Source organism: Cryptomeria japonica, chromosome 4 (assembly GCF_030272615.1).
Source record: "Cryptomeria japonica chromosome 4, Sugi_1.0, whole genome shotgun sequence".
Classification (NCBI taxonomy): Eukaryota; Viridiplantae; Streptophyta; class Pinopsida; order Cupressales; family Cupressaceae; genus Cryptomeria; species Cryptomeria japonica.
This window is the reverse complement of record NC_081408.1, coordinates 725,731,510-725,803,598: the sequence shown is the minus strand read 5'-3', so window position 1 is coordinate 725,803,598 and position 72,089 is coordinate 725,731,510. Positions and strand designations below refer to the sequence as shown.

At 34.5% G+C, this 72,089-nt stretch overlaps 2 protein-coding genes and 1 non-coding gene across 3 annotated transcripts; 1 reads left to right on the top strand and 2 right to left on the bottom strand.

The window, feature by feature from the left end:
• The first annotated feature begins 24,419 nt into the window (after nt 1-24,419).
• Nucleotides 24,420-26,900, top strand: LOC131027463 (uncharacterized). The gene is made up of 4 exons (XM_057957541.2): nt 24,420-25,089; nt 25,199-25,803; nt 26,324-26,401; nt 26,497-26,900. Exons 2-4 carry the CDS (start codon nt 25,204-25,206, stop codon nt 26,545-26,547), a joined length of 729 nt encoding a protein of 242 aa, XP_057813524.1. The 5' UTR covers nt 24,420-25,089; nt 25,199-25,203; the 3' UTR covers nt 26,548-26,900.
• A 13,525-nt stretch (nt 26,901-40,425) lies between these two features.
• Nucleotides 40,426-43,898, bottom strand: LOC131027464 (pentatricopeptide repeat-containing protein At1g09410, mitochondrial). Its single transcript, XM_057957542.2, has one exon. The coding sequence runs from the start codon at nt 43,557-43,559 to the stop codon at nt 41,232-41,234; it is 2,328 nt and encodes a 775-aa protein (XP_057813525.1). The 5' UTR covers nt 43,560-43,898; the 3' UTR covers nt 40,426-41,231.
• Nucleotides 43,880-43,952, bottom strand: TRNAR-ACG (transfer RNA arginine (anticodon ACG)). The gene has a single exon. It is a non-coding gene; the product is annotated as a tRNA-Arg (tRNA).
• Between the last annotated feature and the right edge of the window lie 28,137 nt (nt 43,953-72,089).

Sequence of the window (72,089 nt, the reverse complement as noted above, 5' to 3'; positions counted from 1 at the left end):
CTACAGGTGTGGCCTTGGGAGCACATCACAGTGTTTCAACCTATAGTTAATGTACAATTAGAGGCAAGGCTACCCTATGCATATAGATATTTAGGTGCAGTTGTTTAGAGACACATGAGTCACACCATATGTCGATGATACGAGATTGACACATTACAACACAATACTTGGAGACCATACAAAGATTTCCCCAGAGGATGACGATGCTCAACATCTTCCATATTGTAGATAAGAGAGATACTTTATTGGTCAAACAATGAGGTGTCAACAAATTATTGATATATAGTTGTCTAATCAATTCCTTAGATAGTTTGGTGATGTCCAAGGTGTTCCATAAGGTACAACCTATTTTGTGCATTCCACTAAAGAGGTTATAGATTGGGAGCCATGCATTAGCACATTGATTTCTTAAGCTAATTTTAATAGTCTTTGTTGAATTTGGTGGGCATAATAGTCGGTAGTGATTGATGCAGGTACTACACCACGATATGATATGTGGTGGGCTACTCAACGACTGACTCCCGTGACAAATTTGATGATGCCTATTATTGGTGGTATTGGTTGAAGTATGAGATAGGGCCAAGGTGGAGATGGGGGATGGAGTGGATGAGAAAGAGATAGGAGTAGAGGTAGAGGTTGAGAGATGGCGAGAAGGAGAGGTAGGAGAGGGAGACAAGATGGTGATGGAGGTGATGGAGGACACGATGTGGGAGGAGATGGTGGAGATAAGCAAGATGTCCTGGTGATTGGGCCACAACTAATTGTAGGTGGGGGGGAGGAGGGGATGGACGTAGATATTGAGAAGATTTGGGAGATAGAGGAGACCAAGGAGAGTAGTTCTTTAGATAATACATCTTCAAATTCGTGTATCTCTAATGATTTTAACTCTAGTGATGAGGGTGATGATGATGATTAAGATAAGGGCCATGATGTAGCTATGATCGATATACAGGTGGTCGATGTTGAGTTTTAGAATGTACAAGTGGGTGACAATGTCACTCAGATATTAGATCCACAAGCTATTAGGGCTCAGATTCATGCACTACGAGTTCAGATTGTAGAGTTGGATCTACAACTGGGTACAACAATGAGACACAGGGCTGAGGATAGGGCATCCTTTATGGAGAATCAGGTTGAGTAGAGATAGGAGCGAGATGCTCTTGTTGTTGAGAAAGATGTCGCTATTATGGAGAGAGACCGTCTATAGGTAGAGAGGGATGATGTTGTGACAAGGGCACAATAGGCCACCAATTCTTATCAACGATGCTTTGCAAGAGGTACCAATCTTGGTGCAAGGGTTATGGTTGATCGCCTATATGAGTTAGGTCTTGAGGTATCATATTATCACATGTTGTATGAGAGTGTGGTACTCACAAAGCAGATGACATCGAGTTATAAGGTTGTTTAATCATAGATTCAATCATAGATCCAAACACATTCTAGAGCTACAACTAGTAGTGGTGGTGTTATGGGACCATCACGTGGGCCACCACCATCACTGGACATCCTAGGGTAGGTACTTCAACTAGTGGATAGGCTAGGGCTCCAAATGCCAAGGACAAGGGGAGCACTAGTTGATCCTCATTATGATAGACACTTTTTAAAAAATTATTGAGCCTATGAGCCTTATTATTTTTCACATACATGATCACATTGTACTCTTACATTTGTTTTTCGAGCTATACATGATATGCAGTTTTGGCGGTGATGTTATATGATGTGCATGATGTTTCCTATTGTAATATGGTGAAAATTAGGGCTTCACCATTTGGGTTGATAAAGCCACTAATTTTATAGGGCTGCCATTACATTGAGGGAAGGGAATTAAACTTGATTGATTCAATCCTAAAAGGAACGAATTTAGATCGGGTTAATTTTTTCCTTGTTAGAGTTAAAATTGACTTGTAATTAGGGTTAACTTTCAATGCTAGATCTAGGAAGAACAATTATAAATTGATATTAAATAATAGTAATAGTATGTTCCAGATATCATGCAAAGTTGTAAACCTAGATTTGAGGATGGGAAATAGATCAAAACCTGTGACAAAAAATTCGAGCAGAATTGTCAAGATTGAGGGGAGCAAGTCACCCTGGTCCTCTAAATATCGAGGGTAGATAGACTAAATATTTTCCAAATCGGGATGATGCACATAATCCACTATCAAAAGGTCATAAAAAATTGTCAGGATCGAGGGGAGTCGGTCGTCTTGGTCCTCTACTTTTTGTGCCTTCAAAAACTGAGTTTGATTGTTGTTTACCACTCTGCTAGATTCCTTGATTGTAGCTTTTGAGACAATTCCTTGCACACAAATAGAAGGAAATGTGTTTGGTTGATGGGTGTTTGCCTTAGGTCAAATAGTGGCTTAGTGATTAACCTTGAATTGAATTGATAATTGAAATAGAATTGAACTAAAATAGAATGCTTTCCTTTTGAGGTAATAAATTACATTGGAACAAAGGTACAAGTGATTGGGTAGTTAAACACTAAATTCATTTGAGTACATCCTCCAATTAAAACCCCCAAGGAAATTGACTAGTTGAGACTTCCAACAAGAATCTAGTTAGAACTATCAAAAGGGCCATAGAGGATAATCAAATATCATGGCATACTAAATTGGAATCACTCTTATGGTCCGTTAGGATTACCCCTAAGAGGTCAACTAGAAACTCACCATACATGTTTATTTATGGTAAAAAGGCAAGGCTACCCATATCTATCTAACTTCCAACTCTTGGATTGGTTAATTAGCTAGAGATGATGGAAGAATATCCAATTTCAATCAAAATTACAAAGTCAATGGAGTTGGAGGAAATAAGAAACAAAGCAATGAAAATAATAGATATTCATCAAGCTCAACAAATTCCATTTGATAAGAAGGTAGTATCAAAAAATTTTAAGGAAGGAGACATTATACTCAAGTAGAATGAGCTCAAAAGTAGACTTAACAAGCATACTAAGTTTGATTCCATGTGGAGTGGGCCTTATATGATTGTTAACTAAAAACAACATAATGCCTTTCATTTTTCTAAACTAGATGGACATGAAGTTTCCTATCCTGATGTAATGTGGGTAAATGGGATCCACTAGTCTAATTATGCAAACAAGGAACCAAACTCATTTACCACATCAATACATTGTATAATAATAAATAGGCCCAACTTCAAACCTATTGGTGAGATCTAGGTGCTATGATTGATTATTATTTGTGTTCGATGATTGGATCTGGTAAGAGAATGCAATAACTAGAGCTAATGATACAAAAGTGAGAATAATCAAAATAAATAATAATCTACATAATAGATATACAAACTTTGAGCACATTTCTAGAAATGGGAATCAGAAAGGAACTCGTGTTTGCAATTTGAGCCTAAAAGTGTTGGACTATTTCAATAGGCATCATTGTCTTCAATGTGTCTAAGGCAGACATCAGAAGTAGGTTTGGGATCAAGATGTCGCTCTAAGTATCTCTCTGAATTTTCGTCAGAAAGGTGTCAAACATTGTAACACTACAACATTAAGGGTTTTTTTCTTATTTAAAATTTGATTCTTTTTGTCTTGGTCTATACTTTTTGAATCTATGTTCCTTCTCTGCTAAACTTGAAACCTACACATATAAGAGAGGAAAAATGATGCTGGGTTGATGGGGATTTGCCTCGATCAAACCCCAAGTTTAGAATTAATACTATAATAAAAATAGATAGAAAGGAAATCTCTGAAGTAAAATGTTGGATACATAATTGTAGCATTGTAAATTATAACCAGTCCAATTTACACCTCATGTTTGTGCTCCTACTTTAGCGTGTCCTATCTCTATCCCCCCTCTCTAGGTCTAATTTGACCCTATTCTCCAACTTTGATTTCACGAACAACATTTGGTGGGCCCCTTCTTGGAGGTCCCTCTCCTATTTCTCCTTGTATTAGTCATGTTTGTTGGAGGACTAGGGCACCCCAAAATGCACCTAGTCCCCCTAAAACAAGCCCCAAGTTGAAATGGGGTAGGCCCTTTATCTCCCTGATGACTTCTAGTCTTCATGGCTACACATGACCACTAAAGGTTGGCCTAATTGGTAATTTACCTAAGGAACCCTATATAAAGACATCCTATCAATTCTATTTAGATCTAAGACTCCATATGTATCATTTGTGAATCTATGAATCATTCATCATCAAGCATTTTCAAAGATTCAAGGCTACATATTCATCCTTCAAGCATTGTGGAGAAAAGTTACATCAATCTTCATGCAAGAATGTGTGTGTGGTTAGGGTTTTTCATGTTCACATGTTTTTCATGCCACTACAATCAACATTTGTGATTACATTCAAAGAGCATTTCATCATTATCAATAATTGTAGATATGAGGTATATTTCCTTAACCTTTATTTCAGTATTTGCATTATTTCATTCAAGGTTAATTCTTCAATCAAGGTTTGACTTATGAAAACCCCTATCCACGACATATTTCTCTCTCTTTTTTGTGTGTTGGAAATAGGTGCAGGAGTTGTATTCGAGAATTCTAGCAGAGTTGACAGTGATGAATAGGTTCATCTTTCAATGGAGGAAAATTTAAAGGACTAGGGTAGATCTGTGTTACCTAGTCTCGAAAAACCAGACTAAACTTCTGGGAACAGGTTCTGAATCTATTTTTTTCCCAAATCCAAGTTTGTGGATCCATGGGATATCTATAACATTCTGTATTCGTCAATTTACTTCAAATATCCCTCATCTTGTCCCAATTTCACAACTACATTCCAAATTCAACTAAGAAAGAGAATAATCATTCCCAACCAAGTGAATCCAATTAGAATCTCAGATTTTTCCCTATTTGGATTGAGGATAGATCTATTGGGTTCAATCCTCTTTCAATGTATTTGGTTAATTTGGATTATTAGTGGTTTCATCATTTTAATCGACCCTAATTCCAAACTACACCATTACAATAACACTATACCTCAAGCTCGATGTTGTTGATGACAATGCAATGCTCTTTAGATAGGACTCATAAGTGTTGATGCAATAACATGGTATGCCAAAGTATAAAAGACTCAATCATAAAAACACACTTGCATGAAGATTGTTGCAACTTGTTGCTCCACAATGCTTAGATTTTAAAAAAATTATCATAAGACTTGCTCTAGGAAATTATCTCAATAATGCTTAATGTTGTAGGATGCTTGGGTATGAAAGTGAATTAGGAATTATGCTCTTATATACTAGTTCTTAAGTTATTTCATAAGTTAGGCCGATCTCCAATGATCATATTAAAATATCAAGATAGGGAATCAACTAGCAGAAATCGGTACATCAACATCATCAAAATTGTGCCCAAACTGGGGGGACTATGGCACCTAGCACCCTAGTCCACCTAGAGAAAGGGGTGAAACAAAGGTATCACAAGTGTACACACACTCACAATAGAGACTTGGATCACCGTATCATCACATGACATCAATTTTGCAGTACAAGGCTTAGAAATATGCTTGGAAAAGAGATAGGAGGAGACACACCAAGGTTTGGGACCAAAAAGGAGTGTGAAATTGTAAGGGGTTATAATTTATGACACCACAACCGATTAATGGGATTCATCTATAACATTATTAGTGAGGTGTTAAGATGATTTTATACATATATTAGGTAGGTTTCAAGTTAAATAGATGATTTTACAAATTGTTTTAGTTTATCTTTTCCTACAAGTGTTGATGGACAAATATCTAGGTATTTTTTAGACTTTCTCTAGGTCTTAGTTGTTATTTTTCCTTTTTTTGTGCTAGTTTTTCAAGAGGTATTCACAATTGTTGTCATGTTGTGGGTTTTCTTTTCAATTTGTTTAAGGTATCTAATGATTCTCTACCTAATAGATAGTCTAAGGCCATGTTAGAATTAAGGTGCCATCTACATTTCAAATCTTATGACATGGTCCCAACATCCTTGGATAGTGTCCTAAGGCACTTATGGTGTATTGGAAAAATATTTTGTAATATTTATTATCACTATTGTTTGTAATACATTCAAAAGAGGTGATTGGTTCCCTAGCAATGATAAAGGTGGGTTGTGAACATAATTATTTAATATTATTTTATCCACATGTGGATGCTTAGAATGGGATAATTAATGACATAGGGATGTGGAAAACTGAGCAACCTTTGGGCTACTCTAAGTGTGTTCTTGGAAGAGGCAACACGTGTCTTTGGTATTCTATCATTTATTGCATTTAATGCAATGTTTATCTTCCATGTTTGGGCGCCCAAGTTTGAGGGAAAGTATTAGAGCCAAAATTGGTGTCCTTTCAAATTCGTGGAGGCAATCCAAGGGTTGAGGTCATTTAGAAGAGGAGTCTTATTTGAGCACCTTGTTTGGTGGTTTTCAAGCTCTTGTCATTCTATACAGATAACTCTTTGGATGTAGAAAGTATGTAGAACATTTATACATTTATTTACCATGTTGGAGGAAAAAATGAGAATGAAAGTGAATGTATTGAAATCACATTTTTTGATGATAATGCATACTTGACCTCTCTTCTTAGTTGAGTTCTACTCTACAATGGTTTCTCCATGTAAAACTTATGTTATGTGATGTTCTTATGTTGTTGATTTGTGCCTTTTTGCTACTATCTTATGGCGATGGTATTCATTATCTATTGTTTTTAATAGTTCACATAAGGTAGTGTTAATAACCATGATACAAAGGCTAATTTTTAGCATCATAAAGCAAAAGGATCTAGTTGTGGTGATTCCACATTAAGACAACTTAAACTTTTGATTTGCATATAGGTTTTATATTTTCATGTTGTAGTTGTCCAAGCCTTTTATCTCATCCTTTGATTGGTTTATTAGATAGATATTGAATTTCTCAATCTTTGGTATTAGAACTTGTACATTTCTCAACATTTGAAGGTTTAATTGGTTATGAGTATTCCTCTATTTTTTATTTCTTAGCCTAGCAAGTTTGTGGGAATCTTTTAGAAGAAATTAAAGGTTGTTGAAAGTTTATTGGGTTGCCATGAATTCTCCATGAGTTGACTTTAGTTTGTAGATTTGTGAGTTTGAAAACCATGTATATTGTCAATGTGATATATGTTGGGCATTGGAAGCTCATGAGTATGGATCTTCATGGAATTGGTTTTTTTCCTTTACCTCATGGTCACGTGTAGTGAGAAGGTGTCTGTGTTGGATGGGTACTTGTGACATCTTAGTTATATGGAGAAACATTGGCTATTTGGACTACAAATTGGAGTGATTATGTTGGGTTTGTGATTTTAGCCCACGGTTACATGAAAGCACTAGAAGATAATCCATTGACCTCTCTACGAGTTCTGGAGTTGATATACTTCATATGTTTTAAGCTCTTGGTCAACTTGATTTTCATGTTGGGTTGCAATTTTCTCTTGTTTTCAACTATTGGTTTGTAGATATGTGCTTATTCCATTACTTAGATGGTATATTTGATGTGAATGTCTAGATGTCTAAGTGGATTTAAGATTTATAGAGATGGTTTTGTATGTTTTACATATTAAAATAAATTTGTGGTGTGTATATATGTGATAAGATTGTATTCATGGTGTTTTGGATGAAGATAGTTATAGGTTTGCATGGGTTCTTAAAAGGTTCTTATTGATATGTGGTTACTCTTGTATGCTAGAAAGAGTGGAACCTGCAAGACAAAGGCAAACACATCAATCATACCAATGAAATATTATGTTAGATGATTCAAATGAGAAAAAACATATTAATCAACCAAAAACTCTAAAAGCATCTCATTGCTCTCTATCTCCAAGGATCCTTCAGATCAAGGTAGGTCTCAGCTTGGAAGAGCACTTGATCTCTAGGATGACTACCTAAAGAATGAGGGATATATGATCAAAGACCTAAATTCTATGCAACTAAGATATTTGTGAATGCTATTGATATTGAACTATGATATGGTGCAAAATAACAAGATTGGTGTGATATTAAGCTGGCATGAGAGTGATATGAAGATGATATGGAACTAGCATGGAAATGAAACTAACATGATATGTTAAACATGATAAAATCTATGCTATGATGCTATTAAAATGATCTGAATGCTTAAATAAGGCAATTGAGCTCCTTGATAACCTACACAAGAAAATCAACTATTGTTTATATGTAATAACTTGGTATATCTTTGCTATGAAGAAATGAGCTCTATTTATAGAAGAATTGGTGAAATGGATGGCCAAGATTGAATTGGCTTAAGAAGGGTCGAGATTGAAAGTTATCAATCCATGTGATATTTTCAACCCAATCCCATGTTGACAATTGTCATCATGAGATTGCTTGAGAGGAGAGGGAATAAGCATTAAATGCTTGAGAGGTTTTTATGGTTAATCCCATGTGGGTGAGATTATTAGGTAAAGTTATTATCCAAGGATGCAGAATATTATCCATTGTCTCAACTCTTGTGCAAAGTTGAAAGATGGTCAAAGGGACAAGCCATGATGGGTTGATGTGTTGAAGGGATGATGTCTTGTAAGAGCCTTAAAAGCACTTGAAGACTTTGGAGGTTTATCTTGCGTGAAGGGAGAAACCTTCAAGGCTTTTGTAATAGCCTTTAATGGTTTGGAAGACTTTGGAGTTTAATTTGTAAGAGCCTTACAAATTTGGAGAACTCAACTATTTAACTTGTTGAAAAGGATAAAGTCTTAAATGCATTTAGAAGACTTTCTTCCAAATTTGGAGAAGTGACTTCCCCAAATTTAGGGATGTGACATGATTAGAAGAATTAAGCTTATTGAGTGTGATTTGAGATGTTATAGAAGAATTCTTAGGAGGTTAATGGAAAATGTAGGAGAATGCAAGTGGGAGAAATAGGGATTTTAATTAAAATAAAAAGATTTATTTTAACTAAAAATGAATGCAGCTTGCATTTGTAGGAAAATTCAAGTTGGGGGGGGGGGGGGGGGGTATAAATAAATTTGATTTATTTATATGCAAGAAATGATTTTAATTAAATATAATTTAATTAAATGGTGGAGAGGGAATTTAATCAAACAAATAGAGTTTATTCAATTAATGGAAGAAAGGGGAATTAATCAAATATTGGATTTAATTAATGGTTAGATAGAAGAAAGGGATATTAATCAAACCTTAGTTTAATTAATAGGTGGATAAATGATAATCAAACAAATAAAATTCATTTAATTAAGTGTGTAGATTGAGGTGTCTACATTTTGCCCCTCTTTGAAGTGACATGTGACCACATGTTGATTCAAAGAAAAATCGCTCGATATGTCGCCAAAATTTTGGTTTTGATGCTATTGCCAAAATTTTTGATATGGTGCCCCAAATATGAATCTTGATACTGATATGACATCGATATGATAATGATGCCCCATCGGGAGATCATTTGTGCATTAAAGACATGAACAATATCTTGAAAGAAGAAGAATGTTATATGAAAGATATACGAGTGGATAGATTGTAGATTTACTGATTGATCAGATGAATTGGATTGATAAGATTGACTGGATTGATTGGATTGGGATCAAGTCTAGTTTCAGGAAGGACACATCTCGTATAAGATAAAGATGATCAAAATGTCTGGTTTCAAGAAAGATATATCCTATATAAGACGAAGATAAATGATCAAAATGTTTGGTTTCAGGAAAGATGCCTCATGTATAAGACATGATAGATGATAGCTAGATGAATGATGAAGATATTAAAGTGATTAATGATTCCATGATGAATTGATAGATATGCATGTGATGGATACAATGATGAATGCGACTAAATGCAATGATTAAATTATGTAACTAAATGCAATGATGAATGCAACTAAATGCAGTGATTAAATGATATGCAACTAAATGCAATTGTAGTCATCCCGTCAATCAAATTTGTTGTGCTCCTTTTATCATCACTGAGCCTTTAAAATGTTGAAAGTTGACACAAGCATCATGGTATAATTGAATCAAGATGACCTAAGTATAGCTTACATGGATTTTGATATTGCAAGATGACACAAGCCTCCAGGTATAATTGAACCAAGACAACCCGAGTGTTGCTTGCGTAAAACAAACAAGAGTTTAACCTTTTGTCCTATGCAAAGAAGAAATGTCCTTAGTGATATGTTACTTGATAACGTCTTAAGACAATTTTGCACAGTAATAAGGCTTTACTCACAAACAACAGATAAAGAAAATATCACACTCCTTCCTTGCTTCTCTAGTTTCAACACATCCTTGAGTCACTTAGGAGATACGATAATCAGAAATCAAAAACTACCATAGGTGATCATGCATGCTACCCTATGTGATTTGTCAGATAAAACATCTTGCAAATGTATCCTTGTTTAGTTTTTTTGTAGAAATTGGTTTGGATGTTGAGTTATTGTGTTGATGTCTACCATTTATGTTCATGATCTTTGTTTTCGTTCAGATGCCCATGTTTGCAGTTGTTTGCTTGTTTAAACCCACAAGGCGATATGCTCCCAACGAAGTCAAGATTTTTCCCCCAACTTTAGACACTACTTTCGATATGGATATGTACGTTGATCACCAATCCACGAGGAGATATGATGTAGATAACTGTTCAGATAATCAAGGATAATGACTATGCTAAGTGTGTCCAAGATTGTTGCGTTAAAAGGCTTTGCAATTTTGTGGATGATTTCCATTGGCTTATATCAGATGGATGCAAAAGATATGATACATGGACCAATAGATAGAAGAGCCGATATATCACAAATAGCGCCTGTTGCCGGATTTTCACTACTTGTTTTTATTACACTTTTTTATTCTTATGATATATATTTGTTTGATTTTTTGTTGTCATTTTTTTAAAAAAAAATTTAGAGAGAGATGAAGCATGTCCCACCATCAATTGATAAAGATGAGGCTAACTAGGACCAAATCCAATAGCCATATTGATCTATGTCATTGTTTTTTATTGTTCGATGATTGATAGGAATGCCTGGTTCAAAGAGCGAGTACCCTGTATAAGACCAATCTGTCTGGTTTCAAGCATACCTTGTATAAGACATGTTGATGTTGATAGATTTGATTGATTAACAAGACATGTGATCACTTTGATTGTAGACTTTGAGAGTTTTCCTGTTGTTGATATGATTTGATGGATGGTCCATGCTTTCATGCTTTGATTTTTTTTTTTCGAGTTTTTGGACATTTTTTTTATTTTTAGAGTTTTTCGGATTAGAAGCAAGATGTATTTGATTGCCCCAATGTCTAGTGAGGCAAAGAATAGATGAATGAATTGTTGAGTTGAAGATGGGTGGGTGAAAGATGGATGCATCTTATTATGGAACATGAAAGGACATGCCAAAAGCTTTTTGAAATCATGTTTTTGTCCTTAGTTTTGATCAAGATCAAGGATGGAAAAGGGGATATGGATGGAGATAGGATATGGATAGGAGAAACAATGTCATAGAGAATAATGGATTGTGGACACAATACATATATAAGATAAGGAATATGGACTAGAGGGTATGGATAAGGTGAAGCAAGATCATAGATAGCATTGGATGATGGAAGTGATGAATAGGTAGGATAGATGGTATGGATAAAGTGAAGTAGGATCATAGATAGTGTTGGATGATTGAAGCAATGAATAGGTAGGATATATGGTATGGATAAAGTGAAGCAAGATCATAGATAGTGATGAATTTAAATAGGGTAATGGATATTGGAGGAAGGATAATAGGAGATATGGTATGAAGAATAGAGTGGATGAAACTTTACCCCCAAGTATAGATGTCTCTATTTGCAAAAAGGGTAATATGTGAGATTGTCACAACATCTAGCGCAACCCGAATAAGTGTTTCTGAACTTTTCAAAGATAGAGACCCAACCCACACTTAGAACCTCCAGAAAAATCAACTAAACATATCTAGTGACTAGGAAGCAGAATCAAAAGGGAAGAAGAATCCCCAAACTAGATCAAGGTACGTAGTCTTTGATTACCCGTGTGTGTGCGAGCAGGTTCATTCTGGCTCATATGATCATTGTAATCTTTAGAAGCCAATGTGGCTAGCTACACGAGTTACCCTGACTTCAAAAGCATCCTGGATAGATATTACTCCATTGCCAACTACGCATCCATAACCCCGATGGAGTTATTTGCATGTTCCCATAGCCAAACCTTTTGATATTTCATTTCATTGCATTTTTCTCTCTCTCATGCTTTTACTCTTTTGATATTGCCTTTTTATCTTGTTATTTTTCTTGCATTGGCTTGTAAGTGACGAAACTTACATGGATTTGATAATTACAGTGGTGTTGAAGCAAGATTTTAGATTTTTCATTAGCCTCGTCTTCAACTAAGAGATCACAATGATTTAGAGAAATTGATTAAGTGTATGAGATATAGTAATCAAAAGATATCGGTACCAAGATATGATAAGTGGTTCTTTTCTGGATTGAGTATGCATCCCAACCAAAAGAAAATGTTAAAGAGAAACAACCTCAGATTCTGAAGTGTTTCATGAATAGATATCTAAGAAATGGACTGAGCATGAGATTCGAGAATGGGCGAGCATGTGACAAAATGACACCAATGCCTATTTCATAGATGGAGGATTTATGCAAAGGATTCAATGAAAGGGATGGAAGAGTGGAAAATAGGTGATGGATAATAGATAGGATATTTGAATATTTGTGCAAGGATAGATGGGAATGTCTTCAAGACGAGCATTGGTACACAACTTGAGAGGTGATGAAGTGATGGAGGAAAATTGAATTTTTGGGACATAAGGACCCAAAATGGACAAAGGAAATGATGGAAGAATAGGTTTGGAAAGTGGGAGATGTTTATATAGATGGTTGAAGGAAGCTTTTGGAACAAGAAGTCTAGATGCCAATTTTGATTGTTCTTTGGATTGTAATGCTTTTATGGGCATCCACATTGATTTTGAATTTTCTTCTTTCTTAAAGGGTTTTTGTAGCCTTTTGGATATTGCTTTTGCTTTTGGATCAAATTTTATTTGGTGTGACGTGCCTTTTAGATTGAACATGTTGATCTTTGGATGCATGTGGATATTTAGAGTTATGGATTTTATTCTTGACATCCGAATTTCTTCCAAAAGGAATGGGATTCATGAATCGGTAGGAATGATATGGAGGTATTTTGGATGGGTTGATGTAAGGTCCTAAGATGGATAGAAGGAAGGAAGGCTTTGACTTTGGAATGAAAGGACCTAAAATGGATTTGGAGGATGAATGAATACCTTGATCTTGACTTGGAATAGGATCATTTGTGCTTTTTTCTTGATTTTGAATTAGATCATTGGAGACAATGGAAGGGATATCGTGCTCTTGCTTAGGAGATGGATGTTGAATGGAACTTGGAAGGACACTTTGCTCTTGAGATGAAAGGGGATCATCGTGGATGAAATACCAAAAGCTTAGGAGATCATCATAAGATTCTTGACAGGTGGGTTCTTGATCGAAAATGGGATTAGATTGGAGAGTCGTGATATCTTGATCTTGATTTATGCTAGTACTCATTTCCTTTGACTAAGATTCCTATTTTCAAGTGACAAGGGATGATCATATGAGTGATCAAAGTTTCAGTTTGGATAGGTTGATTTGATAACAAATACTTTGTTTAATTGATCTAAGTTTACTAAGTCGAATAGGAGGTTCGATATTCCCCTATTTATATGACTAAGTACGTCAAATGATGTGATAAAGCTCCCCGATGAAGGATGATGTATCCTGACTTTGGGAACTAGATTGATTTGACTAACTTGGATACTTAGACTGAGTATTTGATGTTGATATTTGTTGAAATTGGTGTAACTTAGATCACTAGATGATATTCCTTTGATCTTGTTGGAAGAAACCTTGTTTGTGACAATTGAATCCCAAAGAAGGCCCAAAAGAGTATCCGAACCAATTTTTGGATCTCTGAAATTTGGTCTAGATTCTCTGTGACAATTGAATGTGCTAAAATATTTGTCATATGCACTAAAAGATTTTTCATATGCACTAAAAGATTTTTCAAATGCGCCACTCTACAAAAATTTTTGATTTTCCAAGTTTTTGCATGATTTCTAACTTTGTTTGATATTTTTGCAAGATATTTGTTTGATTTCTGACAAGAACACAACAAACACACATGAAAACAATAGTAGTTGTGGTCTTAATCTAACACGAAGTGTATGTTCTTTTGAGGATCTTTTCAAATCCCTAATGTTTTCACTAGTTTGGTACAAGAAAAACGCACCAAGAATACTCTTTATTCAAGGGTCATAAATAATATCATAGCCCACAACTTGATACTCCTTCAACTCAAACAACCCTGTCACACCCTGGGGTGTGCCCATTTTTTTTCCTTTTTCCATAAGTTGAACCAAAGAGGATTGCTCCTCAATTGGATCATTTTCTTGGGAGATGTACGGTGAGTGTCTTGGGGGTGGATTCTTCCCCACACTTGCACTATGATATTATGAAGCAGTCACCGGTTAGGAGGGACCTCAAAGAGATCAATCTAGACCATTCAACAAGAGTAAACACAACAGAAACACAAAGATATGATGGGGGCAATGCATAATAGATTGTATTATAACATGAAAATTGATTACAACCAACTGGTAACAACCAGGTTACAACAACCGATTCTGATTGATCTCTTTGAGGTCCCCACTAACTGGTGACTGCTTCATAATACAAATGTTTGGTTATTGACTCGACGAAGTTTTTAATTTTAAGGCTCTTTAGTAAAGGTTTTGTTCGATGCAACAAAAGATAAACTCCCTCAAGAGGCTTCCCAACCTTTAAAACAAAGGCTTTTCATATCTCAAGGATACTAGGGGAAGGTTATCAATGCACACTGTCGTTGGAGGGGATTTTCATCAACCTCCACATTTGATTATAGTGGGTTGGTGAACTTGGCTAAAAGTCATTCCCCACTTAGGTTGTTCCCCTCTCACCGACCTTATGGGCTTCTCGGGAGGGCAGGCCTGCTAAAGGTTGTATCCTACTTGCATGAATTGAAAGAAAACCTAAAATAGTGAGTTTGGCTTTTCGATCATCCAATTAAGGGGAGAGCATATACCTATCACTTTCGAGACAAAGCAATCGATGGTTCATTTTAATCTTTCATAGCAATTTTTATCTAACCTCTATTTAGAGATGTTGCTCCAATAAGCATGGTGTTCTTTTTAACCCACTAAGCAATTTATTTTGAAATTTGAAATAAACTTGGTCAACAAAAGCAAATCACATGCTTGAAGCAAATGTGGCTTGTTCTTTTTAACTTTCAAGATAAGATGTTGATTGTTGTTCTTTTTAAATCTTTGCAAGAATCAAAAAATTATTTGTTCCTTTTTAGAGCCCAAAAAGAAGTGTGATCATAATCTTGCAAAAAAGCAAAATGTGAGATTTGTTGTTCTTTTTATCCTTGCAAGAAAGAAATATTTGATTCTTTTTAAGCACCAACTGAGAATGAGGTCCCTTTTATTTGCACCAAATGAAAATGTAGTTCTTTTTACCTTTTGCAAAAAGAGAAAAATGAGTTCTTTTTACTAACTTAGAAAGAAAGTAAGAAAGAAAGAACTTATCTAATTCCTTTTGAACCTGCAAAACACTATTAGAACCTGCACAAAGCCAGTTAGCCAAAAATCCAGAATAGTGGTGGGCTTCACAAGCCTAATTTTCTAACTAGTTACACTTCTTTTTTTTTGGTCAATGTTTTGTATGCACTAAAATAGAGATTGTATGCGCTAGAAGAAGTGTTGTATGCGCTAAAAGAAGTGTCAGATGCACTAAAAAAGTGTCAAATGTGCTAAAAGAAGTGTCAGATGCGCTAGAAGAAGTGTTGAATACACTAGAAGAAGTGTTGTATGCTAGAAGAATGATTATAAGCACTAGAATAGAGACACTATGTGTTATAGAATGTCTCACATGCACCTTATGAATTTGTATATGTGCTAAAACAGAGGTTATATGCACCAAAAGATTGTTTGTATGCGTTGAAATAGGGGTATATGCGCCAAAAGACTGTTTTGGAATCTTGTGTGTGATCCTCTAGAAAAATTATTAAAAATTTGTGGGTTGTCCCACAGTGGGCACCAAAAATGTACGCTAGAAAGAGTGGAACCTGCAAGACAGAGGAAAATACATCAAGCATACTAATGAAACATTATGTTAGAGGATTCAAATGAGAAAAACATATTAATCAACCAAAAACTCTAAAAGCATCTCATTGTTCTCTATCTCCAAGGATCCTTCAAATCAAGGTGGCTCTCAGCTTGGAAGAGCACTTGATCTCTAGAATGACTACCTAAAGAACGAGGGATATATGATCAAATACCTAAATGCTATGCAACTAAGATCTTAGTGAATTCTATTGATATGGAACTCTGATATGGTGCAAAATAGCAAGATTAGTGTGATGTTAAGCTAGCATGACAGTGATATGGAGATGATATGGAACTATCATGTAAATGAAACTAACAAGATATGTTAAACATGATAAAATCTATGCTATGATGCTATTAAAATGATCTAAATGCTTAAAGAAGGCAATTGAGCTCCTTGATAACCTGTACAGGAAAATCAACTATAGCTTAGATCCAATAACTTGGTATATCTTTGATATGAAGAAATGAGCTCTATTTATAAAAGAATTGGTGAAATGGATGGCCAAGATTGAAAGTTATCAATCCATGTGAGATTTTCAACCCAATCCCATGTTGACAAGTGTCATCATGAGATTGCTTGAGTGGAGAGGGAATAAGCATTAAATGCTTGAGAAGTTTTTATGGTTAATCCCATGTGGGTGAGATTATTGGGTAAAGCTGTTATCCAAGGATGTAGGCTATTATCCATTGGTTCAACTCTTGTGCAGAGTTGAAAGATGGTCAAAGGGACCAGCCATGATGGGCTGATGTGTTGAAGGGATGATGTCTTGTAAGAGCCTTAAAAACTCTTTGAAGACTTTGGAGGTTTAGCTTGTGAGAAGGGAAAAACCTTCAAGGCTTTTGTAATAGCCTATAATGGTTTGGAATAATTTGGAGTTTAATTTGTAAGAGCCTTACAAATTTGGGGAACTCAACAAGTTAACTTGTTGAAAATGATAAAGTCTTAAAGGCATTTAGAAGACCTTTTTCCAAATTTGGAGAAGTGACTTCCCCAAATTTAGGGATGTGACATGATTAGAAGAATTAAGCTTATTAAGTGTGATTTGAGATGTTCTAGAAGAATGCTTAGGAGGTTAATGGAAAATGTAGGAGAATGCAAGTGGGAGAAATAGGGATTTTAATTAAAATAAAAATATTTATTTTAACTAAAAATGAATGCAACTTGCATTTGTAGGAAAATACAAGTGGGGAGGGGGGGGGGTTAAAAATAAATTTGATTTATTTATATGCAAGAAATGATTTTAATTAAATATAATTTAATTAAATGGTGGATGGTGGAGAGGGAATTTAATCAAATAAAAAGAATTTATTTAATTAATGGAAGAAAGGGAAATTAATCAAATATTGAATTTAATTAATGGTTATATAGAAGAAAGGGATATTAATCAAACCCTAGTTTAATTAATAGGTGGATAAATGATAATTAAATAAATAAAATTCATTTAATTAAGTGTACATTTAGGTGTCTACAACTCCTATGTGGGTTTGTTTGGAAAATCATATTTAACATTGATTTTGGTGTTTGAGTCTCGTCAATCCACATGTTATGCTCAATTATCTTTGTTTTGCATGATATCGGTGCGGGGTTGAATCTTTCAGCTATTTGAGATTGGAACATTGACTGTGTATTTCTCCTTTGAAATGTTTCATATGTACAAATCTTGTAAATTATCTAATGATGATTTAGTTTGGTAGGCCTTGTTGTTGATCATCATTATTACATTAGTATGTTGATTGCGATGATAATTTTTTTGGGGGGGAAAACCTAACATAATTGTTCATTTGAATCTTAATAGTATTTTATGGTGCATGAGAATCTTTGTTCACTTTCAATGTACTTTTGACAATATGATATTATTCACGATGTCATGTATAACTCAGTATCACTTTTAGTGGGAGTTTTATGTAGTTACATAATGTGTTCTATAATTTTTATTTCAAGATTTTGCTTCCAAGCAATTGTTCTATCTAAGAACCAAAATCTTGAAGCAAAGAAGATAGAGCCATTGTGTCATATCTTCTTTGTTTTAAGATTTTGGTTCTAAGATATTTTATGACTTTCAAGCTTAATGGCTTGAGAATCCCAAGGAATGGTATCAAGGAGTGAAAAACTTGAAAACTTTGAAAAGTAGCTTAAAGGGGAAAAGTGGACTTTCAAAAAATACATTCCAAGGAAGACAAGTTTGACAGAGACACTAGGATTAGAAACTCCAAAACTCTGATAAAACAAAACTTAGACAAAATTTTAATAAAGATTTAAGTTGGATGTCAGGATTAGAAACTTCCAAAATTTGAAAGTTCTTCTAATGGTTAATACTTATCGAATCACTCCCTAGTATGTTTGTAAATAATTGTAAATGTCAATAAATTAAATTGCTTTTGAAGTTGCTTTTTTCTTATAAAATCATTAAAAATCTTTTAAATCATTACATATAATTTTTTTTTTCAAACTTGTAATAAAATTAATGTACATTGATATACATAAATATTTATAGGGTAGATATTGTATGTAATATCAAAACACATACCCTTTAATCCAAAATCTCTCAAACTCACTATCACAAATTGTAGAAAAATCATATCTCTGAGTACTATCAAATGATCGATAGACATAAATATTTATGGTTTTATTATCCAACCATTATAATAGATATAAATGTAAGTATCAAACATAAACATTTATATGCTTATTAGTCGAATGTGATAATTGGTAATTTCGTAGCATCAAATATGTAGAGACTTACTAGTCAAAATATGTCTATTGACCTTGATAACATCTTTTATATCTATAATCCTTTTAGATAAAATATGAGTATCGACCATTCCACAACATCTTAATTATTCATGGTCCTATTAACCCAAATATGCCTATTGACCATTTGATAATATCTTAAATATTTATAACTTCATTAACCAAAAACATGTTTATTCACCATTTGATAGCATCTTGAAAGGTGATTACTAATACGAAAAACAAAAAATAATAAAAACTAGAAGTAAACACTAGAATATTTAATGCAAAGAAGTTGTACTCCAATAACCTTTCTATTCTCGCCCTACCTAGTAAAACCAATTTACTTTATTTTCTCTAGAGAACTCATGCCTACCATCTCCATCAACATGTTAAACCATCATTTAATGCTCAATTTTTCATTAAAAAAACACCATTTAATACTCAATACAAGCCAGTGAATTAATACTACTAATAATAATAATAACAAAAAATAAATAAAATAATAAAACTCTAATTTAAACCTTACCTAACATCTAGAAAGACGATATGCCTAAGTTAAACTTAAGCATTTGAGTGAATATTAATTTACTCCAACAATTTTTAGCATCATAAAGCAAAAGGATCTAATTGTTGTAATTCCACATTAAAGAAACTTAATTTTTAGATTTGCATATAAGTTTTAGATTTTCATGTTGTAGTTGTCTAAGCCTTGTATCCCATTTTTTGATTGGTTTATTGGATAGAGATTGAATTTCACAACCTTTAGTATTAGAACCTGAACATTTCTCAATATTTAGTGTCACAGATGAAGGTTTCACGGGTTTTGGGTATTCCTCTATTTTTTATTTCTCAGCCTAGCAAGCTTGTGAGAATCTGTTAGAAGAAATTATTTAATGTTGTTGAAGGCTTATGGGGCTGTAATGAATGTTCTATGAGTTAACTTCATTTCACATATTTGTGATTTTGAAAACCATGTATATTGTCAATGTGATATATGTTAGTCATTTGAAGCTCATGATTATGGATCTTCATGTAGTTGGTTATGTTTTGGTAACCTAGAGCTCTTGTTTGATAACATGTGTGTTACCTCTTATTTGGTGGTTTTGTCCGTTTACCTTGTGGCCATATGCAGTGAGAAGGTGTCCATGTTGGATGGGTACTTGTAACATCTTGGTTACATGCTCTTATTTGGTGGTTTTGTTCATTTACCTTGTGGCCATGTGTAGTAAGAAGGTGTCCATGTTGGATGGGTACTTGTGACATCTTGGTTACATGGAGAAACATTGACTATTTGGATAGTACAAATTGGAGTGCTTACATTAGGCTAATGGTTTTAGCCCATGATAACGTGAAAGCACTAGAAGATAAGCCATTGACTTCTTTATGAGTTGTGGAGTTGATATGCTTCATATGTTTTAAGCTCCTGGTCATTTTGATTTTTATTTTGGGTCACAATTTTCTCTTGTTTTCAACTAATGGTTTGTAGATATGTGCTTATTCCATTGTTTAGATGACATGTTTGATGTGAATGTGTGGATGTTTAAGTAGATCTAAGATTTATGAAGATGGTTTTGTAGGTTATACATGTTAACATAAATTTATGGTGTGTAGATCTATGATAAGACTGTATTTAAGGTGTTTTGGATGAAGATAGTTATAGGTTTGCATGGTTGCTTAGAAGGTTCTTATTGATCCATGGGAACTCCCATGTGGTTAGTTTGGAAAATCAGATGTAGCATTGATTTTGGTGTTTGAGTCTTGAAAATTCACATGTTATGCCCACTTATATTTGTTTTGCATGATATTGGTGTGGGGTTGAATCTTTCAATTATTTGATATCTTGGAACACTGACTATGTATTTCTCCTTCATATGTGCAAAATCTTGTAAATTGTTTGATGAGGATTTAGATTGGTAGACCTTGTTGTTGGTCATCATTATTACATTGGTATGTTGATTGGGATGAGAAAATTATTTTTTGGGAGAACCTGTTATAGTTGTTCATTTGAATCTTAGTAGTATTTTATGGTGCATGAGAATCTTTGTTCATTTTCAATGGAGTTTTGGTAATGATATTGTTCATGATGCCATGTATAACTCAATATCAATTTTAGTGGGAGCTTTATGTAGTTACATGATGTGTTCTATCTTTTTTGTTTCAAGATTTTGGTTCCAAGCTATTGTTTTATTTGAGATCTAGAATATTGAAGCAAAGAAGATAGAGCCAATATATTCTATCTTCTTTGTTTCAAGATTTTGGTTCTAAGATATTTTATGACTGTTGGCATTTCAATAGAATGAGATTGTTGATATTCATTAAGGATATTGAGAAGGTTGTTGAAGATTATTGATATAATTGAAGAAGGATGATAACTATCTTTATAACATTATTTTGTCATTGATGTCATGAAATTGATATTTTGATTCAGTATGATGTTGCCATATCTTGAGAAGATTGATTTAAAGAGAATTAAGATGTCGGTAAAAGTCACAGAAAGAATGTGATGAATAAGGGGAGAAATAAGTTATTCAATGGGCAACTATTACCGAGTTAGATAATGATGAGATCATGATGTTTAGATTGTTTTTATATCCTACATATGTTGTTGATTGTAAGGTTAATACTATACTATGTCACCGAGCAAAGAACCTAGTCGGTAAACCCTAAGGAACCTAGCCGGTAAACCCTAAGTTTATCGATATCGGTTAATGAAGGCGGAATGTCTACCAAGTGAAGTTTAGTATTTACCGAGTGGCAACTGAGTTATGACATACTGCATTGGATGAATAAAAGCGTTATTTAATGAAGGAAGCTTATTCGCTGGAGTTGATTAAATGATTGTTATGTCATGCAAGAAGTTTGTTAAGGATCTACGGCTTTGAAAATTCTGGAGCTAGATCTACAACACAGATTGAACCGCTTAACCGAGCACAAGTTCCAAGAATGGAATGCAAGTTCCTAGGCAAAGTAAAACTTTTTTTTTCAGATCGAAGGATACATTGAACCTAGTCAAGATTGAAGATCTGATGGCTATGATTGATCATGGGAAATGTGATCAAGGAGATTCAACGGTTAGCAAATTGTTTATAAATAAGAAATTATTGATGAACAATGCAAGCGGGCAAGTGTAAGCACAAGGATGCTACATAGTGATTACCAAGCACAAAAGCTTGAAGACTTGTTTGAATAACAGAGTAGGGAGCCCAGCAGAGGGACAAGATAAGTCCTATGACTAGACAGTGTTGAGCAAATAAGAATCTACTTTAGCATTTTAGATGTGAAGTTGCAGATATATTTTTATTACTGTTATTTTGTAAAGTGACAGAAAATCTCTTAACCGAGTGGACCTGACAGTCTTATATGTAAATCCTCTAGCAAGGTAACATTCTAGTTGAGTGTTTGAAATCCTTTGACAAGGTCACTTCTAACAAAGTGAAGATCCTAACAGATCTGAGGGAAATCCCTTAACCGGTTCACATCTAGCAATGCGTTTGTAATCTTTAACAAGATTTGCTTTTAATCGAGCATACTCTAGAAGAGTATATTTCTTAGTGGGTCCGAAATCCCACAGTGCTTTTTCCCTATTTGGGTTTCCACGTTAAATCTGGTGTTATATGTGTTATGATGATTATGTGTTTATGAGTTAACATGTTTAGCGGTTTTTGGTTATATTGCTGAAGTATAAGTTACCGAGGTTGAATCTGTTGATTTTATGGAAGATTAAGTTTGTATGATTCACCCCCCCTCTCATCTCGTTGGCTATTAGCATCAATACTTTACAATGACTTTCAAGCTTCATGGCTTTAGAATCCCAAGGAATGGTATTAGGGAATGAAAAACTTGAAAACTCTAAAAAGGGCTTAGAGGGGAAAAGTGGACTTCCAAAAATTACATTCCAAGGATGACAAGTTTGACAAAGACACTAGGATTAGAAACTCCAAAACTTTGAAACTTTGATAAAACAAAACTCAGATGAAATATTAATAAAGATCTAAGTGGGATGTCAGGATTAGAACTTCAAAACTCTAAAAGGTCGTCAAACACATAAAACACCAAGGAAAACATTAGAGATAACCTAAACTTAGTCTTTTTTTATTATTATTTTACCATTTGACGCTTAGGGGAGCCATCTAGGATGTTTCAAATTGGTTATAGACAGTGGATGAAATGCACAACATGGACTCATGAAATTCAGTAAACACTAAATGATGAAAATGAAGGGCCAACAACATATCAAACGATAACTTTGCTTATAGTCATTTAATAACATATTTGGTTGCTATTATTAGTTGATAATCTATCTTAAAAAACATAATGTTATTGGAAACACATATGTATTAAAAGAAAAATTATAAATTTGTCCTTCTGCTGGTTAATGCTTATTGAATCACTCTCAAGTATCTTTGGAAATCATTGTCAATGTTAATAAATTAAACTACTTTTGAAGTTGCTTTTTTCTTATAAAATCATTGATATTTTAAATTATTACATATAAATTTTCTTTGAAAACTTGTAACAAAATTAAGTGTATCGATATACATAAATATTTATAGTTCTAATCATCTGGATATTGTAAGTACTATCAAAACACATACCCCTTACTCTAATATCTCTTAATGTACTATCATGAATCGCGGAAATATCATATCTGTAATGGTCAATAGACATAAATATTTATGGTTTGGTTAGCCAATTATTACAATAGATATAAATGCAAGTATCAAACATAAACATTTATAGCCTTACTAACCAAAATATGACATTTGACCATTTCATAACATCAAAATAGCCAAAATATGCCTATTGACCTTGATAACATCTTTTATATCTATAATCCTATTAGATAAAAATGAGTATGGGCCATTCATAGCATATTAAATATTCATTATCCTATTAGTCCAAATATACCTATTTACCTTTGATGATATCTAAAATATTTATAACCTCATCAACCAAAATGTATTTATTGACCATTTGATAGCATCTTAGATGATTACTAATACTTAATAAAATAAATTAAAAAAAAACTAGAAGCAAACACTAGAATATTTAATAAAAAAAAAGTTGTGCTCCAATAACCTTCCTATTCCTGCCCTACCTAGTAAAACCAATTCACTTTATTTTCTCTAGAGAAGTCATGCCTACCATCTCCATCAACCTCTTACACCACCATCTTAATATTCAATTTTTTTATAGAAAAACTACCATTTAATATTTTAATACTGAATACAAGTTATTGAGTTATTTATTATTATTATAATAATAATAAAAAAAAAAAAAACTAATTTACAAATTAACCCCGCTTAAAGAAAAGGTCCATGCGGCCGGCCGCTGGACAGTCCGCCAGAATAAAAATTTAGGGCTTCTCAGAAGCCGTGGACTTACTGTGATCAATACAGGCCTTCGATCTTCAAGATCGGACGGTATGTAGATCCCCATTTGGTTAAAAATGCGTGCACTTTAGCTGACGTGTGTTAGGCGCCTAGGTTTTGAAACCAAGCAGGAAGAGATTCGATAAAATTTAAAAAGAAAAGAATTACGAGAAGACAAATTTTCGCGTAAATTTTTTTCATTGAGGAGAAAAATTTTCGCGTAATTTTTTTTCGGTGAGGAAGAAGGCGGTATTTAGCACAATAGCTACCTAATCATACGTGCAAAGGCATGAGGCGCACGAATGAAGTATTCATTGTTTTTGAGCGGAAATCGCTGTGTTATTATATCTTGATAATTTTTAGGTTACGAAGGGCCCATATTGTTTTGTTTCGTCCTCAAATTTCAAAACTTGAATTATGTCGACCAAATGGGCTCATATGTCTTCAGAAACAGAGCTCAGTAATCTGGGTCGCAAGATTCCAGTTCTGTTCTTTCTTCCTGTTCTGTAAATCTCGAGCAAATGTTGTTTTTGAGGAGGTTTTGACTCTGTTTGCTCTGTTTTCATGAGCTTGGAGAACTTTTCTGGTAGAAAAAGTTATACAGCTGTCTGTATGCATTGTGGGTCTTGTGTTTTTACCTCTTGCTCACATTGATACGCATACCCAGAAGATTTTGAGGCGTGTATAATTTCATACATTAGATTTGTTTTGCTTGCTGTGAATTTGGTTCGCGAGGTTCAGTTATTTTAGCTCTCTGGAAGTCGCAGGATCGAGTTCATAGGGAATCCCAATTCTCAAGATTTTTGTAAAAGAAGGGGTTGAGTTAGTGATCTGAAGGTTGCTGCGTTGGATCTTTGTTGAGGTAGAGGATTTTTTAGATTTATTTTCATTTCTTTTTGTATCTTATTTTGATTTGATGCGAGGTATTTTTAATTTGAGAAGGGCTTATGTGATATGTATGTGGTTTGCAGGTGTTATGTCAAGAGAAATGGAGAAGAATAGGGAAACATGTAGGCCGCCGGAGCAGGATTTGGTATTACAGTGGGGGAATCGCAAGCGTATGAGGTGCGTCAAAGTGCAAGTGAATTCAGGAATGGAGGTCAAGGTTAAAAGAACCGCCTTTCGCGTCGACAGGCGCCTCATCAGAGCTGAGAAGGAAAAAGAAGCTCCTCAAACAGCCAGTTGCATAAAGCATGTGTTGAACAGGGCGTCAAATTCCCAACCGGAGGAGGGCGTCAAATCCATGGCGGCGGAATGTATCAGAGTCCTGAACAATAGTGGTCATTCTTCGCCTGAAAAGAGCGGAAGAATTCATACCAGAGGGTATAATAATACTGCTAATGCTAATAACAACAATAACTTTAATGGGTGCTCGTTTACAGAGGAGATGAACAAGATTTCGACTGAGGCTGATACAATGCAAGAGAAGGTCTCTAGTTTAGAGGTATTTGTATGGCCCAAAGTTGTGATAGCCCTTTCCAGTAAGGAGAAAGAGGAGGATTTCATGGCTATCAAGGGTTCTAAGTTACCTCAGAGGCCTAGAAAGCGGGCCAAATTTATACAGAGAAACTTGCTTGTGAGTCTCACCTGCAACTTATTCCACACGTTTTTTAAATATATTTTTCCAATGGGTTTCTTTTTCAGCTACTGTAAGGCTTGATATGTTTAAGCTGTTGCCAAATCTATGTTTTTTACAAATGGATTTCTTAAGTTTAAGTCCTTAATGCTGTCTTGAAGGCTTTGAATGGTTTTTTGTTGGCCTTTTTGCTCCTTGTTGGTATGGATGGCTTGCTAGAATCAAAGGGAGGGGAGCCAGTAGTTGAGAAGGTGACCAATAATTGTGAGGGTAGTTGGAAACCAAAGAACCCACTATTACCTTTTTTCGTTGATGATGTTGCAAATTCTGCTTCTGCTTTCTTGTGTTATCCTACTTTTAAGGTTTTCAAGGTCTTTGTCACAGGTCACGCTTTTCTTTGGATTGTTACTGCTTGAGTTTTCAGTGCTGTTGTGAATGTTCTCAGGGCATTTTATTTGGTGGGGGAGGGGTGACTTTGGAAAGACGTTGTTTGACAAGAGTTAATATTTCGATTTTGCAGGTTGTTAGCCCTGGTTCATGGCTTTGTGATCTGTCTCAAGAGCGGTATGAAGTGCGTGAGAAGAAAAACACTAAAAAGGTATATACGGTTACCTTTTATTTTGTTCCTAGATCTTCCAATTTATAATTTTTACAAGGCACAATCTGAGTTTTCGAATATGTGGGTTATTGCAGAGACCAAGAGGTTTGAAGGCTATGGGCAGTATGGAGAGTGATTCAGATTAGCAACTGGGTGTGATCTGTACATAGGTGGAATTAATTCCCTTTGTATCAGTATACGGTGCAAATAGTTTGGGTGAGATTTTTCTGTGTGTTGAGTATCGGAAATTCAAGGTGTACTTGCCTTTTCTAAACTGAGTAAATACCGAATTTGTTATTCTTGATTTAGAAACTTTGCTTAAATCAAGTCTGCAATGCTCTAGAAGCTTCTTGTTAGAGGCAGGTTATCCATGTAAGCAGGTGAACTACTTCTTGTACATCTATACAAATCTGTAGATTCTACTGAGAATCAAATACCTTGATATGTATTTGCAACATGGAAAAGTCATTTTTTAAAGCTAATTACCATTCTTTATTTCTCTCTATCTAATATTTTAGTCCGTTTCATTACGAGGACTGGGAATCAATCCCGTCAAAGCCTGTTGCTGACTTGGCAAGAGTAATAGAATGCTATTTTATACTGTCAACACAAGGAGTCAGGTGCGTCCAGAGAGGACTATTTGCATTGTACTATTGTCTGTTGTGGTTTTTTCAGATTCTATGAAAGCTTGATCTACAACCAGAATGAACATTGTTGATCATTTCTTAGCTTTATATGCAGTATCACAACTTTTGGAATTGAATGCTGTGGTTCTTCCCAAATGGAATGAACTTACAAAGAAGGTTAAGGTATTTTGTTTTATGGCATATAACAGGAATTGTGATAACTCTTTAAATTTGAAGTTTACTGTTGTCCATAAGGTTTAAGACAAATATTTTGTGACAGTGGCTAAGGATTCTATTCGGAGCTTCAGTGTAAGCCTTTTGTTTTTTAGAGGCTTGACTGTTATTTTTATAATCTGGCCAATTCTTGGGTAGAGCTGGGAGCTTTAGGAGCTTAATTTGTTGTCATAAATTAGGTACATAAGGTGCTGTTTGGAGTTCTCTCCAAGTTGGTTGATAAAATAAATGCCCTAAATGTTTTACAGCCGACCTCCTCTTCCTATTGGTTGAAACATAAATGCCCCAAGGACTTTTGATCTTCTTTCCCTTTGGTCGATACTGTATTGTCAGTTTTACTCCCATGTTTTATGATCTTTGAGGGCTGCAATTCTGAGTCATGGTATTTATCCTCTTTTTTGTATTTTTTGATTCCTTCCAAACAGAGTAGAAAAGTTGTGAGCTGAGACAGTGTGAAGCTTTGACAAGATGAGATTTGAGGAGCCTTTGTATGCCTGCACAATGACCTGTTTTGAAACTACTATTCTGAAGGATAAAGTCAAATTCTGTTTTTAGTTTGAAACTCAACCATTTATGTTGTTTATCCTACAAATTTTGGCCACTTTTAGTGCTTAGAATTATAAAAGTAACCGTATATATACTTATCTGTTAAGTACCTTGTTTGGTATTTATCCTCTTTTTTGTATTTTTAGATTCCTTCCAAGCAGAGTAGAAAAGTTTTTTTTGAGCTGAGACAGTCTGAAGGTTTGGCAAGATGAGATTTGAGAAGCTTTTGTATGCTGTTTAATGAATTGTTTTAAAAACACTGTTCTGAAGGATGAAAGTCAAATTCTGTCCTAATTTTGGAACTCAACCATTTATGTCATTTATCCTATAATAAATTTTGGCCACTTTTAATGCTTAGAAATATTAAAGTAACTATATATATACCTCTGTAACCCAGAGACACGTCTCCACCCCTCTGAGATGACTTTTTGTGCTTCCTCCTCATTTTTTTCTGGAGACTTCACTTCCGCATCTCCCACCATCTTCGTCTCCTACCAGGTTTCTGGCTGTCTCCCACGTGTCTCCAACCAAAGGCACATGAAAAGGTCAAAAACAAAACAAAAATGCTGTTTTCCATCATTCATCAGCCATGGTAGATGAAGCGGTTGAATCAGATTGCCTCAATGAATTACCCCTAGTTCTAGTACCATCAGAGGAATCTGAGTTTGAGAGTGATGATCATGTGGAGAACATCATAGATAAGGAGCTTGATATAGATGATCAAAATGTTGAAGAGTAGATGATAGATTTCTGATTTTTGTTTCATGTTTGTGTATCAGCATCAACTATCAATATTTTTGAATTTCACTATGTAATGATAATATAATATAGAATATGTAGTGTGAGTTTTGAACTCTTTGACTCTTTGACACAATGAGATTTGACATTTTGATTTGTGTATTTAAACTTTAAATTTAATGTTAAACTTTACCTGTGTTCTTGTTTTCAAAGTGTTCTATGTCATGATATTTTATGGAAATTATTAAATTATTGTAAAGAAAAAATTTGGTGTCTCCAAGTACCCCCCGTCTCCTATTTTTGAAAATTAGCAGTAGCAGTAGCAGTACCGGTACCAGCTCTGGAATCTCCTAGTACTCGTCTTCTAATGACATTGATCTATACTTATTTGTTAAGTACCTTGTTGTGTCATTTGGTTTGAGCTAGTAATTATATGCTCTATTGTCTGAAGTTTCATCGTAATTTTGGATATTGTTTGCATTCAATGATCTACGTCCAAAAGTTCTCAATGTCAATAAATGTAATTCATTCATTACAGGGGCTGGTTGGAAAAATTGTGCTTTTTTCTAGTGAGAAAAGTCGTTTGTACACTGACTTATCAGAGGTTGCTTTATGTGATACATTAAGGGATTTGCCTAATTCTCTTTTGTTAGTATGTGTCACCATTCTAAGAAACTTCAGGTCCAATTCTATATATTTCTTGTTACCAATATAGTTGACAATTTGCAAATTCTGGGAGTGTTGGCATAACACTCTTAGTGCATAAGCTTGTGTTCTGGAGCCATATACAACTTATATTTGTAAATTTGAAAATATGGAAATGGGAAATGTGTTCGTTCCATGTGGTGTAGTTCACTTTGAGAAAAATGTGTCTTTTAAAGTATGCCAAATTACATGCATAATTGACATGGAAAAATTCTAGTGATTGTGTCATCCATCGAATCGCTGATCTTGGTTTTCAAAATATGAATTAAAATGCGAGCTGAAAATGGATTTGTTTGTGAAGGAATCTCTCAATTATTTACAAGCTTGTACCTTTTTTCTTTTCATATCATTTGAAGTTGACATTAAGAGTCAGTTCAGTAGGATAGAAGTTGATGTAGATGTTTCTGTGTTCTATGTATTCAGTACAATATTTGTCTCAAGCATTCATTTTTTATACATGAAGTAACAATCCTTTGATTGTCGTGGTTTCATTAGAGGAAAGAATCATATGACATGCATGAGTATGAGCTTGGCATTTGATTGAGTTTGAATTATCTGTTTGCATGGAATATAGCAATTTTTTAATGATCAATGCAAGCAAGCTCTTAAATTTGACATAGATTTGATGCTTTTTGTTTTATTCTGACTGCAGTGTTCCACGGGGTCGTGCTTGGGGGAGATGTCCCCCCACAGCACCACCACTTCTGCTACCTCTCCTGGGAACACCGCTGGGTCTCTTGCTATATGTTATATGTCACATGCCATCACATATTGATTGCAACCTTTAACTTTGTGAAAATTAGCTGGCCTTTCATGGGGCACTCACAATGTTATATTGCAGGTTTTGCCTTGAAGATTTTTATTCACCTCTATTTTTATATTAGCACTGCCCCTAGCCCCACCTTCACCACTCTGCCACCATTCCCCCGCTGGCCCCTCACTGTCCCCAAATTTAGGTGCCCTTGGTCCCCCTGTCCCTGAAACCCGTTCCTGCATCCCCCGTCTGGAAACTCCGTGGAACTATGATTCTGACAATTCTTTATTGAAGAATAGGCATAGATCTTTATTGAAGAATAAGCATATCTATGCCGACTTAGAGATCTACTAACATGATATAAATTTGACAGGAATATTTTTGGCTTCAATTCTGATTTGCAGAATTGCCACTTGGCACTAATTTCTGGTGTATACTACAGGTTCACTATACCCATTTCTACTTGAAGCCCCCATAAGTATTAATTTGTGGTTCACATTGTCGTTGAGGTTTCTGAATCCCAACCTTTGTTTTGTCATCATATATTGAGGTCAGTCATAAATCTGTTACGTTTTTCAGCTGTTATTTCAATTGGTTTGATTTCCAAACCTATATTCTGGAAATGTTTGTTTTGCACTTCAAATAAAAAAAAAGAGGAAATGGGGCTGTTGGAGATCTCCCACAATGGTCTATTCTGGAATCCTTGTGATTTGGTGTGATCTATTATGCTTTATTAATTACATGGAAGAAGGAAATTTGTTGGCTATTTTTACCTATAAATTCTGTATGCTTTTTAATGTTATTCTGTCAATGAAATTCTGTAAAACAGATAAATAATATATACAGAATGCTAACTGTACTGCACTTCGTTTCTGCCACTCGTGAGAATTTTATCCCACATAAGAAGACTAGTTGTGTTTCATGCAGGCAGCTGTAGATATTTGTCAATATCAATAACATCATGAAAATGAAAAATAGACTATTGATATCAATTTTTTATTTCCGTGGGAGTGCAGATTAAAAAGAGTAATTATTTGTAAGATTTTAAGTGCTCTAAAGTTAGCAGAGCTGTTTATTTAGTGAGTGGATAAATTTGTATGCAGAGATGTGCTTGTCGCTGAATTTTTATTAAGTGTAGCTGTTGATTTCTTGGAGGAAGGGTTGTATGGCAGGGCAAGGACTCTGCGTCATTGTGTCTTTTGCTTTCCAAACTTGGTCGTTTTTATCTCTGATATGTTCTGATGGCAAGACTTTCATTCCTGAATTCTCTGTATAGTTTCTCTAAATGTTTTATGGTATGGTAAGTCACTTCTTTTTTTGGGACTTACTAAAGCCTTTTTCAGCGTGAGGAATTATAGGATCTACGTTCTTTTTATTATGCTCATGTGCTGGACATGCATTCCATTTTAAAAATAATCTTAGTGCAACTGCATGTATCGAACAAGCACAACAGATAACTGTGAGAAACACACCTGGAACAATGATCCGTATCAAGTTTACCGTGTGGTTTATAAATGATAACAAATGAATGAGTGAATAAGTTTTAATGATATCCACGAGACCATCAGTCTATGGGACCAAGAGTTTTCAAGTTCCTCTCAATGTTGGTTCTTCTGTTGAGGACCTTGATCAAGAAACCCTCGGTTTTGTGAAGTCTCGTCTTCTCAAATAGGTCTTTAGACTGCTCATATGCAGCACATTGTTTTCATACTGTGTACGAATTTTCTCATATGCTGCACATTCAAATATGAAGTGACATTTGGTTTTCACCTCTTTATTGTATAAAAGACAGGATCTTTCATCCCCTTCTTTCATCGAGGATGATTAGGATGGTCCAGTTCTCAGCTGTCCATCTATAATTGTAGCCTTTCCCTACATATATCAAAATGTGAATTCTAATTTGTAATTAATTAACTTATGGGTTACTGAGTGAATTCTAATTTGTAATTAGTTAATTTATGGGTTAGTGACATTGAATTCTAATTTGTAATTAGTTAATTTATGGGTTACTGACAGTGAATTCTAATTTGTAATTAATTAATTTATGGGTTACTGACAGTTCCAGTCTTTTTATACGAGGGTAGGCATAGAATCGTCTGGGATTTAAAATTCCTTGTAAATTTTTTCTGTTGCATTTTTGAAGATGAATTTTTAGTTCGATTCCCATCTACTGATTAGAAAGGTAAGATAAGCTTAACAAGGATTCATCTCAGGCAGTAATTGAATAAAGGTAACAAAGTTGTGAAATTGATTGGTAAATGGACCAAGAGAAGGGTTAACAGGTGTTTATATCACTGGCAATAATTCAAAATGGGTAACAAAGCTGTGAAAGCCACTGGGTCATAGACTGAGATAATCTATAAGGTTAAACGAACTTTTGAAATTACTGGTAGATAGATTTAAAAGTGTATTGCTTGGGAAAAATATGTTTTATAAAATGAATCCTTGTTCGATTCGTTGTAAATCATTATAATCAAAGTAGAGCGTAGTGGGAAATATATGTAAAGAGTCTTTGGTACTGATCATATTTTAGCTTGATCAAAATGTACAAAAGCAGGCTAAGAAATTTTTCAATAAGCAAATTCTATGGCTGTAGTTAACTGCTTGCGAACACACTACATGTGTTATCAGCTAATTAGTTGAGATGTCTTTATCTACCACGGTGACCGGTATTAACATGCAGCACAATTAAATAAAGAAGTAAATATGATTAGACTGGTTGATAATGGATCATGGAGTGTGTTGAAACGTCGAATTCAGAAACTGAATGTATTATTTGCATGGATGGAAATCTGATAGATTCTGTGGTTAATAGGGAATCAACTGGTAATTAAGTAATGGGTAAGGAAATCTAATTTGATAATATTTAGAATTATGTATTGATTCTTAAAGAATTAACTATATGATTTATGCATATTTCGTTATTCATAGTTTTAGGAGTGTTCACTTAATTTTCTTTGCATAAGAATGCTAGAACATGAACGAACCTAGATTTGTTATTTTACTTGGTGTATTTATAAAAGATTTTCAATTTATTTTGATATACTAAATCCATCTTCATATTAATGTTAAATATTGCATTTTCATTAATTCTTTTATTTATTTGTACTTTAAAAAAAGACATCAAAGTAATAAGGACACACCTTAACCTATGTTAATATTTGCATATTTCCATGACTAAGGTATATCAAAATATTGATAGAAAACTAGAGAGATTATTTTAGTGTTCATAGTAGAAAGTTGACAAAGAATGTTAGCTTTCGACAAATTATTATTTGAAATAATTGGTCAATAGGTTTTTGATAGACAATTAGGTTTTTGATAGACAATAAGTATGGAATTTTGACCTTTTTAACAAAATTTAACCCATACACCTTAACCAAACCTATTTCCATTTCCATGACTAAGGAACTATAAGGAACTATTAGAATATTGGAAGAAAATTCTAGAAACAAAATATATTTGACAAAAGTATAATGCTAAAAACTTTAATTTGTTTAACAAAATTTGGTTCATAATGATACAGACTAAGTTTGCTTGTTGAACTAACCATATTTAAAATTCCTCCATACTCATCCCCCCCATTATATACTAATAACTTTGGAATTACGAGACTTGCCCATAAGCTCATTCAAATAAGAATTTACCCAACTACAATATCATAAAATAAAATCTTAATTTTAAAGAATTTGAAAATAATATTGAGTCTTTACAAAATTTACAGCTTACAGTTTTTTTTTAAGAATATTACTCTTCATTCTTTCATATGAATTTTTAATTCAAATCTTGTAACAAGTTCATTTACATAATGGTAGAACACCCATAACAATACATTACACTTTTTTCCTAAAATAACTTGAGAATTGACTTACAAGCACTATTGTTTTTCCATGGCTCGAAGTTCTAACACTTCAAAAGTTCTAACACTTCAAAGCTGATAGTGTAAGCCTATCATGTAACTAATGCAAGTCTTAAGAGTGTTATTTTAGCAAGGAGTGTTATTCCACCTTGCTAAAAGAGGAAAGTTTGAATCCACAACACATATATTTAGCATAAATATGATCTACAATAAAATACATCTCAAATAGTTTGGAAATTGTCTCATACCTAATTAGGGACAACCATCCAAATTCTTCTTGTTTGTTTAGGAGAGTCTATGACTCAAGTCATGACACTTATTCAAACTATTTGAATATATAAATCAAGGCAAGACTACTTCAATGACGTTAAACAATCCTACAAGTTAAGAGATGCTTACAACTATAAGGTGATACACTATTACTAAGCATGCCTAAAGCCTCATGACAAGACACTTATAAAATGATTTAAACACTTTACAATCCTTAAGGGAATGCAACCTTCCTAGAAAAAATGTTTATAAAGTAGAAACATGGGATTTACAACACAAGGAAAACCAAACCATCTTATGAACACCCACTTCAACTAAATAATATACAAAATACATGGCTCCATCAATGACAACATTAACTTTCTTTGCTCATAAAATTGTAACATGAATTCAATGAAAACCATTTCAATAATTAAATGCAAACATGGAACACCCACATAAAAAGAGGATTCAATAATAGAAATGTATAAATGAAATGGACCCAACCTTTCTCAAACTTCAAGATCTAAGAAGTGGAGGAACTTCCAATCTCCTTCCAAGTTATTCAATCTCCCTTTCCAACCTAATTAATTTGCAAGGATTTTTTCCTATTCTCTTTACAAACACAAATCCTCATCCTTCATTATCGATCCTTTATTCCATAAATGTAACTATAAGGCTAACATATGTATGTGCCCTATCTTGCTATGTGGTTTTGATATTGATACTAATACCATGTTATCAATGATACTCTATATTTTCATTGAGATATCCAACTATGTATTTTGAATGCATATGTTACGATTTTACATGTTTGAACTCCAATAGTGTTTTAACTTAACTATTTTCACTAATATGCTAATTATAATTAAAATTATTTAACATTATAACTTGTTTATTTTGCATCTTAATATTTAGATCATGCTAGTTGTAGATGATTTTTAATTAAATGAAGTTATTTGATATAATCCTTTTTTGACCAGTTAATAGTAACTTAGGGGCTACACCCATTATATTAATAAAGAGGAATTTTACATCCATTCACACTATCAACTTCACTTCCCTCCTTGGACCAGATCTAGAACTAACCAAAACGCTACCCACCCTAATACACAAAATAAAAAAAATCCACCCTTTTAAAAAACGACAACTTCAACCCACAAAACATCTTTGAAAGAAAAATGGAGATAAAAATAAAGTCAAAACATTTAACGTTTAAACTAAAAGGCACTAACATATATTCATAACTAAGACACCAAGATTGTCGAAGCACTAGAACTCAATTGCCAGACCACCCCTTTCTCTACAACCAACCGAGCCTTCACCACACAATTTGGTCCATAATTGGCATGATCCTCCAAAGCTACCTTGCCCTTATCCACATTTCCAAACCCAACATCTTCTTTTATTATATCTAAGCTAAATTTTTCTTCATCAACATCATATCCCGTCAAACATCTTAACTCCTATCATGTTGGTTTGGTCAAGTTTGATGTCCTCTTGTACATCTACCCCCCATGTCAATATCTATTTATATAGCTTTAGAATATCAATAGTCTCCTGTGAGACTAAGATGATTGAGTGACTCCTTTCCATTCAACTTACCAAGACCTTTCTCATGTTTTCAATGTTGTTTCCACATCATTTGGGATGTGTGAGTATGTGTTAGTTTGTATGATGGGGTGGATGCTACTTGCTTTTCCTTAGACTAGGAAATAATTGGCTATTCACATCTATTACTTATTTGTTTGCAAGCGATTGAAATCATGGTATAGTACTCAATCATTGCTGATAGAGGCAACCATATTCTCTCATATAGTTGTTGTGTTGAGGTCATCATATGATAGTGCAACATTATTTTACATGTGCAATCATGTTTTGTACATTGATGCTATGTTTTAGAATGTCATTGTATTGTATCATGACCTATATATTGCATAGGTATGCAATGCAGTTCATTATGTCACAATTGTGTCATAGAAATTTGTTTGTTCATTCCTAAACCATTAATGTCAAGTAAAATCTTGAACATTATATTTGGCATCGGATCCCCATATTGTATAAATAGAAGCTTTGGGTTATGTGTTTTCTTGTATTTTGTATTTATATGCATATATATGTTTGTGTAATTGGACTAATGTGTGTGTTTTAATCCATGCAACTTCTTATTAAATGAGGAAGCCTCCTAAGTATTAGTACATTCATTAAGGAGGTCAATATAACCTTGATCAAGATTCTAAAGAAATTTCAAGTGATGGATGTCCTTGGTGAGATATGTTTAGTTAGAAGAGCTAATTGGAATCCCATACGTAGTAGGGTTGTTGCGATAGAAATGTTTCTACTAGATAGGAGGAAACATAAAAAGAGAGTTCACAAGAATCTTAGGAGAAGGATGAGAATCAATTCAAAGAAATATTTATAGAGAGTGATATAGGAGTCCACACACATTAGTATAGGGTAGATGATTGACTTAGGTAGGAACAATATCATTAAGAGACCAAGTAGATGGTTGGTGATTACAATGTGTTCGTTGTTGGAGTTATTTTTTCAACCCCATGTGCCCATGGATCACTTGCAAGCAAAACACCTATCAGATCTGGAGAGAAGAAATCATATTTAATGCTATGCAACCTTGAGAGAGATTGATCCAAAGAGGGATCCGATATGTAGATTAACCTATGAATGAATTGGATAGATTACAATGAATGAATGACTTGATTTATATAAAGTAAGAGAAACCTGATCTAAAATCAGGAAACTAAAATTAGCTTAAAGAACTAAAGGTTATCTCAACTAAGTGCTTAATCTATTATTAGCCTAATCTAATAAAAGATAAAAAAACACCCAAGTTTAGCTTAAGTGAATAAAGTAACCTAAGTAATTAAATAATTAGATAATATCCTAATTACTCCAATACCCCCCTTAAGATTAACTTAGGGAGTAGCTAAAAGGCTAATGATGAATGCAAAATGCAAGCACGAATGATTCCTGACAACAAGGCTTGATTAGGTACCCATGTTTAAACCAATGCAATCTCTTATAAACAGAGAAATGAGAAAAACGTAGTGGGAGAAAACTCCCCCCCAAAGGAGAGAAAAAATAAATGAAAAAGAGTAAATGTGACTAAGCATTAAGGACTCCAAATGTACCCCAAGTTCTGAATCAGTCACTTAAGTACAATCAATATTCCCCTCCTCCCGTAGGAGAGAAAATGGGGATATTAATCTCCCCAATGAAGAAGTAGCTCCTGTTCCAATGATGAGCCTAAAGATAGAACACGATCCATTGCCTACAAAGAATATTTCTCCCCTTAGGAAGAAACAGATCTATAGGAGATATGAGTAGCCACTCCAATAAACTGGAAGAAATAGGAATCCAAATCCAAATACTGTGTGCCTCTGGAAATTGCTCAAATGACACTATGTCCATGAAAGATGCTGATGCCACAAACCAATCAGGTACATGCCCAACCAATGTAGGAGGTGACATATCAGTACTATGTCAAAATTGATGAACAACAAGCTCCATGGACGATGAAGATGGGTTGACAACGCTAGTGAGGTTATCAACAAAGAAGGGATGGATGTCCTCAAAATATATCTTGTTTTGAGTTTTTGGTTGAGCAACTCTTTGCACCCAAAAATTTTCTCCCTAGAAGAAGTGTGGTTAAACTAGAATTCTTGTTGGTCAACAACAACTTGTATTCATAATTCAATGCCTCTTTCCACTTGCTACTTCAGGAATTTTCAATGCTTCAAACTAGCTATTATGTTCAGCTGCAAAGGATGCTAATGTGAATATGCACCGATTGGATTCCCATACTTCAAGCTAATGTTTTCAAATCCACTGACCTTCAAAGTTCCAGTGAAGATTCTATATTTTCTTCATTGCATGCACCATCAGTTCCTTGTTCTTCTTCACTAAGTTGTGTGCTTTCTTCTTCATCATGACCTTGATCAATCTCTTGGTACAATGGATGCACTAAGTCAGTATTTATATCAGCTGTAGGATGCTCATTGCCTCCCGCTTTATTCAGTATGCCCATGCTTTCATGAAATATGACATATTGGTTTACCACCACTAGGCATTTAGTGGGATTATACACCTTGTAGCCTTTAATTCTTGATGCTTATCCAAGGACGAGGCACTTCTGACTTTTCACATCCAACTTCTTCTTTTTCTCATTATCTATTGGCACATATGCTGCATCCACAAATACGGAAAGCTTAACATTTGTTTGATCCCCGAACAAACTTTTTTTCCAATCATCACCTTCATTGGAACTCTATTACCAAGGTATGCTATATTTATTAGTAGCAACTACATAGGCCCAAAACCATACAATCTAACATGGTTAAGCATGCTCCTTGCTTGTTTAACTAGTGTTTGGTTTTTGTGTTTAACAACTTAATTTTGTTCTAGGATGATTGGGCATGTCCTTGGCCTTTGTATTCTTGCATCCATACAAAACTTATCAAACACTTTTGAGTTGTACTCCCCGTGATTGTTGTTCCTTGCCCTTTTTATGCATTTTCCTGTTTGTTTCTGGACAAGATTCTTGAAGCATTTGAACTTATCAAAAATGTTACAATTTTTTTCGATGAGTAATTATCGAAGTTCACAAAATGGTTTGTTTCTCCAATTGACATGATCTTCATTGACTTGCATATGTCAAAATGTGCGAGCTCCAACAACTCCTTTGCTCAAGTGCCTCTTTCCTTTGGGAATTGCCCTTTGATGCTTGCCCAAAATGTACGCTTCACATGGCTTTGGGTCTGATCCCTTGTCTAGATCCAAACTCAACTTGAGTATCTGTTTATCCATGAGCTTTAGATTCTGCATGTTGATATGCCCGAGTCTTTGATGCCATAATCTGCCCTGCAGATTTCTGCAATGTGCTTGCAATAACAGCATGCTTCTTTCCATGCTTGATGGGAACAATTTGTATAGGTTACAACATCATGCTCCCTCTGCTACGATCTTCTCATTGTTGTTCTTCAGTATGCATATGCTTGAGTCAAACTCCAATTTCATTCCCTCATCTACATTTTGACTAATAGATAACAAGTTTTTGGTTGACCTTCGAACTTCCAGAACACTATGGATCTATTTGCATACACCATCTGAGAGCTCTACCAAAATCACTCAACCACGGATCTTGTGACTTGAGTCAACACCCAAAAAAATCTTCTTCTCATTAGAGAGTTTTGTAGATGACACAAATGGATCTCTACATGGTGTCATCTTGTGAGGCTCCTAAATCAATATAACAGAGTTTTTGATCTCTTACATGGTGGGCAACACTTGTATGGATAGCTTAGACTCTTTAGCTCCTTTGTTTGCCATGTTTGATGGTGGGTTTGTGATGTTTACTCTTGCAAGATCTGCTGCCTTTTCTGGTAGTCCTTTGCATAGTGACCCACCTCTTGCAATAGAGACATTTGAATCCCTTCTTCTTTGAAGAACTTTCACCATCTATAGTGGCCGGTTAATTTTTCTTTGGGTAGTTTTTCTTTCCAGCGTACAAGGTAGCAAGAGTTTTTGACTTCACTCCCATGTCTTTTATTGTTAAATCCTCCTGCAGTAATAACACAATTATTGTTTAGAGTTTGAGACTAGCCTGTGTGCACAGATAGACAATCAAGATTTCAAAACTGTAGAAGACACCCCCCCGTCCCCACCCATAAGAGTCATAACACTACTCTCTTCTGAGATTGGAGAACCAACTGCAGCCAATTGACTCAACACAGATTTGAAGTTATTTATATGCAATGACATTGATTCTTCATCAGCCATTCATAGATGGAAGAATTTTCTTTGCAGGTACAACCTCGTTGTCATGTCTTTCATCTTGAACATTTGACACGATGTATCCCAAACCTCCTTTGAGGTTTTCACAATGCTTACATTGCAGCAGTTGTGTATTCTTCAGGTTAAACAAGATCGTGGCTAATGCTTTGCCATCTCTATGCTCCCACTTGGTTGCTACATTCTCATTAATGGGTATCAGCTCAGTCCAATCAACAATCTTCTACAGATCTGCTCCCGAGAGCAACATGTTCATCTCAACTTCCATAGGTGGAAGTTTACTCCGCCATCCTAATTTATTCACCTATTTCAGCAACCATTTCTAAATAATCTGAATTTGTTCACTGATAGTAAACCTCTATTTTAGTGTGGCAGATTTTTCTAATCCATAGCTTTACTCTCACACTCCCTTCACTGCAAACCTGGCTCTGATACCATGTTCAAACTATGACCCTCCATAAACTGGTGATAGTGAATGTAGTTAGAGAAAGAACAAATAAATAGCTGATGAAAAACTGTGATTTTTATTAAAATGATTTGCTGTTTATAAAGCATAGGTATACAGAAAATACTCCTCTAATCATACCATGGATTAGGGATTTATTGACTGAAACAAGACTGCACAGGTAAGGCCTTTATTGACTGAAATAGGACTGAACAAATTACCGCTAATCTAGCACATATTAACTCTCTCTACCTTAGTGATGGTAGCAAATTAAACCAACAAGGGGGTGTCCCCACAAAACTGAAAAAAGTGATGTGGTGAGGATGCTTTGTTCCCATCTCTTCATCCCCAATACATTTCTTTTCCCAAAAACGATGTGAAAACCTTGTGGACATGTCCCCAAGAAACACTACTAATATTTGACAAGAATCAGGGAGTTTTTTGAGTATTTTGTCTTCTTTACGTTCTAAACATGATCGAGCCAATATCTCACAAGAATCAAGACAAGCTTGCATAGAGCTTTTCTACACATTTTTACATTCTCAAATCAGGACATGAAGATCTCGCGTGCTATCCTTGTTTTACTTGCCTTTTTCATGAAGACTCCATTTCAGTTATTGAAGCTGGCCAGATAAATATTGATCAATGTACTAAAGTCCATGTTTTGAATGTTGCAAATTGCCTTTATCATTTCATGTAAGGCTCTCCTCAGACCTCATCTAGGCCCATGTTTTGAATGTTGCAAATTTCCTTAGTCATTTCATGTAAGGCACTCCTCAAACCTCACCTTATGCCCAAAACATATAGGGCTTTTCTGCTGTACTTCATTAGTGCAAGGCTCTCATAACTTGTACCCTTGTTATACATTACCAATAATCACCACAGGAACAATGCCCATTATCAAAATGATGGAAACGGCTTGCATCCCTCACTATTATTTCTCGCTCTACAATCATGGAAATGAGTTTGGTGGCAGAGTGGCAGTCACCACACACTCGAAGGTTCTTGATTATTCGGATTGGTGTCTTAGAGGATGTATTGATAAGCCCAAATGCAATGGCCAACTTCTCACTATGATGATAGAGATTGTGTTCTTTCTGTTCCTCCTCTATATCACTCAAGGAGAATCTCGTGTCAGGCACATATCCTAATTCCTTCATTAGTCCAGACAATCTCTCCAATTCTGCATTAATCTTCTCAATTTGTGGAAGCAATTTGTCTCCTGCAGCAAAAGCATATACGTGTTTATTGACTTCAATCCAGCTGCATCCTGGCTTCTTTTTTACCCCCTTCTCTTTCATTATTTTTCGGACTCTTTCAATGTCACCCCACCTGCCAGCTGCCGCATAAATATTTGAAAGCAATACATAGCTTGCAACATTGCTTGGCTGTAATTCAAGAATACATTCCGCCACATATTCTCCTAGCTTAACGTTGTTATGAATTCTACAACCACCAAGCAAAGATAGCCATACAGCTGCATCGGGTTGCACTGGCATTTTGTCAATCAGATCTAATGCCTCTTTCAAGTACCCAGCTCGGCCGAGAAGGTCTACCATGCAGCAGTAGTGCTCTCTTGTCGGTGTGATTTGATAATTTTTACTCATAGAGTCAAAGTATCGCCAGCCATCATCCACTAGACCTGCATGGCCACAAGCAGATAGAACACCAACAAAGGTAACTGCATCTGGAACTGTACCAGAAAGTTTCATTTTTCCAAAGATTCGCAAGGCTTCTTTCCCAAATCCATGAATAGCATAAGCCATGATTATTGCAGTCCATGAAATTACATTTCGCCCCGCCATTTTGTCAAATACCTTATATGCATCTTCCATATTGCCACATTTTGCATATAAGTCTACGAGAGCATTCCCCACATAGGTGTTCTGATGGCATCCACTTTTAATAATAGATACATGGACTGCCTTCCCCTGTTCCAAAGCTACCAGATTGGCACATGATGGAAGAACACTGGCAAATGTGTCTGGGTGTGGTCTTACACCAGACAATCTCATTTGTTGAAAAAGATCCAGTGCCTTGTCAAAACGCCCATTTTGTGCACACCCCGCAATCATTGCATTCCATGACACTGTACTTCGCATAGGAATCACGTCAAAGAACTTCAGGGCTTCCTCAACCAGTTTATTCTGCATAAATCCTGTAATCATCGTATTCCATGAAACCTCATCTCGTTCCGGCATTCTCTTAAAGATCTCAAGGGCCTTTTCAACATGCCCATTCTGCATATATGCTGCAGCCATCCGAGTCCATGACACCACATCTCTCTCGGGCATTTCCTCAAACAGTCTCACTGCTTCCTCAATTTTCCCAATCTCTCCATACCCCGCAATCATCACATTCCAAGATGCCAAATTCCTCTCGGGCATCACTTCAAAGAGTCTCACCGCCTCATCAACCTGGCCTTTCTGAGCACAACCTGCAATCATAGCAGTCCAAGAAACCACATCTCGCTGAGACATTTTGTCAAATACTTGCCGTGCATAATCGAAACTCCCACACTTCACGTACATATCAACAAGAGAATTTCCCACAAAAACACCATACTCAAACCCAAATCTGGTTATTATTTGCTCGTGTATTTCCTTGCCATTTTGAAGAAACCCCAATTGGGCACAAGCCGATACAATAGTGGTGAAAGTAAATTCATTGGGTAGTACACCTGATGCTCTCATTTTATTATACAGAGCCAGGCCTTTATAAGTATAACCCTGCTTGCAATAAGCACCTATCATGATAGTCCATGTAACTACATTTCGTTTAGGCATTGAATCCAATAATCTGTGGGCATCCTCCAGGTTCCCACACTTGGCATATGCATTGACAAGGGTGTTTTGTAAGACAATGTCCGGTTTTTTTAAGCTTTCAATTATATGTAGGTGGATTGATTTTATTTCTGAAAGAGATTTCTCATCCGCGCAAGCACGTAGCAAAGAGACATACCTGGCGGGTTGAACTGGATTTCCTCGGCTTTCAATCTGCGGCAAAGGTTTGAGGGGTATAGACCCCTCCCTGCAACGCCTTTCACCAATGTTTTTATCTGATAAATGTTTATGATTGCCACTGTTGTTGGTGGGTTCTGTAGGCTGAAGATGTAGTCCAACTTTAATTATCAAAGACATCAACTTTTTCTTCCTCTTCTTCGTTGTCATCTGATTAATTAGGGTTGACGCCATTCCAAACACTTGTGGCGATAGTTTAGATTTGATTTATGGAATAGCACCATGCCATTCATGACAGAGTTGGGGATTGCTTTAAAAAAGTGCAGATGCACAAAAGTCAATCTGACTCTTCCTGCTCTGTGATTAAAAAGCTGTGGTGTGCTAGTTTGAATAATTCAATGTCTGTAATACACGAGTATTCACTGAGGACTATCCAGGAAAAGCTGTGTTAGTTTGAATGATTCAATGCCTGTAATTTTAAAATACACATTGAGGAAATTGGCATCAGAAACAAGTTTATCATGGAATATGATAAAAGGACAATATCAATAAATCGACTCCGCTGGGGATCGAACCCAGAATCTCTGGTTTCGTAGACCAGCGCCTTATCCATTGGGCCACGGAGTCACCTATGACTTTGTTGTCCTTTTATGATAAAATATTAATTAATTTTCCAAACACGTATAAGAAAACCATGCATTTTCGCCATAAACTTTCTCCTTTGTGCACCGCTTCATTTATTTATCTTTTTATAAGGATAATAATATATTTGTTATTAAAAGACGTAATTGGGAAAAATGGGGCCAGGTTATGTAAAGTTAACAATAAAATTGAAGAGACCAAATTTAAACTAACAACTGCATGGTTTTGTCGTCCAAATGGAGCATTTAGGTAAAGAGGAAAATACTAGCATATCTATATTTTATAAGTAAAATCTATGTAGAAGACGTAGAGATCAAATTTAAAGAATCTTTAGCATTCATAAATATAAACAAATGATGAGATTTACTATTTAAAACAATTAAAATAGATATAAGGACCATATTGCATTGATGAATTGATGAGATATTGAAGTCTTATTTACAAGAAATTAATATAATAAAACCTACAACTTAGCAATAGAATCTAAGAAAAAAATGCGTTTAAATAAATAATTATTCGGTCTTAATCTATTAATCACTATGCTCTATGCTCTTTCCATATCACTTTCTAATTGTATTATATATTTGATTATGATAATTAATCAATCTTAATCCATGATCCAATCATATCAAATACAAAACTAAATATTCTATCATTTTACTTATAACATGATATTTTATTTTATTTATTATTACTTAATTGAATCTGACAATGACTCTAAAAAATCATCCAACATGGAAGTAGATTTTGGAAAGCCAAATACTCTAAACCTTAGAGTAGATAAGCTTGATGATGATGGCTTTTAGATTTAGCATTATAGTTCCAATTTAATATTCAATTAGGTTCAAGGTTAGTGCTTAATTTGTGTTAAGGTTTTATAATTGTAAGAGTGCAATTTAGGTTTGGGTTTAGAGTTGGGCTTCAATTTGGTTTAGTATTAGGGTTCAATTTTGTTTGGTGTTAGGGTTGAGATTTAATGTGGCTTAATATTTATGATGGATTAGATTCTATTAATTTAAAAATATGTAATGAAGACATATTAATTAGAAATGAGATCACTTGACTAGACACTAATTAGGGTTGTCATTTCATTAAAAAATCATTAAAATAGAGTTAGTATAAGGCTCAATTCAAGGTTTAGGTTTAAGGTTCAATTTGGTTGAGTATTAAGGTTAGGATTCAATTTGGTTTAATGTGTAAGTTGATTTAGGGTTAAGGTTAGAGTTCAATCTGGTTTAATGTTTAATTTGATTTTGAAGGTTGATCGTTTCTATATCTTCAATAGGATTCTTCATGACCTTAAGATTTGGGTTTAATTTCATCTAGGGTTTGGTCTCAATTTGGTATAGATTAAGTTTGAATTTGATTTTGAATAGAATTTAGCTTAGGGTTCCATTTGGTTTAGTGCTAGGGTTCAATTTGGTTTAGTGCCAATGTTAATATTCAATTTGGTATAAGATTAAGGTTCAAAGTGGTTTTGTGTCAGGTTCAATTTAATCTAATTAGGATTAGGGTTAGGGTTGGGGTTAAATTTGATTTATTGTTTAGTTAGGTTAAGGTTAGGGTTCAATTTGATTTAGTGTTAGGTTTATGATAGGTTTTGGTTCATGATTAGGTTAAAGTTTAATTAGGTTTAATATTTAATTAAGATAAGGGTTAGAGTTTAATTGAGGGTTAGGGTTACAATTAAATTTGTTTTACAGTTAGGGTTCAATTTGGTTTAGTGTTAGAGGTAAGTATCAATTTAGTTTAGGATTTGGGTTCAATTTGGTTTAGGGTACTATTTCAAGGGACCTCTTGGTCTTATGTTTTTTGTAAATTATAGTGTGATTCAAAACATTAATTCAAAAAAATATCACTTAATTAAATTTGATTTTTTAATTTTTTTAAAATTTTAATTTTTTTAAAATTTTAATTTTTATAATAATTACATGATAGTTTATGAATTAAAATTTCTAGAATTTTCATGATCCATTTTTTTTAAGCTAGACTATATTATGTATATGCGAAGGTCAAAAAATTTCACCATCCTTCATCACATGCCAAGCCTTAGCATTAAATTATTTTTATTGTTCATACAAAGATATAGATATGCTTGTCCACTTTCTTTGCTAATTATATTGGCTCACTTTCAGAGAACTCATAAAAGATTATATATAATACAAAGAAAGAAATCTTTTCTAGATTTTTTCAAAATAATAATTTTTTAGTATATTCATATTATAAACATGGAAAAATAATTTTAATATAATCTTAATTTTAGTAATGAAATTATAGAAAGATATGGAATTGAGAATTGAATGTAAAGGAAGTAATAGATATTTAAAAATAATAATTTTGTCACTATATTGATATTTATAAATATGAAAAAATAGTTTTGACATAATCTTAATTTATTTAAGTACTTAAATTTTAGAAAAACCATCTAATTGAAAGTATACAAACATCTTTATTCTTATTAATTACTTTTTTATTTATTCATAGGGTTCAATTTAGTTTATGGTTAAGGTCTATTTTATTTGTGTTAGGGGTAGAAGTCAATTTGGTTTAGGTTTAAGGTTTAATTTGGTTTATAATCTTAATTTATTTTCAGTAATTAAATTATATAAATATTATGAAATTGAGAATTGAATATTGTGAGCATAAAAGAGAAAAGCTTGATATTCAATAGATTCAAACTAGATAATCATTACATTGTTACATATTGGCTTATAAAGCTATTGAGTTTTATATAAAACTTGTTGGGAATTAGTGTTCACATTAGACACATAAAATAATTATTTGTATGGTTTGTTATAGTTGTTAAAGAGGTTAGTATATTAGAAATACAAATGGGTTGAGTTAAAACAACTCAATTTATTTGAGTAAGTTGTTATGGGAGTTTCCTATAATGTAGGAGACTAAACTCCTAAATAATTGTGATGTATTTGATTAAAAAGGAGGAAGAATCATATTGTTTTGTGTTTAATTATTTTAGCTTCTGTTTATCTCTGCCATTTTTCTATTATGGTATCAAAGCGGGAACGATTAAAGGGCTTAAAGAGGATTCTATGCCTATAATTTTGTGATCACTCTCAATTTGATTTTGAACTAGGTGGGGATTACATGAAAATTCCCATTACATGAGGATTACATGAGTCGGGGTTTTCTTTCTCCGGATCTGGCCGATTCATATGTTGCAGAAGCGAATTTGCAAGTTTGTTGTTTTGTGATCTTAGTCTCCGCTTAGCGTTGTTTCTGTAGATCTATGCTCATTGTGGATCAACAACATTCTCCACATCGCAAACCAATCCATGATCACTAATGATTTGCTAGAAAGGAATCCGTCTCATTGATCACCCATTTTCTCATGCACTCCATGAAAATACTCATCTTTGACAGCATAAAGAAAAGGCATGAAGACCATCACGCAAGTCATAGAAATATTCTTTGATATGTGAGAGGAAAGATTGATTTTCCTCTAGATTTCCCATGTATATTTCTTGGTAGATTTTACTTGTGTTTACGTCTTTAGTTGTGTGTCCTCATTGAGAGCGAGAACATCTTCATAGTGAAGGAGTTCGAGGAGAGATAAGGTAGAGATTCTTTTGTGTGAAATATTTGAGTATAGTAGAATGGCTCCTTGGCTAAAAGTATGGATCTGTGTCACACTTAGAGTTAATTCGTATGATCCGATCGAAACTATTCTGGCCGGAAGGGTTCCGGTCGGGCTAATGTGGCAGTCACGTGGCAAAGGGGTTCCGGTCAGAACCCCTTTGCTATATAAGCTACAAAAAAATCTTTTTGCTTCATTTTGCACTAACCGACTTAGAGTTTAGCGGCCGAGGAGAAGAAGGGGGCAAAGAAATTAGTGTTAATATATTAATGTTTTAGTTTTTTTTCATAATTTTGTATAGTCTATTAGTTTTTTAGTTTCTTAATGCTTAATAATATCAATTTTAAATCTTTTTAATGCTTAATAATAATTTGTTTTAAAATTATTTAATGGTGAAATTTTTTTAATGGTTAAAATCTTTTAATGCTTAATTATTTATAAATGATGTACACATATACAATTAGATGTTAAAATGTTATCCTACGACCCCTTAGCACATACTAGGACCTCTTAAGACTCTTAGGAGAACTTAGTACATCCTAGGACCTTTTAAGACATCATACAACCCCTTAGTACATCCTAGGAGCAATTAAGACATGAACAACCCCTTAATACATCCTAGGACATCTTTTGACCCCTTTTAGCATCCTAGCATGTATAACATAAGACCCCATACGACACCATACGACCCCTTATGACCTTTAATGACTCCTTAAGACCCCTTATGAGCCCTAATGACCCCATATGACCCCATAGGATCATCTAGTGTCATAAGGGGTCATATGGTGTCGTCAGGGGTCATATGGGGTCCTAAGGGACTAAACATGTGTTAGAACACATGTGTGACCCCTTAGGGGTCATATGGGGTCCTAAGGGGCTACACATGTCCTAAGGGACTAAACATGTGTTAGAACACATGTGTGACCCCTTAGGGGTCATATGGGGTCCTAAGGGGCTACACATGTGTTAGAACACGTGTGGCCACTTAGGACCCCATATGACCCCATATGATCCCCAATGACACCATATGGCCCCATAGGATCATATAGTGTCCCAAGGGGTCATATGGGGTCCTAAGGGGCCACACATGTCTTTTAACACATGTGACCCCTCAGGACCCCATATGACCCCTTTTAACATCCTACTAGGTGCAACATAACTCTTAGGACACCATATGACCCCATAGGGTCATATAGTGTCCTAAGGGGTTATATGGGGTCCTAAGGGGCCACACATGTGTTCTAACACATGTGTGACCCCTTAGGACCCTACATGATGCCTTTTAAAGTACTAGTAGGTACACCATACCTCTTAGGATACCATATGACTCTATAGGGTCATATAGTGTCGTACGGGGTCATATGGGGTCACACATGTGTGACCCCTTAGGACCCCATATGACCCCTTTTAAAGTCCTAGTAGATACAACATACCCCTTAGGATACCATATGACCCCATAGGGTCATATAGCGTCCTAAGGGGTCATATGAGGTCCTAAGGGGCCACACACGTGTGACCCCTTAGGACCCCATATGACCCCTTAGGACACCTTATGGTCATATGGTGTCCTAAGGGGTCATAAGGGGTCCTAAGGGGCCATACATGTGTGACCCCTTATGACCCCTTTTAAAGTCCTAGTAGGTACAACATACCTCTTAGGACACCATATGACCCCATAGTGTCCTAAGGGGTCATATGGGGTCCTAAGGGGCCACACATGTGTGACCCCTTAGGACCCTATATGACCCCTTTTAAAGTACTAGTAGGTACAACATACCTCTTAAGACACCATATGACCCCATGGGGTCATATAGTGTCGTACGGGGTTATATGGGACCCCTTAGGACCCCATATGACCCCTTTTAAAGTCCTAGTAGGTACAACATACCCCTTAGGAACAACATACGACCCCATAGTCCTAAGGGGTCATATGGGATCCTAAGGGGCCACACATGTGTGACCCCTTAGGACCCCATATGATCCCTTTTAAATTTTGAGTAGGTAGACCATACCCCCTAGTACATCCTAGGAGCTATTAAGACATGAATGACCCCTTAATACATCCTAAAACATCTTTTAACCCCTTTTAGTATCCTATCATGTATAACATAAGACCCCATATGATACCATGAGTCCTCTTAAGATCCCTTAGGACCTTTAATGACCCCTTAAGACCTCTTATGATCCTTAATGACCCCTACTGACCCCTACTGACCCCATAGGATCATATAGTGTCATAAGGGATCATATGGTGTCATTAGGGGTCATATGGGGTCCTAAGGGGCAACACATGTGTCATATGGGGTCCTAAGGGGCCACACATGTGTTAGAATATGTGTTACCCCTTAGGACCCCATATGACCCCTAATGACACCATATGACACGTGTGGCCCCTTACGACCCTAAATGACCCCTAACAACACCACATGACCCCTTATGACACTTCGTAAGGGGTCATATGGGGTCCAAAGGGGACACTGTTGTGTTTTAACATGTGTGATCCCTTAGGATCCCATATGACCCCTTTTAACATCCTAGTAGGTGCAACATACCTCTTAGGACACCATATGATCCCATAAGGTCATATAGTGTCCTGAGGGGTCATATGGGGTACTAAGGGGTCACATGACCCCATATGACCTCTTTTAAAGTCCTAGTAGATACTACATACCTCTTAGGACACCATATGACCCCATAGGTTCATATAGTGTCGTATGTGGTCATATGGGGTCCTAAGGGGTCATATGGGGTCCTAAGGGGTCACACATGTGTCACCCCTTAGGACCCCGTATGACTCCTTTTAAAGTCTCAGTAGGTACAACATACCCCTTAAGACACATGTGTGGCCCTTTCAGACCCCATATGACCCCTTTTAAAGTCATAGTAAGTAGAACATACCTCTTAGGACACCATATGACCCCATAGGGTCCTAAGGGGCCACACGTGTTCTAACACATGTGTGACCATTTAGGACCCCATATGCCCACTTTCAAAGTCCTAGTAGGTACAACATACCTCTTAGGACACCATATGACCCCATAGGGTCATATAGTGTCCTAAGGGGTCATATGGGGTCCTAAAGGGACACACATGTGTTCTAACATGTGTGACCCCACATGACCCCTTTTAAAGTCCTTGTAGGTACACCATAGGGTCATATGGACCCCATATGACCCCTTAGGACCCCATATGACCCCATAGGACACCATAGGGTCATATGGTGTCTAAGGAGTCATATGAGATCCTAAGGGACCACACATGTGTTACATGTGTTATAACACATGTGCGACCCCTTAGGACCCCATATGATCTCTTTTAAAGTCCTAGGTACAACATACCCCTTAGGACACCATAGGGTCATATAGTGTCCTAAGAGATCATATGGGGTCCTAAGGGGATACACATGTAACACATGTGTGACCCCTTAGGACCCCATATGATCCCTTAGGAAACCATAGGGTCATATGGTATTCTAAGGGATCATGTATGGGGTCCTAAGTGGCCACAAAACACATGAGTGACCCCTTGGGACCCCATACGACCCCTTTTAAAGTCATAGTCGTCACAACATACCCCCTAGTACATCCTAGGAGCTATTAAGACATGGACGACCCCTTAATACATCCTAGGACATCTTTCGACCCCTTTTAGCATCTTAGCATGTATAGCATAAGACCCCTTAAGACCCCTTAAGAGTGTAATGACCTCTTATGACCTCTAATGACTGCTTAAGACCCCTTATGACTCCTAATGACCCCTACTAACCCTATTTGACCTCATATGATCATATAGTGTCATAAGGGATCATATGGTGTTGTTAGGGGTCATATGGGGCCCTTAGGGGCCACACATGTGTGACCCCTTAAGACCCCATATGATCCCTAACGACACCATATGACCCCTCAAGACACCATATGACCCCATAGGATCATATAATATCCTAAGGGGTCATATGTGGGCCTAAGGGGACACACATGTGCGACCCCCTTAGGACCCCATATGACCCCTTTTAAAGTCCTAGTAGGTACAACATACCCCTTAGGACACCATATGAACCCTTTTAAAGTCGTAGTAGGTACAACATACCCCTTAGGATGCCATATGACCCCATAGGATCATATAGCATCCTAAGGGGTCATATGGGGTCCTAAGGGGCCACACATATGTGACCCTTTAGGACCCCATATGACCCCTTTTAAAGTCATAGTAGGTACAACATACCCCCTAGTACATCCTAGGAAGTATTAAGACCTGAACGACCCCTTAATTTCAGTGATTAAAACAAGTACAAAAACTACAAATAATTACAAAAATATTAAAAATAAGGTTTAAAAAAATCTAAATAATATTTAGTTTAATATAACATACTTAAAAAATTTGAAGCCTTCTAATATTAGATATTTATTTAATTAAAAAAAAATTAATATAACATATTGGAAAAAATTTGAAGCCTTCCACCAAAATCTTAAAATTTTTTGGAAATCTTCGTTGCTTTATATAAAAAATGTCGCTTTTATTTGCAAAAACAATTGATTTAATTCAAAAATCAATTATATTATTTCACACACCTTTATTTTCATATTTTAAAACAAAAAAAAGTCATTATTTGTATAGGGTTGAAGAGGCATGGTAGCTCAAACGACCGGTCACGCCAACCTCAAATGATCCGACTAGAAGGGTTCCAACCGAAAGTGTTCCGATTGGAACGTCCTAAGTGGCATCCCAAGTGGCACCCACATCACCAAATTTGACAAATTTCTGAAACTTCTGACTTCTGCAACAAATTTCGATAGGTAAATTCAATTTATTAAAAAAATAAAAAATACCCATTTGTAAAGATCGAAGTAAATAATCTACTCGTATAGTTTTTATGATGTTTTGATTAGATTTAATATATATTATTTCAAAAATACTACAAGTAGGTATTCTAATGTTCGGTAAGAGGCTGGTTTGAAAAACAAAAAAATATTGAATCACCTTATAAAAATTTGAAAAAAATATGGTTCACTAGAGGAGAGAGTCTTCTCCAAAAGGTTTTTTTTTTTTTTGATTATCATAAATTTAATAGACAAAATGTGGTGGGAGAAAAAAACTGTCAAATTCAGGTATATTCAACTTTAAAATGTTATAATGAAGAAAATATACATTGAAAATTAATTTTTTTTTAATGCACTGTATATGTATGTCATATATTAGGGATATCAAAATAAAAAAAAAGTAAGTTGATTTATATTTTGTTTTTTGGTGGGAACTAAACCCCTTGATTTTCAACATTTTTCGGCAATAAAAAAATTTGACTTTAAAATTAAAAAAAAAAACATATCAATTCTTGACAATTTTTTTTTTTAAAGTAATAGACTTAAAGTTCATCAAATTTTACACATTTCATTAGTTTACATCATCTTGAAGTTCAAAATACAAATGCCACTTTTATGGCATCAAAATTGAATAGTTATTGTTGTGTTAACATTTTCCTTTCTAAAAGTGTGACATAGGTTTGTACTTTTACCCCCATAGATCATTCATGTAGCTCCATTGCCACAAGGATACACATTATAGCAAAGGGGTTTGTGATTTGCCCAAACCAATTGAACTTGTGGGTGGTATTTTTTTAAAACTTAATAGTGATGCACATCTACTGTCTTCCATGATAGTTTCAATGAATAACAAAATTATCCATACAAATTTTGGCATAATTTCATAGATTTATTGAGTATCACCATTGACACGGGCACATTTGGAACACCACTAGAGTTTCTTCTTAAGTGCGTAAGCAAGAACTGATCTTGTTTATAAAGCAGTTGATTTTTATGCAATAATATTGGCATGGATCTGTGAGAAGCCCAAGTACAAATCTAGGAATACATGTCCTATTTGCCACATAGCAAATCACTCTTGATTTAGAGATAATTTTTTAATTTGCTGGTTGTTTACTTTGTTATAAGCATTGTACTTGTGATAATTAAATTGAGTTAGTCATTTAACTTAGAAATTTGGTCTTAAATAGGCAAGTCATTTAAAATTCAAACACTATTTCAGTTGTAACTGGATGCACTTTCACTTGTATGCGTCATCTACTTTATAGGGGGCATTCTAAAATTAAATTTCAAGGTCAAATTTATTAAGTAGCAAACCTACTAGAGGTTGGAGGACACTTAGCATCCTCTTGTTAGTCACCAACGATGGGGCTGCTATCAACTTTGGTGGCATTTCAATTTCTTCTTTTTAGTATGGTGCGTGAATGCTGGAAAAATAATTGTATCAGAGAGCAAATGACTGCAGAGGTCCTTTGATTGCGGTTATCCTTTGACTAATGTACTTTGTAGGAAGATGATCGTTCAATGAATACGTTCATTGGAAATAGTGATAATGTGCAACAAGATCTAGACAATAGTATGCACTATGATATGATTCGCTTTTTAGTGTTCCTGGTTGTGTGAATAATTAAAAATTTCATATTGTGGGGAGGAATGATAACCAATGTTCCATTCCCATTTCATTCCAAAATAACTAAAGTCAAAGGTAGATTCCAATGAGGGTGGCAGATGGATATGCTGTTCAAGATTGAGTGGCAACAATTGATAATAGTGACTACAATTAAGAACATTGCATTCTTATGAAATGTAATGTGAAACCTTTTCTAGTATGGGTTTTTCAAATTTGTGATACATATGTTAATTTCTATATAATTTCCTTGATGTACATGCATAGTAGCGAACAAAATCACCTAAGTAAGTCAGTTCATGGATCTTGAAAGGGTTTGTGGGAGATCCAGAAAACCACACGAGGTGGAGAGTTGGTGGGTTCTTATTCATGTCCAGGTTTGTGGTAAGCCTGTGTGAAAACCATGAAAGGATGATAGGAGGAACCTTTCGTTTTAAATAAAGATCATGAGAGTTGTGCTTGCTACATATAAAGGTTGCGAGTTCTTACCATGCTCACACGAAGGGGGGAATGTTGGGAATTAGTGCTCACATTGGACACATAAAATAATTATTTGTAAGGTTTGTTAAATAGGTTAGTATATTAGAAGTACGAATGTGTCGAGTTGTTAAAACAACTCAATATATTTGGGTAAGTTGTTATGGGAGTTTCCTATAATTTAGGAGACTAAAATCTTATATAACTGTGATGTATTTGATTAAAAAGGAGGAAGAATCGTATTGTTTTGTGTTTAATTATTTTAGCTTCTGTTTATCTCTGCCATGTTTCTATTAAAACTAACCAACTTATTCATGAGAATAATTCCCAAAACTAACATCTAATTATTTAAAAAACCTAATTACAAATGTAATATTCTCTAACATTCCCCCCTTATTACATTAATTTGGACAAGAGTGAAACATTGCAAGGGTTGAACACAACCCTTTTGGAGACTTTAATGAAGTGTCTTCACCAATCCTCCTTGCTCGCTTGGGAAACATTGAAAACCGTATCCTTGGATCTCCCAACTATAGAACCTACAACCATTTGCACAACGTGAGAGAACATAAAAGTGTTCCACCCTCCATGCACAATGAGACACATTTACTCTAAGATTACATCTCTGGTGATAAAAATGATAACTATCTCCATGGCATGAAGAATTTGCAAGGAACAAATGCAAAGTGATTAATAAAGAGCATGCGTTAGGTGTAAGAATTATTTATTGTTTCTAAAACCTAGTGTAGGGTGGATGAAGAAACTCCATCAAATGGAGAAATAATATGTTTATTACATATATGCCAAAGAGAAGGAGAAATACATTTATATGATTTGTTGTTTTGGCAATGACATGTGACAACCATTTACAATTATGGCAACATGAATAATTGTTGGCATTTGTTTATTATTTTACCAAAATTTTGTTTATTTTACAATTTAATACTACAATATATTGGTGATGCGGTAATGCGAAATGCATATTTCTAAAGTTCTTTTATATCTTTTGAGTTTCTTGTGATGGAAAATAAATATATTGAATGTGGAGTATAAAGGAAGGTGTGAGCAATTTTTTAGCAGCTATGAGCAATATTTTCTTCACCTTCTATTAGGTGTTATTAGGGTTTGATGAGGAGTGGATATAAGGTTTATAGTGAGGTGTTGGATAGACAAAGAAAGACATGGAAGCTCTTCCAGTTGAAAAGTCAGAAGTAGTTAAAACCCACCTCACGATGATGACATTGATGAAAGATTTATGCTTTAGAGTGTACAAGAGGATCCAAGTATGATAAGCACTCTATTTGTGTCCCTAAATAAAATAGGGGGCTTAACATTATGTGTCCTTTCACAGAGCAAGGGGGAAATGTTTCATGTGGGTGCACTTGGTGTATTCATGTTTAGTTATTATTTGTAGAACACTTGAGGAGACATTAGACACACTTAGAGGAGATGTGGGCTTCTAGAGGAAACATGTCTCATGTACACACATTTTATTGGTGTTTTGTACAACAAAGGAGGGATTGTTTCCACAACACTTGAGGGTACATTAGACACACTCAAACGAGATGTGAACTTTCAGAGGAAAGGCATCTCATGTGCAACACTATATGAGGCATTAGACATGCTTGAAGGAGATGTGGAATTTCAGAGGAGATGTGTCTCATTGTGCATGATGGGTGGGGACACTTTTATGTTCTCTCATGTTGTGTAGATGGTTGCAGCCTTGCATGTTCTACAGTCAAGAGATGCACTAACAAAAATTAAGGTTAAAAATAAGTCTTTACTGCAACGATAAAAGTAATTCTTCACTTTTGTTTCTATTATCTACTCAAACCCTAAATCCAAGAACCAGTTGTGTAACTAAATTCATAATAGTGACCAATCATTAAAACTCGAGCGATATCCACATCCCATAGACATCTTCCACTGCACCATTCTCCATAGTAAACAAACAACACAATAAATCCAATAATCTAACACACCTTATTCACATGTATGAGATTATCAATTGCACTATACCATATGTGAGCACAAAAGAGAAAAGCTTGATATTCAATAGATTCAAACTAGATAATCATTAACTTGTTGCATACCGGGTTATTAAACCATTGATTCCGGTATAAAACTATCCAACTTAATCACAAGAATAAATCCCAAAACTAACATTAATTATTTAAAAAACCTAATTTCAAATGAAATATTCTTTGACAAATGTAAAGGCAACATATAAATATTTTTTAAAAATAATAATTTTGTTATTATATTTATATTTACAAATATGAAAGATACTTTTGACATAATTTTACTTTATTTTTAAGTAATTAAATTTTAGAAACATCATAGAATTGAAAATATAAAAATATTTAAAATATCTTTTTTATCATTCATTATTTTTTTATAGAACTTTAGAAAGAAATCTTTCATAGATTTTTTCAAAATAATAATTTTATTACTTTCATATTTATAAATATAAAAAGATAATTATGATATAGTTTTAAGTTATTTTAAAGAAATTATAGAAACATCACAAAATTGAGAATTGGATGTAAAGGAAACAAATATATATTTTAAAAATAACAATTTTGATACTATATTGATATTTATAAATATAGAAAAGTACTTTTGACATAATCTTAATTTATTTTAAGTAATTAATTTTAGAAACATCATGGAATTGAGGATTGAAAACGCTTAGTTATTTTTTTAGCATTAGAATGAGGATAATAACTTTTCAATTAAAACAATTTTATTTTTTTTGAATGAATCAACAATTTTTTTTTAATATGAGCATTAATATTCTATTGAATGGATATTTTAGCATTAAATTACCAAAAAAATTGTATATTTTTTATGTTTTACTTGTGCAAAAAGTTGTAATCCTTGTTGTCTAGATGTTGATATGTTTGTTGATTGAAGATGAAAGTGATCATTATCTATTATATTTACTGACATACCCATATTTTATAAATAAAGTATATGTAGAGAGAGATATCAAATTTAAAAAATATTTACCAATTAATTAATTTCATATGGTTAATATTTATTAGAATTTCCTCTTACTTTTAGCATAGATTAATTAATTTCATATGGTTAATATTTATTAGAATTTAGTCTTATTTTAGAAAATGAAATGATTTGCATGAAAAATATAGAAGTTTCTTTTAAATCTAGATTTTAAAATATATTTTTTAGAGTCTTATCTTAGAATATGAAATGATTTGCATGCAAAAAATAAATAAATACAAGTTTCTTTTAAATCTAGATTTAAAAACATAATTTTTTAAGTTAGAAGTTTTTTAATGTAGATTTATTTATTTTTACATTTAATAAATAATATAATAAGTTGCTTTTTTATTTAGATTTGTTTTGGATATTAGAAGCAGCTAAAAAACAAGGGGGCCGACCCATAGGAACAACAAGGAGAACAATGGCAGAACCACTGTCCGCATATAATCAAAAAAGTTACAACCCTTTACCTCTATCAAAAACTATGATCATTCTACATAAGTTAAGCAGGTATAAAGCAATAATAAACAAAGTTTTAGACATATGCCACGCAGGGAAATAGACATAGAAATTCAAATAAAAACATAGGCTAATGCTATCCGCCCGCAGGATACTAAAAGTAGACAAAAAACTAGCTTTCCACAACATTCAGAGAAACCATTTCTTTTTTCCCATGGCTCCTCTTGGGGAGGAGCTTTCTTGCCCATTCCTTGGTGAGGAATTTGAATAGGGCCTTGTAGTCTTCATCGTCCTTGCCTTTACCCTTGGACGCACTTTCCTGCATGAGACACAGAGTGGTGGCCGAGTAGTGCATCACATTCAACGCAAATTTAGAAACATCATGCATTTTGGATTCCACCACCTCCAGTCTGCTGGTGATATCCTGCACATTATCAGATAGGGCCACCACTTTTTTCTCTAGATCCGCCAAGTTTTTATCATCCTCCTCTTTTATGCTACTCACCTCCTCCACAACAATCATTTTTTCCAGTCTGAAAGTCGGGGAGGGGGAATTTATAGGCTCTAAACTCTTTGAAGATGTGGGGCTTTCAAAAGCCTGGGTGGAACTGACAGAGTGAGGGGTCGGGTTATGGTGGAGAAAAACCACATTATCAGTTGGGTTAGAATTTTCAATGTCATGCGAAGAGGAGGGGTCTCTCAGAGATTTTTCTGAGGGTTTAGAGGCAAGTCTGCTTGAGCGGAAAGGGGTGTTGGCCTCGTCAGTGATATCCATGTCAGAATCAATCTCTTGGATTCTAACCTCTTCAAGGGAGTGTTTTTTATTTTTCTTGCTGCAAGAGCCAATTTTTGGGAGCCAAGGGGGGCTAGCATCATTTTTAGCAGCAGGGCAGGTCGAAGGACTGGTATTAGTCACATTCTGAACGGAGATAGAATGAGGCAGGTAGAGAGCAAGGTGGAAGTTGTATAGGAGAAGAATGAGGCCCTGGTGGAGGATAGGGAAATCTTTACCCTTTTTCTTGGCCTCGACAATATCCTTTACATTAGCATCCAAAGAATCCAACAAGAAAAACATAATGGAAATATAGTCCTTATTTCTCAAATGGTTAAGGAAAGGGAGATGGTAGTAATAGAAGATACCATACCTTCCCTCCAATGTGAAGTACTTCATCACAATGTAACAGACCTCATCCCATGGGAAAGGGAGCTCCTCTCGGTTGAATCCTCCTGCCCTCTTAATTGGGTTTTCGCCCTCGCGGAAGAACTGGTTTAGGCTGGTGGTATCTGCAATATGGCTCTTCTTTTTCCATTTCCTCCTCTCCATAGAAAGACCCGTTCCCTGAGCTATAACCTCTTCATTAATTTCAAATGAGATACCCCCCATGGTAACTCTTCTGTCTTCCCAGGAATTCACAAATTGCTTGGAAAGTCTTTCATCATTCCCCTTCATACTTTCCATGAATTTATCAATGCCGCCCTTCAAGCAGACGAACCACACCACCGAATTATCTCTAAACTCATCAACTTTATCGGGTTCTAGTCTGATCCTGTCCCCTCCCCATTTTCAATTCCTCCAGTTTAACAGAGTACATGTGAGACCTTCTAGCAGAAACACAAAGTTGAGGCAGGGCTAAAGAAAAATTGATATAAAATCTGTGCCGAACTTGAGATAAGAGAACGTAATAATCAGGGTGGGGAAATCTACTAGGAACGTGCAAACCTTCAATCCAGCCAGTGTGATTAGACCTTTCCCTTCTATCACCTTCATCACCGCCAATTGGCTCCGTCTGGGTAATAATTAGGGAATAATCATTCCCGATATCGGTACTGTCATCATAAATACATCCCTTGTGAGGGTGGTGACAAGGCTTGCCATGGCTATGTGGCAGGATGGGTTCATAATGGGTGGGATTCCTGTCCCAACTTAAAATTTAAAAGATGGCTCCCTTCATTTGAAAATGGATAAACAAATTCCTCATTGGACTTAGGTTTTTTCCCTCTCCAAGATCACCTTGGTGGTTACTGACATCAGACTGGGGTCCCTCCAACATTGTAAGCCGTTCTGCAGCCTTCCCACCACCGCCATGGAGTTAGTAGCCTCATTCCCCTCTCTAAAGACATGTCGGATGGTGAAGCCATCTAGATTGGCCAGGAGGATCCTAACATCCCTCAAAATAGATTCCACTCTCCAGCCAACTGCAGATCTCCCCTTCACCGTTTCCATAATAATCTGTGAGTCTCCTTCAATTTCCAGTTGTTTAATTCCTATGGAATTGGCAAATTTTAGACCCCATAGGAGGGCCATTCCCTTCGCTTGAGTGATAGTATTATTCTTTAGATTGCCCGCGTAGGCTGCCACAGTGTTCCCCAAGTGATCGCAGATGATTCCACCCCCCGCTTGGTAGGCATTTTGGGCGGAACCATCAAAGTTCAGTTTACACCAGTGTAATTTTGGGGTTGACCATTTGGTCAATCTCCTTTTGTTTTTGGCACTGTTGTTGAAGATTTCAAACTCTGGGGGGAGCTTCCAACTTTCAACAATTTTTTTCTCTATCCAATTAGGAGGATTGGGGGGGGGGGGGGTTTCCACTTAGTCACCATTATGTTTTCTGAGATCATCTTAAAGCAATTGTGAGAGACACTATCAGGAGGGGTTTCAGTATCTCTGAAGATTCTGTTGTTTCTCTCTCTCCATAAAGCCCAGCAGATGTGCGGTGGTATTTGCCTCCATAATTGGATGATGAAGGGGTGATGGGAGGGGGGATTCCATCCAAAAACAAACTGCTTAATGTCATTCTGGAAGACCCAATGGAGACCACATTTCTGAAGGGTGTTAATCCATAGATGTTCAACAAAGGGGCAGAGGACAAACAGGTGGTCAATAGTTTCCTATTTAGATTTGTTTCTTTTAAATCTAGATTTTTTTTTTTTTTCATATTTAATAAATAATAATAATAGAAAGTTTCTTTTTAATATAGATTTTACTCTTAAACTAATTTTTAAATTATCCGTTGTCTAGTCATTATTATAAATAATAATAATAGAAAGTTTCTTTTTAATTTAGATTTTAGTCTTTAATTTTTAATTTTTAAATTTCTAATCATTAAAATTACACAAAAAAAATGGGTGGGTGCCACTGCAGTGTTACACGTTGTAATAAAATTAACATTATCATTAGTTATATCTACAAAATTAGGATTATTACCAATTACATCTACAAAATCAAAACTTCCATCCAAGTTTCTAAATCTTTCCATATTCATGCGTATAACAAGACTTAATAAAAAGTGTTTTGTCTAAAAGGGTGATCTTTTCCGCAACTATACATAGAGAAAGACTCGGTTAAAGATTGTGATCGAATAATTTAGTCAATAAAGCCTATCATTGTTGCATTGCAAATCTGCAACCTTAATTCAAAGGATAATATATAAGACAAATTTATGAAATTTACCTATTTCTTGAAGAACCTCCACCTACAAGATATACTATAATACACATGACTATATGCAACATAGAGGAATCAATGGCATTCTATGCAATTAAATTAAAACATGTTTTGATTATCTTCTTTTATGAAAGACCATCACATGTAAATGAAATTGTAGTAGTTTTCAAAAATGCAATTTTGAATGATAATAAAAGATCTAAGGATAGAAATTGTCTTCTCAATATTCATATCACTTTTCAGAACATGAATCCACCTTATTTTCATCAAACTTGCAACTTGAAATTAAAATTAAAAAAAACAATAGCTCTCTCAGATGTTATCTAACTTCGTCTCATCTCCACCCATAATGCACAAAAATGAAAAATATTAATAAACAAAATATACAAACGATACTCTTCCTATGTTTTTCAAAAGGAAACTTCATAGAACAATGACCGCCATGCATTCTCTTAAAGTAGTAAACCATATTTTAAAAGAAACAAGATGCAATGATCTAACATGGAGAGTTAAATAAAAAAAATATTTGAAACAAGTTTAACAATGATCTAACATGCACATTTATATAGAAATTTATCTTTTAAAGCTAGAAAAATTAGAAACTTGAAAGCTACCCATTATTTATATATTTTTTTCTTTTTCTTTTTATGACACATATAAGAAAGTGTGGTAGTACTATATAGTTACACCTCAATGTAAAATTAATAATATAAAATTATAAAATAATTTAATTTCTCAATATTTTACTTAAAATAATATAATATTATAATATTAATAGATATCATTTTATAATGTTTATTATACAAAAATATTAATTTAAATTTCCCAAAGATAGGAATAAACATTTTTTCATTTTTAAAATATTTTGAAAAAATTATCGTAAATATTTTTTAATTAAATATGAATTTATAAACTTATTTTAATTAAGTCAATTTTTAGGAAGGACATCCTTAGACAATTTATTATTTAATATTTAAAAATACTTTTTTGGAAAGATGTATTTATCCATATCATTCTTATGCTTTTTTTATACAACATAGCTAATAATATAAAGAAAATTGTAAATGTAAAAAAAATTGTATTTGAAAATTATATAATCTAATAATAATAAAGAAAATTAAATATTTTTTCTTTGAAAACAAAAAAAAACTTTGAATTTAAAATATCTAATAATAATAAAGTAAATTAAATGTTTTTTTTGAATTGACAAATTTGTTGACACTCTAATGCATGCCAAATTAAATGACTTTTATTTTTATTTAGAGAAGTTTTTACATCCTCTCGGCCTAATTACCATGTTAATAATAATCTTTAATATTAAGTTGCTTTATTCAAATTGAAGAAAACTTATAACCAAGGACATAGGGCTCGTATTAATTATGTAGACTTTAATTTTTAAATTTTCATTCAAGATTTAAAATTGGAACCATTGTAATTTAAAATCCCAAACAAGCAATTTTTTTATTTATTTAAAAAAATGACATACAAAGATATCTATAAAGTGGACATCACAAAAAACTTAAATTCTTGTTGTATTTTGAATAAGAAAACATTTAAGTGGAAAAGGGAAGATTCAATTATAATATTATAGAAAAGTTAGTTTTAAATTTTCATCGAACATTTAAAATTTGAACCATTACAACTTAAAATTCTAAATAAATAAATTTTCATTTTTAAAATTATATACACAGATATTTATAAAGTTTACATGACAAAAAGCTTAATTTTGTTTTTTCGTATTTTGGAAAACAAAATATTTAAATGGGAAAGGGGAGAGCAATTTTTTTTTATGTATAAAAGACTATATATTTTAAAATATCTATAGTTTTAATATTTTTTTTTATAATAAAGACGTGCACACATATGAAACTAACAAATAGATTTGATAATGTGTTTCCAAACAAAGCATAATTAGTAGTTTAAGTTGACACATTGATGTTAATCATGTGTTGACAACAAATGGAAGATGAAATTTACACATAGGTATAGACATGTATATGTATATGTATATATATGTAGGCATACATATACATGTATATACATTCATATATATAAACACAAATAAACACCTCTAGCCATCTAAAAATAACAAATAACAATATATTTAAGAGGCAAAGGCAACAACACTTTTTTTAATTTTTATTTAAAATATTTAATGTTTTTTGCACAAAATACGCATGAGGAAAAATCGTACTGGTCAAATACAATATGTATTGAGTAAAAGGATAAAATAGTTTGCAACAAATATGTGCAACTTGTACAATTTTTTTAAAGTAATAATTGGCTTGTATAGACTATGATTGGTGACCACTTTGCATGTATGGATCTACTAAACCATGATTGGAATATTTCATTTTTCATGTATTGACACCTGCAATGAAAACAAAATTGAATTTAGAAATTAATTTTAATTTGAAATTCTACGAATCTTTTGGCAATTTTAAAGTAAAAGCAAACAAAATATAGCTACATCCTGGAATAAAATGAGCAGGGAAGGAAGAAATTTGTATATTTCTAAGATGCAAATGTGGACAGACAGTCAAATGCATTTATCTGCAATAAAGAAAATGAAATTGTTAAAATATGTTTAGGTGGATAAACAAAACCCTAAAATATTTAATTTGGAAATGGCAATTACCTGTGCTTCAACGAGCAGATAAGAGGACTATATAAAAAACCCTTACCAAAATATCAAAACCATATAACCTTAAAATCTGTAGATGAAAATAGCAACTAGGTGAGAAGAATATAAAAAAAACACTAATTAAAGTATGACATCCATAAAACCTTAAATCCACATGTTATCAAACATGTTTGTTATTTTCATTTGTATTCTGGTAGGTTAGTATATGTGTGTGTGTGCGCATATATACATATACATATACATATACATATACATATACATATACATATACATATACATATACATATACATATACATATACATATACATATACATATACATATACATATGTTTGTATATGTATACACATACACATACACATACACATACACATACACATACACATACACATACACATACACATACACATACACATACACATACACATACAAATACACATACACATACACATACACATACACATACACATACACATACACATACACATACACATACACATACACATACACATACACATACACATACACATGCACATACATACACATGCACATACACATGCACATGCACATACATATACATATACATATACATATACATATACATATACATATACATATACATATACATATACATATACATATACATTGACATATACATATACATATACATATACATATATATATATATATATATGTTTGTATATGTATACACATACACATACACATACACATACACATACACATACACATACACATACACATACACATACACATACACATACACATACACATACACATACACATACACATACAGATACACAGATACACAGATACACATACACATACACATACACATACACATACACATACACATACACATACACATACACATACACATACACATACACATACACATACACATACACATACACATACACATACACATACACATACACATACACATACACATACACATACACATACACATACACATACACATACACATACACATACACATACACATATATAAGCAATTAGAACCTCATAAAGGAGTGTGAATCCAAACCAAGGAATGCCTACCGGTATGTTTATAAAGAATCAACAAAGTGGAGAGACATGTTTCCTCATCTTCCCAGATAAATGGAGGAAAACAAAAAGTTCAAAATATTACCCAAAAATATGTCCCAAAGGAGGCAGCAACGAGTGAGAAGAACAAAGTTAATATTCCTCAGACCAATTATTAGAAACAACAAGGTGCTAAGAAGAAGAGGCCAGTTGAAGCAAAGGTAAGTAAATTTGACCAAGTAACAAATTTACCATCATTTGATATAGCACAAGCCATATCACAAATTAAAATGTCAGTACCTTTGTTGGAAATGATAAAAGTGGATGAATATAGAAACGATGCTGTGAAATTGATTTCAAGTGTATCAAACAAATCTGGGGCTCCTATCAGTAGTATTAATAGCAAAAAAAGGGATGATAAACAAGAAGGAAAAAATAAGGGGGTAATAATGAAGACTCATGAAGTTTATTTAGGGAGTACTTTAACAAAGAACCCCTCTCAAGTGGATCCTTTCTATACTACCTTGTTGATTAACAATAAGTTGGTCAGAATTTGTATGATAGACCCGGGAGCAACTATAAATATTATGCCTATTGCTGTGATGAAGAAACTAGGTTTATGGGTCGATATATGAAAAATGTTATGCAATGGATAACAAATCTATCCCAGTTATTGAGGTCATGTGGGATGTAGAACTCAAATTAGAATCATACCCTGAGGCTACATACAAAACACACATCACGGTGGTAGACACTCCTCTTTATTATGGCATGCTTTTGTCAAGACAATGGACGACTGCAATAGGGGGAAATGTTCAGTTAGATTTGTCATATGAAACCATACCCATGAATGGGAGAGATGTTAATCTATATAGAGAACCAAGAGTTGAGCATGTGATAGAATGTATTGATCCAAATCAGATGAATTTCTTTTGTGGTGTGGACTTGGGAAAATTTAAGATTGATCCTTCACAGCCACAACTTCAAATTAATCACCCAATTGATAATGAAGTTCAAAGGGATGAGGAAGGTATTTGGCAAATGTATTTTGATGGAGCCTGCAGTCGAGAAGGCAATGGAGTTGGGGTGGTTTTTATTGCACCTAGTGGAAAGAAATTCAAATACTCTTTCCTAATGTCATTCAAATGTACAAATAATGTGGCCGAATATGAAGCTTTGTTGTTGGGGTTGAATTTGGCCATTAAGCATATGATCAAGTCATTGAGTGTATTTGGGGATTCTCGGTTGATTGTATCACAAGTCGGGTCTAAATACTCTTCAAAAACAAAAGACTAAAGCAATACAATCATGCCATATAGGATTCGATAGAGATGTTTGACGCCTTTTCAATTGACTGGGTTGAAAGATCAAAAAACATAATGGCTAATTTCCTAGCAAATGTTGCTTTGAGACAAAATGATTTGGCTCTCATTGGTATAACCAAAGTAGAAATCAAAACAAGGTCTTCGGTACTTGATAATGTATACCATTGATAGGTTTTTAATGATGATGAGGAATTGCTGAAATTCTTGCATTGCATAGATCAATATGAATCACATGAGATAGACTACAATACATTAGTCTAGGTTGTTGATGGTAAGGAGACAATATTCAGAAATGAAGTGGTGCAATTAAAAATCAATAAGATACCAAAAAGGCTTAGTAGCTCTAGAACGGGTCTTTGATGTAAATGACATATTGAATACCAAGGTATCCCCTACCAATAGTGTGGATTTGGAGGAAATAAACTTGGGAATAGATAATGGTCCAAAGAAAGTGTATATTGGTAAAAGGATCAGCCCAAAGATTAGGCAAATGATCATAGAATTTTTAAGATAGTACAAACATGTATTTACTTGGTCCTATGATGACCTCAAAGATTACAGGGAAGACTTGTTTCAACATGAAATTTCATTGAAACCTAATGTAAAACCTTTTAGGCAAAAGAAGAGGCCTATAAATCCCATGCTAGATCCAAAGATGCAAGAAGAGTTGCAGAAACTTAGAGAATATGGTATAATCAAACATATCAGACTCTCATCATGGGTTTCTAACTTAGTACCTATGTGGAAGAAAAATGGTGATATAAGGTTATGTGTAGATTTTAGGAATTTGAATATATCATCATTAAAAGATAACTATCCATTACCCAATATGGAAGCTCTGTTGCAAAAGGTGACTGGTTGTGAGCTGTAATCCATGATGGATGGATTTTTAGGGTATAATCAAGGTTAAGGAATTTGAACAATACAAGGCTGCATTCACAATTCCCCGGGGGACTTATATTTATGTCAAGATGCCATTTGGCCTTACCAATATTGGAGAAAAAATTCAAATGGCGATGCATGTAGCTTTTGCAGATATGATCAATATTATAATGGTGATATACCAAGGTGATTTGACCACGTATTCAAAAAAGGCAGATGATCATTGTATGCATTTGGAAAAAATATTCATCAAGGTGTTGGAGTATGGTATTTCATTAAATCCTAAGAAATGCCATTTTGCAGTTATTGAAGGTAAATTGCTAGGTCATATAGTTTCTAAAGAAGGAATCAAGATTGATCTTGAAAGAGTTGAGGCTATAGAAAAAATACCTATCTCCAAAATAGTGAAAGCTATCCAATCTTTCTTCGGCCAAATAAATTTTGTTATAAGGTTCATTTCCAATTTTGCTGAAATTGCCAAAGCCTATTTCAAAAATGTTGAAGAAAGGAGCAAAGTTTGATTGGATGGTTGAAGCTATAGATGCATTTGTAGATATCAAGAAAGCTATCAAAGAGGCCCTAGTGTTGAAATCACTTGACTTCAATAAGCCTTTTCAAATCTTCTCATCTACATCTTTTCACACTATTGCTGCTGTCATGTTGCAGAGGTATAATGATGGATATGAACAACCAATTTCATTATTTAGCGAATCACTTTAGGGGGTTGAATTAAAATATGACATCACTGAGAAGCAAGCTTATGCACTGGTGAAGGATGTAAATAATTTTAGACTGCACTTAGTAGGAGCACAGGTGATAGCTTACGTCCCAAATATAGTAGTAAAGGATGCATTTACTTAGTCAGAGGTTATAGGTAGGAGATGCAGATGGATAAATATATTAGGCCCAATATGGAAAGCTAATGTATTGAGAGGGGAGGGGTGAATCAGTACTTCAAATCTTTTCTTCAACAATAAATTTACTGTTAAGCATAAACTGAATATTGCTGAAACATAATATAATGCTAAAACAAATAAATAACAATCATACATGATTCACTCCATAACACATATATTTTGGTTACGCAGAAACTCCTTGTTAGAGAGAAAAATTGTGGTGGGGATGGCACCCACAACTTCACTACTCCAATAATAAAGGTTGCTCGGTTAGAGCTACATGTTTAGCTATTTCTGATAGCTTACCCTATTAGGAGTATCAAGATCTTTAGATCTACCTTGCTAAAGGATTTTACAACACTTATACTAAAATGCTGCACCTGGTTAAAGGCTTTACAATTTATAGACTTTGTTAGAGTCTTTTACCCTGTTAAAGGTTTCTCTTACAACTCAAAAATTACAATCAAAATCTTACAAAATATCTGCAACTTCACATCTGAAATGCTATAGCAGATTCTATGTGCTCAAAATGAAATTACCTTACTTATAGCATACCTCGGTAACCCATAAAATAACTCGGTAAACCTTTCTGTTTACTCTGTTCCTTGACTATTCTCTGAAATCCTTCTTAGTGACCTCTATGTATCTGTAACAGTCATAACACACAGTGCTTTCCCATGACTTTGCTTTTCACATATGTCTTGCCTCACACTCATATTTGATCCTTAATTCATGCTGTATAAATAGATCTCTTGTGATGGTGATCTTGTTCATGCTTCGATCTTACAAACATGATTCATTGAATGAATAACCATACAAAATATTTCATTGGATAGATGTCCTCAAAATCATACAAAATCTTAAGATGCAATTTCCAATGTGATAACGGTTCCTTGTTCCTTGATCTTGTAACACATTTCCCATATGTGTCTAGGTTCAATGAATCTGGTAACACGTTTCACTCGGTGTGTATCAACTTGGTATACCATCTTTGCTGCTCAGTAGACATAGATTGTTACTCGGTAGATAGCTCGGTGTATGCTAAACTCTGTGACTTGTAACTTCTGTAACCGACTGCTCTATGCTTACTGACTGAATATTTTGGTAGTAATAACCGACTAGAGTATATAGAATGACTTTGGACATAAAACTAATGACAACTTAGTAAATAGTAACAATCTCCCCTTTTGACATTAGTTTTGAAATGTTTGACAAAACTTTTTCAAAGTCATAACTCAAAAAATCTATATACTTACAAAATTTGACTAAATTGATAGTATAGACAATTGTCAATAAAATAGTATACTCAAATATACTCCCCTTATCAATATACTATACATAACTTTGATTATGCATGCGTTGTGATCAATATTCTGTATTCCCTGCTCGGTTCACTGCTCGGTGATCATTGCTCCCCCTGTCAAAATTATCTGTATACTCGAATATGCTGAACTGCTCGGTATACTCCTCTTGTATACACTATACTCTCCATTTTTGACAAAGATCAAAACTAGTTACCATTCGGTGGAGGCAACTAGTCAAAAATGGATTTATACTTTGTTCTTGCATCGGTGAGAGCAACAAAGAGTGCATCCTTGACACTATCCATGAGTGAATTTTGAGCTGTAATATAAGCTAATAGTGATACCAGTCCATCTAAAGTGCTTCCCTCTAGCTGAGTAGATAAGGAGGTAGCCTTGTTGATCTGTTCTTGGATGGAGGACAAGTGTGGAATGAATAAAGTTTGAAGAGTCATAATGTCCATCCTTATTTTGTGCTCTTCATTCCTAAGTTCCAGTTGTTGAGCCATGAGCATTTGTAACTTGGTATAGAAATTCTGAATAGAATTTGGCTCAGTGGTCATTTTATTGGAGAGATTAGTGATCTCTTTCTCAATCACTTCTATTTTATTCTTGACATCTTTAATGAATAAAGAGAATGTACAGAGTTTCTGAAATAAATAAAGAATGTGCTTGAGTTGAGGGGACAACTCAACAATAAATTTGACAAGTTTTACTTTACCGATAGCAATGGCTTTCTGTACCTCTTCAATCATTTTTGCAGTGAGCTCTTTGTCCTTCAATTTGCTCAAGTATTCAGATGCGTCTACTCCAGATGTCTCTATCTGATTGAGGAGTTCATCCAGTTGAATATGGATGGCTGCATCTTTTGTCACTGTAGCTTCAGGTAGCATATCTGTTAATAGTGCTTTGACCTTCTGAAGTACTCTATTTTTCTTTTGTATAGCCATTTGTCTCTCTTGTTCTGCTTTGGCTTTGCATAGTTCACCGAATTCAATTAGTGCTTGCCCTTTTAATTTGGATATGTCTACATTCGGCAACATAATTGGTTTTGACAAATCTAACTTGAAACTATGCTTTTTCATTTTCTTTTCTTTAGAGGAGGAGGCTTTCACCGGTTGAACTAATACAATGGCTTGGGAGGCTTGTTTACCCTCAGTAGGTTGCTCGGTAGAGGCAACACTTTTATCAATTTCTTTAGCCTCAGATGTAGCCTTTGGCGAATCCTTGCTCAGGGTCTCTGTTGTAACATTTTCAGTACTTGAAGGGGCTTGAGAAGTCTATTCCTTGGTGGCCTAAGAAGTAGCTTCTCCTTTGGTAGACTATTGACCCTCTTTGCCTTGTTCAGTATCCTGAGGTGTCTCGGTTGAAACATGTTGACTTACCGGAGGATAGGACTTGACTTGTTCCAAAATTGACTCACTTGATACCAGTTTGGCATAAGCATTCCCTTCTATAATTTCCTATTCCTGTACCTTGGTATCCATGACATCCTCATCAAGTTGTATAGTTTCAATGGGATCTTTCTTGGTGATATCCACTATTTCAACTTCACCTTGCTCATCAGTACTCTTGATTCGAAAGATTTTTTGCCATTTTTACTTTGTCTCGTTCTCTACATCAAGATAGAGGCCATTCATCAGTTTCAAGGCTCTTTGCTTGACTAGGAAGTTTGTGTGGTAGTTTTTTAGATGTTCACTTATCTCATCTACCGACATGTCTGGAAAGAGATGTACTAGACTTCTTTCTCTCATCTTCTTTTTCGAGTCCATGGCATATTTCCACCTGTTATCAATATGTAAATACAATGCTTTTGGAAGAGAATTAGTTACTTCCAATGGGACCAGTCGGAATTTCAAAAGAGTGTAGATGATAGCTTCTTCAATTTGTCTCTTTTCTACATCAGATCTGGAGTCATATTTTACATATTTGAATGCTCCAAATCCACCATATTGCTTCAGATTGGCACACAAATTATCAACACTATGTACATCTTCCTTTTTACTCTTAACAATCTGAAATTTATTTTTGTCTTCAGATTCGGTGTCACTAGACTCTTTGTTCAAAATGAGTCTCCGAGTAGATTTCTTATAAGTTTTTGTTACCTTTGGAACTGCAACATTTTTCTGTTTCTTTCTCGGTGACACTGCAGATGATCTAGTGTTTGGGCACTTCACTGGAGGAGTCAGTGATACCTATGATGTATCCTGTTTCTTCCTTTTCAAAATTTTCCCTTTTGGCAACTCGGTGCTCAATGTGATAGCTGCTTCTTGGGCTTCAAATTCCTCCTCGGTGATGACTTGAATGCTCTTGACAGGAGTGGAGGAAGATCCTTCTCCAAATTTCTCCATTAATGCTTTAATCATTTTTGTTGCTTTCCTTGTAGCCTTTGGTACTACAATGCTCATTTTGACTTTTTCTTTAACTTCTTCATATGTACCGTATCTGATCTCGGTAGCATGCCTTGGTAGAGCAAGAAAAGCATCTATCTACTACTGTGTAATGTTAAAATCAATCTCATAACCCATAGGTGGCAAAGATTGAGTTCTTGGTTCTATGACATTGACATAGCAGTAGTCGGTGT

What these genes read in the sequence shown, in the direction of transcription:
- LOC131027464 (XM_057957542.2), bottom strand. Translation starts at nt 43,559, where the DNA reads ATGGCGTCAACCCTAATTAATCAGATGACAACGAAGAAGAGGAAGAAA.
- LOC131027463 (XM_057957541.2), top strand. Translation starts at nt 25,204, where the DNA reads ATGTCAAGAGAAATGGAGAAGAATAGGGAAACATGTAGGCCGCCGGAG. An exon ending in TTATACAGAGAAACTTGCTT is followed by an intron (nt 25,804 to 26,323) that starts GTGAGTCTCACC and finishes TCGATTTTGCAG; the next exon opens with GTTGTTAGCCCTGGTTCATG. An exon ending in AGAAGAAAAACACTAAAAAG is followed by an intron (nt 26,402 to 26,496) that starts GTATATACGGTT and finishes GGGTTATTGCAG; the next exon opens with AGACCAAGAGGTTTGAAGGC.